Source organism: Pristiophorus japonicus, chromosome 13 (genome assembly GCF_044704955.1).
Source record: "Pristiophorus japonicus isolate sPriJap1 chromosome 13, sPriJap1.hap1, whole genome shotgun sequence".
Lineage (NCBI taxonomy): Eukaryota > Metazoa > Chordata > Chondrichthyes > Pristiophoridae > Pristiophorus > Pristiophorus japonicus.
Genome location: NC_091989.1, coordinates 134916469 through 134980057, shown reverse-complemented (window position 1 = coordinate 134980057; position 63589 = coordinate 134916469). Strand labels below are relative to the sequence as shown.

The following is a 63589-nucleotide window of genomic DNA, read 5'->3' as shown; positions in this document are numbered from 1 at the left end:
GTGAAATCTCAATCTGTTTGAGAGCTGAGCTTCAAATTATATATCTCATCCATTCTTCACCAAAGCTACTTCCTTCCACCTTGCCTGTCTCCAACACACCACCGTCAAAATCCATATTGATGCATTTGTCTCACCCTATTCTCACTGACCGACAGTGGCTCCTTGTCCCTAAAGCATTGAACTAAAATCCTCATACTTCTATACAAATCCCTTCACAGGATTGCCCCACCGTACCTCAAACTATTTCCAGTTTTCCATCCCCTCCTCTGCTTTCTTCTCCTCTGACTCTGAACTTCAAAACGTACCTCCCTCCCTTCATTCTACTACTGCAGCTTCAGCTGCCTGATCCCATCTGATGGGATATCTTCCTTAACCATCATTTTTGTGTGTATCTCTGTCTTTAAATCCCATATCCCTAACTTTTTCAGGAACACTCTCCACCCTTGCCATTTTGCCATCAGCAGGATAAAATAATCAACAAAACTGTAACTTTAAAGACCATGTGGCACAAATTGATAAAAGAAAGACATATTCTCAAAAGATAGGGAAAAGGGGGAGGTGGAGTAGCTTATTCGGGATAACATAATGGCAGTAGAAAAAATTGACGCAGCTATCAGCAAGACAAAAATATAATCCATATGGATAGAGATAAAAGATAATAAAGGATCAATCCCAGGAATAGGTGTAGTCCACAGACCACCTAATAGTGGAGGGGAAGTGGAGAAAGAAATATGCGGACAAATTAGGGAAATGAGCAATAAACATAGAATAATAATCATGGGGGATTTCAACTATCCTGATATTAATTGGACAGATGGGGTAGGTAAAGGGGATGAGGGAATGGAGTTCCTACATTGTGTACAGGACTCCTAACCCAAAATGTAAAAAACCCAACAAGGGAGGATTCACTATTGGATCTAGTAATGGGGAATGAACCAGAGCAGATAAGAGAAGTAAAAGTAGGAGAACATCTAGGCGATAGTGACCATAATATACACTTTAAGATAATAATGGAGAAGGACATGAGTATGATGAAAACCAAGGTAATAGAATAGATAAAAGCTGATTTTGAAGGGCTGAGAATAGAACTTGGGAAAATAAAATGGGCAACAATTTAGAACAGCAATGGGAAACATTTAAAACGGTGTTCAACAGAGTGCAGGAACAATATATTCTGCTAAAAGGAAATAACAAACTAAACACTAATGAAACTCCATGGATGAATAAAGCCATAAGGGAACAATTGAGGGTAAGGAAAGAGGCATACATTAAATACATAGACAGCCGGGGAGTGCATGATAAGGGAGAATACAATAAGGAGAGAAGTAAAAAAAAAACAATTAGGAAGGCAAAGAGGAACTATTGAAATTAAATTATCAAGGAACATAAAACAAAATAGTAAAATATTTTGTCATCAGATGACATTGATTTGTCATCAATAAAAAAGGAAGGCTGAGATAGGAATAGGGCCATTAAGGGATAGACAGGATAATACCACAGTTAATGATAGATGGCAGAAATATTAAATAATTATTTTGCTTCAGTATTTACCAGGGAGATGGAACAGGTGGACATGACGTTGGATGATGAGATTAGTAATGAGATAAGTACATTTAAAATAAAAAGAGGAGATATATTAAAAAAACTAATCAAAATCAAAGAGGATAAAACCCCATGTTCGGATGGATTGCATCCATGCATTTTAAAAGAATCTAGGGAAGAGATAGAGGCCTTACTACACATAGTTAATAATTCAATAGAAAAAGGTGTAGTGCCAGAGGAGTGGTGGATAGCTAACGTAATACCTATATTTAAGAAGGGGAATAGAGCATATCCAGGGAATTATAAACCAGTCAGCTTAACAACGGTGTTGGGGAAAATAATGGAATCCCTACTAAAGGAGAAAATAGAAGAATATCTAGAAACCAGAAATATAATAACGAATAGTCGGCATGGATTTCAAAAGGGAAAGTCTTGCTTGACCAACCTCATTGAATTTTTTGAACAGGCAACAGAGAGATTAGACAATGGTAATGCAGTAGATGTAATTTATCTAAATTTTAAAAGGCTTTCGATAAGGTACCCCATAATAGACTGATGAACAAAGTCAGAGAATGCGGAGTCAGGGGACGAGTAGCAGAATGGATTGCTAGCTGGCTTCAAAACAGAAAGGAGAGAGTAGGAGTAAAAGGTTGCTATTCACAGTGACAGAAGGTGGGTAGTGGTGTTCCATAAGGATCAGTACTGGGACCACTGTTGTTCACGATTTATATTAACAAATTAAGCTTTGGAATCAAAAACACAATTTCTAAATTTGCGGATGACACCAAATTGGGGGCGATAGTCAATACTGAGGAGGACTGCAACAACTTACAGGTGGACATTAATAAACTTGCAGAATAGGCATATAATTGGCAAATGAAGTTCAACACACATAAATGTGAGATACTACATTTTGGTAGGAAGAATAGGAAGATCACTTATTATTTGGAAGTGAGAGTCTAGGTGGGGTAGAGAACAAGGGGATCTTGAAGTACAAATACACAAATCGCTAAAAGTTGTGACACAGGTTAGCAAGGCCGTAACAAACAGCAAACCAAGCACACTGGTTTATTTCTAAAGGTATAGAATTGAAAAGTAGACAAGTTATGTTAAACCTGTATCGAACCTTGGTTAGACCACACTTGGAGTACTGCGTACAGTTCTGGTCGCCATATTGTAAAAAGGATATAGAGACACTGGAGTGGGTGCAGAGAAGATTTACAAGGATGATACCAGAAATGCGAGGGTATACATATCCGGAAAGGATGAACAGGCTGGTCTCTTTTCTCTTGAAAAAAGAAGGCTGAGGGGTTACCTAATACAGGTCTTTAAAATTATGAAAGGTTTTGATAGAGTGGATGCAGAGGGGAAGAGCATAACTGGAGGTGGAGCATAAATGTCGGCATAGACTGGTAGGACTGAATGGCCTGTTTCTGTGCCGTATATCTTATGAAATGGTACAGAGGGTGCGGAATTCCTAAAATGCATTCAAGAGAACAACTTTAGCCAGTATGTAAAAAGCCCAATAAGGGAGGGTGCAGTTCTGGACTTGGTTTTGGGGAATGAAGAGGGACAGGTAGCAGGGTTATCAGTGGGAAAGCATTTTGGTGCTAGTGATCATAATTCAGTAAGATTTAGGGTAGTTATGGAAAAGGACAAAGGTGGACCAGGGGGAAAAAAATTCCCAGTTGGGGTAAAGCCAATTTTGCTGAGCTGAGATGGGATTTGGCCAAATGGTAAATCCATGTCAGAGCAATGGGAGGCATTCAAGGAGGAGATCCAGAGGGTACAGAGCAGTATGTTCCCTTAAAGAACAAGGGTGGGGCTAACAAATCTAGAGCCCCCTGGATATCAAGGGACATACTGGGTAAGATAAAGAAAAAAAGGGAAGCTTCTGACAGATACCGAGAACTCAATAATCCAGAACACTAGAGAAATATAAAAAGTGCAGGGGTGCAACTAAAAAAGATATCAGGAAAGTAAAAAGAGAGCATGAAATAATGTTGGCAAGTAAAATCAGGGAAAATCCGAAGATGTTTTATAAATACATTAAGAGCAAGAGAATAACTAGAGAAAGAGTGGGGCCTATTAGGAAAAGGGGAGGTGCAACGAGACCTGGGTGTCATGGTTCATCAGTCACTGAAAGTGGGCATGCAGGTACAGCAGGCGGTGAAGAAGGCAAATGGTATGTTGGCCTTCATAGCTAGGGGATTTGAATATAGGGGCAGGGAGGTCTTACTGCAGTTGTACAGGGCCTTAGTAAGGCCTCACCTGGAATATTGTGTTCAGTTTTGGTCTCCTAATCTGAGGAAGGACGTTTTTGCTATTGAGGGAGTGCAGCGAAGGTTCACCAGACTGATTCCAGGGATGGCTGGACTGTCATATGAGGAGAGACTGGATCAACTGGGCCTTTATTCACTGGAGTTTAGAAGGATGAGAAGGGATCTCATAGAAACGTATAAGATTCTGACGGGACTGGACAGGTTAGATGCGGGAAGAATGTTCCCGATGTTGGGGAAGTCCAGAACCAGGGGATTTAGTCTTAGGATAAGGGGTAGGCCATTTAGGACTGATATGAGGAGAAATTTCTTCACTCAGAGAGTTGTTAACCTATGGAATTCCCTGCCGCAGAGAGTTGTTGAGGCCAGTTCATTGGATATATTCAAGAGGGAGTTAGATATGGCCCTTACAGCTAAGGGGATCAAGGGGTATGGGGAGAAAGCAGGAAAGGGGTACTGAGGGAATGATCAGCCATGATCTTATTGAATGGCGGTGCAGGCTCAAGGGGCCGAATGGCCTATTCCTGCCATTTTAGCCGATTTTCTATGTTTCCAGAGCATAAAGGAAATCTGTGTGTGGAGGCAGAAGACATGGGTATGATTCTTAATGAATATTTTGCATCTGTTTTCACAAAAGAGAGGGGCGATGTAGACTTTGCAATGATGGAGGAGGAGTGTGAAATATATAGACAAGATAAAAGTGAGAGTGAAAGTATTCAGGGGCTTAGCAGCTTTGAATCCCCAGGCCCGGATGAAATGTATCCCAGGCTGTTAAGCGAAGCAAAAGAGGAAATAGCAGAGGCTCTGACCATCATTTTCTAGTCCTCTCTGGCTACAGGTGTGGTACTGGAGGACTGCTAATATTGTAGCTTTGTTTAAAAAGGAAGCAAGGGATAGACTGAGTAATTGCAGGCCAGTCAGCCTAACCTCAGTGGTGAGAAAATTATTGGAAAAAAACCTGAGGTACAGGATAAATCTTCATTTGGAAAAACATGGATTAATCAAGGACAGTCAGCATGGATTTGTTAAGGGAAAGTCGTGTCTGACTAACTTGATTAAATTTTTCGAGAAGGTAACCAGTAGAGTCAATGATGGCAGTGCGTAAGATGTAGTGTATATGGATTTTAGCAAAGCCACATGGCAGACTAATCACGAAAGTAAAAGCTCATGGGATCCAGGACAAAGTAGCAAGTTGGATCCAAAATTGGATCAGAGGCAGGAAGCAAAGGGTCATGGTTGATGGGTGTTTTTGTGACTGGAAGGCTGTTTGCAGTGGGGTTCCGCAGGGCTCTGTACTAGGTCCCTTGCTTTTTGTGGTATGTAACAATGACTTGGACTTGAATGTTGGGGGTATGATTAAGAAGTTTGCAGATGACATGAAAATAGGCAAAGGTCATTCACAACTTGCAGTGGATGCCATTGCAGTCCTATTTATGTATATTTATTTGTGATTTTAAATTAGTCTCCATTTTTATTTCATGTAAATACCAGCTACCTACATGAGACATTAGTGTTTTGTTTGGTGGGGGCGGAGGGTCATTGATCTCATATACGTCTAGGTCACCTTGTAGCATCGTTCCCTATTGAAATGAATGGCACTTCTCCAGCACGCAGCATTTCACTATATCACTGAAGCAACTAGAGGGATGGAAATTTAAAATAGTAGGTCCCTGAAGCGATGCATTTAATATTATTTGACAGGTAAAAAATATACATGTTTTCATATAGACAGCATGGAGTGCTTTGAACTGGAAGTACTTTCCCCACACTTCCCTTTTAATACTATGATTAGGATGTTTGTTGATCCCAGTCTCCTTCAATGGCATATGACCTTTTGTGAACAGCTGCTCAGAGCATTCCATTGATGTAGCACAGGTCACAACATAGATCCTCTGGGAATCATTTTAGTCAGCGAGAATAATGTGCATTTCGCAAATCAATCTGTCTCTCTGGGTTGGATTCTCTTTCTGGAGTACCATTTGCAGTAATCATCTGAAAGCTGTAGTTGTCTTCACCCCCGATTCCATGCCTCGTCCCCCCATCCCTTCTCCCAATTTAGAGGTGGTTAGATTGGTTGGATGGTTCCTTGCGACAGACCAGTAAATATTCCTTAAAATCTTCTGATTGTACAGTTAATGCGGGTACATGATGGTATCTGAAATTAGTCCTTTGAGACCACTAAAATAATGCTTGATGTGTCTTACATAACACGAATTAGCATTCCAAATTACTGATGCAATGTAGAACTTCTGTAACCATCTTAATATTTTTTCCTGTTTCCAATTGAAAAAACACTTTACATAAGATTTTTAAAAATAATGTATGTATGCATGTTTTCCATTTGTAAGTTTCTGCTTATCTTTGAGTTGTGAACCCCCAAGAGCCCACTGTAGCCAGCCACTAGGAGCCTTACAAGAATGATCCCTCCTTTTTTCATTCCCGGCAAAGGGAAAGCTGGAGCCTTCAAATGCCCCCCCAGCCGCCCCAATTTGTCTCAAATCAGCTACATAATTGGAGAAGCGGCAATGTGACAAGTGAAACTTTGCATTTGAAACGTTGTATTGCTTTTTTATTTTGTAATATGTTACAAGTGCTTGGGGCAGATGTATTTCTAATTTATGTATATCTGAGAGAGAACACTAAAGCAAGAACAGCAAAGAAAGGCTTAACTTATAGGAGGAAAATCTGGAAGGATTGTACTAACTAGTCCTGAATTTTTACCTGGTACACAAGTAGGAGCTCTTCAGTAACACATTATTTTAGAGATGCTTGCTGAAGAAGAGAGGATGCAAGTTAATTTAATATGTGCTCAAGTTTTTGGGTTAGAAACATGGAAACATAGAAAATAGGTGCAGGAGTAGGCCATTCGGCCCTTCTAGCCTGCACCGCCATTCAATGAGTTCATGGCTGAACATGCAACTTCAGTACCCCATTCCTGCTTTCTCACCATACCCCTTGATTCCCCTAGTAGTAAGGACTTCATCTAACTCCTTTTTGAATATATTTAGTGAATTGGCCTCAACAACTTTCTGAGGTAGAGAATTCCACAGGTTCACCACTCTCTGGGTGAAGAAATTCCTCCTCATCTCGGTCCTAAATGGCTTCCCCCTTATCCTTAGACTGTGTCCCCTGGTTCTGGACTTCCCCAACATTGGGAACATTCTTCCTGCATCTAACCTGTCTAACCCTGTCAGAATGTTAAACGTTTCTATGAGGTCCCCTCTCATTCTTCTGAACTCCAGTGAATACAAGCCCAGTTGATCCAGTCTTTCTTGATAGGTCAGTCCCGCCATCCCGGGAATCAGTCTGGTGAACCTTCGCTGCACTCCCTCAATAGCAAGAATGTCCTTCCTCAGGTTAAGTTCTAACTACCAAAACCCACCCTTTAGTCAGATGGAACAGTCTGTTTCTTCGATAATTGTAGGTGAGACCTTCTTTATTCTCACTCTAAATATATTATAATTTGTATTCATTTTATTCTGAATATTGTATTTTGTAGTTCTAACCATGCAGGAAGCACAAAGAATTGTAATGCAGATTATTTAATATTCGTGATTTGTTTGATTAAGAAAATGCCTATTTTATAACTGTCTATTTATTTGATAATTGTAGTGTGGCTGGCTTGGTGAAATTATTTTGGTGGCAAATCAAAGTTGTTTTTAATCACATTTCGCTGACCCTCCACTCCAAATTGAGAGAGAGATCACAGAGGAAAGAAAGGAAATGAACATACAAACAAATTGGCCCGGATTTTGCAGTCAGCGGCAAAGTGACGGCACCCACTGCTGATCTTGAAGAAAGCTGCCAACAAAGATCTTGCAATCTCTGTGGCATCGATTTCAACTTTCCCAACGTTACTAAGATTCTGGTGCCAAGTCTAGGGGATCTCCAGCTTCCAGTAACAGCGATGTAATCAAGCAGGCGAAGCAGCCAATCTCATTGAAAAATTCTCACAGACAGTAAATCAGGACGTAAAGTGCACTGATTATCCTTCACTTTTTATAAATTTTACAGAGAGCAAAATAAAGATTGGGACATAAGGTAGAAGCTGAAATATCATAAACAAACTTTTAAAAAAGTAACTTACGGAATTTTTATCATAATGGAAAAATTTTACATTCCACAAATATAAAATTTGTTTTTCAGGGCCAGAGAGGTTGTTTAGCAGTAATTATGATTTAGTATGCCGTTAAAAACCCAGTTACACATCACTGAACAAGACTTAACTTTTTTAGGTTTTTTTTAAACAGTAATATTACAGCATAAACAGGGAAGTTCTGTCAGTTTAGTGATTTCTCAAAGATTACCATCTATGGGGTCTTCAACAGCGCATCCTGTGGAGGAGCAGGGAATCAATGACAGCAACTTCAGGATTTCTCCGTTTAACTGTGCATGTGTGGATGCCAGAAGTTGCTGTCAGTTTCACAGGGTAATAATGGTGAACACTGACAGTTTCTCCATCATTACACCGCAAAATCCCAGCCATTATAGAGTATCTATTAAAACAATCCATATTGTAGTAGAAAGGCGAAGTGCCTAATCCAACCATAACAACTACTTGAAACTTTTCTATGTTGAATTAAAGTTACATAGAATTTACAGCACAGAAACAGACCAACTGGTCCATACCGGTGTTTATGCTGCACATGAACCTCCTCCCACCACTCATCATCTAACTATCATCATAACCTTTTATTCCTTTCTTCCTTGTGATTATCTAGCTTCCTCTTAAATGCATCTATGCTGTTCACCTCAACTACTCCTTGTGGTAGAGTTCCACATTATAACCACTTGGATTTAAGAAGTTCCTTTTGAATTCCCTATTGGATTTATTGGTGACAATCTTATATTTATGGCCCCTAGTTTTGGTCGCCACCACAAGTGGAAATATTTTCGCTACGCCTACCCTATTGAACTCTTTCTGAACCTTAAAGATCTCTATCAGGTCCAGTGTGTTTGTGAAAAGCTGCTCTGAAAGGCGTCATTTTGAGGCTGGTTTTAGAGGACAGCCTGTGAGCTGCCCCCCTACTGATCACATGTTGAGTCTGGGTCCCTTACTCCAACAGTGAAACTTGTCGACCCAGAATTTCCACCAGTCTGCCATTGGGAATAAGGAAACTGGAACTGGCAAGAGGGTTACAGACTCCGGGTCTCCTGTCACTCGAATTAAATTGACCCCAATAAAAAAGCAGTTCAAATGAACACTAAATGATGACAGCAAGTGCTGGTAAAGATTCTGTTGTTACCATTTACAACTCCTCTAGACCCATTTTGCTTTTCTTTACATGTCGCAATACCAACCCCTTTTTGCCTTGTACTATCATCCTTTTTGTCATTTACATCACTCCTGCCTTCCACGCTATCAGACCTTCCCCTTTGTTCTTTCCTCCCCTCTCTCCCTGCCTCTGTACTTGTTTAAACCTGTTACATCTATAATATTTTTCAGTTCTGACAAAAGGTTATAAACCTGAAATGTTACCTGTTTCTCTCTCCACAGATGCTGCCTGACCTGCTGAGTATTTCCAGCTTTTTCTGTTTATATTTCAGATTTCCACATCTGTGGTATTTTGCCTTTCATGCTAAATAAGAAATAAGAAATAGGAGCAGCAGTCAGCCACCTGGCTCCTCGAGCCTGCTCCGCCATTTAATAAGATCATGGCTGATCTGATCATGGGCTCAACTTCACTTCCCTGCCTGCTCCCATAACCTTTATTCCCTTATCGCTCAAAAATCTGTCTATCTTTGCCTTAAATATATTCAATGACCCAGCCTCCACAGTTCTCTGGGGCAGAGAATTCCATAGATTTACAACCTTCTGAGAGAAGAAATTCATCCTCATCTCAGTTTTAAATGGGTGGCCCCTTATTCTGAGACTATGTCCCCTAGTTTTAGTTTCCCCTATGAGTGGAACTATCCTCTCTGCATCCACCTTGTCGAGCCCTTTCATTATCTTATATGTTTCGATAAGATCACCTCTCATTTTTCTGAATTCCAATGTGTATAGGCCCAACCCCCTCAATCCCCTCATCTCCAGAATCAACTTCGTGAACCTTCTTTGAACAGCCTCCAATGCAAGTATATCCTTCCTTAAATACGGAGACCAAGACTGTATGCAATACTCTAGGTGTTGCCTCGCCAATACCCTGTATAGTTATAGCAGGACTTCTCTGCTTTTATACTCCATCCCCTTTGCAATAAAGGCCAACATTCCATTTGCCTTCCTGATTACTTGCTGTACCTGCATACTACCTTTTTGTGTTTCATGCACAAGGACCCCCAGGTCCCTCTGTACTGCAGCACTTTGTAATTTTTCTCCATTTAAATTATAATTTGCTTTTCTATTTTTTCTGCCAAAGTGGGTAACCACACATTTTTCCACATTATACTCCATCTGCCAATTTTTTGCCCACTCACTTTGCCTATCAATATCCCTTTGCAGATTTTGTGTGTCCTCCTCATAATTTGCTTTCCCATCCATCTTTGTATCATCAGCAAACTTGGCTATATTACACTCGGTCCCTTCATCCAAGTCATTAATATAAATTGTAAATAGTTGAATAATTAGAATAATTCTACTTTTCCAAATGCCGATTACAACCAGATGATCTGATAAAATTAACCTTGCAATTATGTCATAAGTGTAGTTGATCAAATCTTGAAGCCTGATTAGTATACAGATCACATATTAACTATTTTGTTAATTGGATAGAAGAGGTAGGTAAAGGGGATAAGGGAATGGAGTTCCTACAATGTATACAGGGCTTCTTTCGAACCCAATATGTAAAAAGCTGAACAAGGGAGGATTCACTATTGGATCTAGTAATGGGGAATGAACCAGAGCAGATAAAAGTGAAAGCAGGGGAATGTCAAGGCAATAGTGACCATAATATAATACTTTAAAATGATAATTGAGATCCGAATTGGCTGAAGTATGCAAAGTTTGAAAAAATGCAACTACGGCCGCTCTCGTGTTGGACACGAATAGAATTAACTACCTCCTCCTCCCTTTTAGGTGGGTTTTAAGGCTCGATTCCCTTTTAAGTTCAGTATATTCAATTATCTCACCCACATCCTAGGTAGTGGAATTAGGCGTCACCAGATAGCAAGCAAGAGTACCGATAAAAGTTTCATACAAGGTTTAGAGGGAAGATAAGAAACCGTATTAATGGAAAAAAAATTATAGAAGTACTTGAAAGCTTAGTAAAAAAATGTAACATAATAAAAACAAAAAATGCTGGAAATACTCAGCAGGTATGTCACTTTTATTTAGGATTGTCAAAACTAACTTCGCTGTTTTTTAAATCTTGAAGACCACTCGTTAGACTCAGGGTAGTTGTGTACAGGTTCTACGTGCACACTGCAATGTGATACAAATAATCTAAATCCGTGCTGGGTCCCAGGTACAGTGGAACTTGCAGAGTGTTTGATGGCACCAGTTTACGCGGCTTGGGACTCTTCCCCCATCCCCTCACACACTGTAACATCACATCCGGATCGTCTTAACTCTGCGCGAAAGGCCTTTTCCTCTCCTGGGCAAACAATGGCAGCAGTAATCTTTGCGCCCGCAGCAGTGAGAGTGCAGCAGTCCGCGAGGTGACTCTGTGGGCAAGGCATTGTGATGAGCACTGGCACCGTGAGAGCGAGACTCTGCTGGCAGGCAGCTGCCCGTCTGCCGGCCGGCCGGCCCGCCCGCCAGCCACTTGTCTCCTCCCCGGGCGTGACGTGAATGCGGCTCGGCACGGCACGGCGCGGCTGCCCACATGGTGTAGCGGCTCGGCGGCCCGGTGCTCTCACGCGTCCCAGCTCCGTGCAGCCACCCGGACCATGGGCAAGAAGAAAACCAGCAAGTTCGTGCGGCCTCAGTTTTCCCCCATTGGGCCACCGAATAACACCAGCGGGCTGGAGGAGGAGGCTGAAGAAGTTTGCTCGCCGGCCGGGGATTTACTGGAGAAAGTAAGTTTCGGAACTGCTTCCCTGGGGCTGTGTTCTTACCAGCTGCTCTCGTGTTGGATTTAAATGGAATTAATGCCCCCCCCCCCCCCAATGTGTTTAGGCTCGATTCCCTTTTAAGCTCAGTATATTCAATTATCTCTCCCACCCCTTCTCCAGCAGAAGCACGCGTCACCAGATAGCAAGCAAGAGTCCCTTTCAAAGAAGTTTCCTATAGCTTTAGAGGGTAGATAAGACACCCACTACTGATGGAAGAAAAGTTATAGAGGGAGTGCCTGAAGGGATAGTCAAAAATTGAAGTTTTGAGAAGTCTTTTGGAAGAGGGGAGGGGTGGTGGAACACAGGTGTTCAGGGAGAGCATGCCAGAGTGTGGTTCGAGTAAGGCCATGTATCAACTTTTAGACACTGATTCTGAATTTGATGTGTTGGCGGCAAGGAGCCAAAGGAAATTATTGAGGACAGGGATGTCAAGGGAGGACTTGATATGGGATCGGATATTGTGGCAGAGTTTAGATAAGTTACAGTTTATGTAGGGTGGAACTTGGGAGTGTGACTACGAGAGTGTTAGTGTTGTCAAGCCTGGAGGAGGTGATATTACAGATGATTCAATGGAGGTGGACAGTGTAGTGGTGGAGAAAAAAAAATCACCTTCAAGCTTGACTCCAGATCACCCTGGAGCACCACAATTGAACATCATTTGAGCCTGACCAAACCGCCAACACACTAGGAATCAGTGACCAGCATGCACCCTTTGGTGGGACATTAACAGGGATGACTTCTGTTTTATTAATGCTAAATTGGAGAAAATTCTTCCTCTTCTGCAACTTGATCTTTGACACGTAGTTGGATAGAACAGAGTAGAGGGTAGTGGTGGAGAGGTAGAAGTGGGTGCCATTCATATTGAAGCTGACCCCTGCCTATAGATGATGTCACTAATGGCCAGGTTAGGTGTGTGCCATTTAGATGTGGAAAGAAGGGTGTCAAGGATGGAATCATGGCACACCCAAGTTGATCACGTAGGGACAGGAGGAGATGCCATTGCCAGAAATGCGCTGATTGTGTTGATGTTTAGGCGTGAAACCAGCAATGTGCAGTGCCAAGGAGCTAAGTCCGAGATAGAGGAGATGAGGGTGTGGAGGGGGGAAGCTGCAGTGATATGAAATTGGGATGTGAGTATTGGGCCTGAAGTAATCAACTGGATATCTTTGTTTTCAACTTGAAGTTCATCAATGAGATTCTTGTACTTGCCATTGAAATGAAGATACAGATTAGCATATCACTTTTGAAGTGCGGTCACTTTTGTAATGTAGGAAACGCAGCAGCCAATTTGTGCATATCAAGCTCTCACAAACAACGTGATCATGACCAGGTCATTTTTTAGTGATGTTGATTGAAGGATAAATATTGGTCGGGACACTGGGATAGCTCCTGATATAGCTTCTCATAGCTTACCTGAGAGTGCAGCCGGAGTTCGGTTTAACATCTCATCTAAAAGACGGCATCTCTGACATTACAGCACTCCCTCAGTACTGCACTGGAGTGTCTGCTTCAATTTTTGTACTTGGACAAATTGCCATTTAGTAGAGGGTGTAATGAGCGTTTTCAGCAAGGAAGTTGCTATGAAATTTGAAGAAGTAAGCAGTAGTGGGTGGTGCTCAAAGAAGGAGAGGGTCCAAGGAACATCTGCAGGGAGGTGAGGACTTCCATTACAGAGCAACTGTTATTGGACTCATTTATGCCAAATCAGTACAATTTGTCTTTCCATAATAATAGAAAATAAAGAACGCGTTGTGCTTCCCCGCATCAGTTGTCTTTCTTGTCTTAAACAAAATAATTCCTAACTACCCTCCTGCATTGTAATTTTAGGAATCTGGGCAAAAGTCTACCCAGCAACTTTGTTTAAAAACCTGATTGTCAGTGTGCATCCCTATTTTTATTATCTCCCTCGGTTCACCACCAGAGGGGAGAGCCAATGCCAGATAACCCCTACTGAGCACCAGAGATTTCCCCACAAATAGGGGTGTGTGATGTGTTTATCCCATTACTGAAACAGGCTAACCAGTTCATTATAGTTTTCGGTCTTTGGGGAAAATACTTCAATGTGTACCTCATTGAGCATTTTAACCACCGATTGCTCTGTAACTCTACAGCGGAGGTCCATGAGCTGCATATAAACTTTTGCACTGGCATGTGTTCAAGCTGCTGCTGCTAACAAATCTTCATGTTCAGATGATGTTGAAACTGCTCAAAATTTGTTCTCAATTTCAATGTCTTCTAAATCTCAATTGTTTCTCAACACATTTTAAGGTGCCTAATGTCTATCAAGTAGAATTCATTTTTGTTGCTCAGAGTCTTAAGTTTTTCCCAGCTGAAGAGAATTATTTATCTTGGTCTTCAACACATTATTTGCTAGTCATTTACTGCCTGTAGTAAAACAGCTTCATCTTTGGTTCTGGCCTTGTCTTAAGTATAAGCAGTCTGCGTACTAAAAGATAGAAACACACATGAAGGTACGTGCAAAGTCAAGGTATCCAGTTTGTCAACGGGACACGTTGTATCCCCTGGGTTACGCTATCATATAAGTAGATATTGGGCAGTGTCTGGCAACTCAGGAAGATAAGTGACAGTTACAGGGGCAGCTGATGTCATTGAATCTGACAAGGGATCGATGGCAGGCTCTAATTTGTAACAGGGAAGCTGCTTACCCAAGTCCAAAGGGCTTAGGCACAGCTTAGCATAGCCAAGTCTTGGGTACCCCCAATTGTTAGAGGTTACTGCTGGATAACTTATCAGTGCAGAGCATTGGTATGCTTGTTCAGCCAGTACCATCCTATCCATTAATGCATTGGCTTAAATAAAAGCAGAAAATGTTGAAAATACTCAACATGTCAGACAGCATCTATGGAGAGAGAAACAGAGTTAACATTTCAGGTCAATGACCTTTCATCAGAACAGTTTCTCTCTCCACAGGTGCTGCCGGATCTCAGTATTTCCAGCATTTTATATTTTTATTTCAGATTTCCAGCACCCATGGTATTTTGCTTTTATAAATATTTGGCTTAGATCGTTATCTGAGGCTGAGTGAAAAGCTCCCAGTAACAAGTCTACCCCTTCAGTTTGGAGTAGTGAGCCAAATGACAGGTCAGTGATCAACAATGCTCTGGAGTACTGTGGGCCTGTCTGTTTAAGTATCTGTTACAGAAGATTGACTTGGTTCTGATTTTACTTCACAAGGCATGTCATCTTTTAGCCACCTTGACACCAAAGAGCTTACCAGACAGACATTGTCTAAACTGTAAAGAAAACAAGAGGAGAAAAATGGCTGGCATCAGCAAATTGAAGAAGCCCGGATGGTAATCCATCTCATTGAATTGGCCAAGTTAGAATAATCCTCGTCTATATATGAGTGCTATTTGTCATCCTAACATTACCACCAATCACTTTTTGAAAACTGAGAATTTCACACTTGTGAAAAATAATTGCAGAGGAATTTTTAACTTTCTTGCTGCACCCTATGTTGCAGTCACTGCAGAAATTAAATGTGCGTTAACCGATGCACGCGGAAAGGAACTTCAATCTTTGTGCAAAGCTTTCATCAACATCATGCGCTAATTAGATGAACCTGTTGACAGCAGTATTCTTACTTTGATTCACAAAAGTTGCTTCCAGAAGTTACGGAATGTAGAATACTCTACCACCATTTCACAGGAGGGTTACTCTTAGAATATTGGATTAGAAAGAAGCTTGACAAAATGTCACTGCCTTTCTATGGGTTATATTAAATAAAAATCAATTGTACAAGCAGCTGTGAGCATAGTACATGATCTTCCCCTATGATTAATTAAAATCCTATTCTCTTAGTTACAGAGTGTGTCTCCAGATGTCCGAGAATTTGCATGTGCAAATATTTCAAAACTTGTCCAGGAGAAGAAGGTGATTCCTTCATTTCTGCAGAAAGATGCCATTAGGTGCTTGGGACCTATGCTGCTTGATCCAAGTGTTGCTGTCAGGGAGACAGCTGCTGGTGCACTCAGGTTAGCGCTAAATGTTTTAAAAGTTGCTGCATGCATCAAATCAGATTTTGGTGGTGATGTTGATCAACCTTTTTTGAATAGGTAATGTACTTGAATGTGAGTTTTATCGAAACCGGTATTAAAATATCACGATTTCAAAACTACAAGATTATAAATTAACATTACTTCTTGTAAAAAAAGAAAGACTTGGATTTATATAGCGCCTTTCATGACCACAGGATGTCTCAAAGCGCTTTACAGCCAACTAAGTACTTTTGGAGTGTAGTCACTGTTGTAATGTTGGAAACACGGCAGCCAATTTGCATACAAGCAAGTGCCCACAAACATCAATGTGATAATGACCAGATAATCTCTTTTTTTTGTTATTTTTGATTGAGTGATAAATATTGGCCTGGACACCGGTGATAAGTCCCTTGCTCTTCTTTGAAATAGTGCCATGAGATCTTTGAAGTCCACTTGAGAGAGCAGATGGGGCCTCGGTTTAGCGTCTCAATTGAAAGACGGCACTTCCGACAGTGCAGCACTCCCTCAGCACTGCACTGGAGTGTCAGCCTAGATTTTTTTTTGTGTGCTCAAGTCCCTGGAGTGGGATTTGAACCCACAACCTTCTGACTCAGAGACAAGAGTGCTATCCACTGAGCCAAGCTGACAGCTGTCAATTTTTAAATAATGGATGTCTTGTTTTCCAGTATGTATAAATCTGGAATAATGATTGTCAACTGCAGTAGGACCTAATTGTATTTGTAGATCAGATGAGGAGACTTCTGAGGGGAGAAGTATTTATTTTTAAGTAATGTATTGAATATGTGTGTTGAGGGGATTGTAAACATGCAAGTATCTAATATGAATTGTTTATTCATAACAGAAACCTTAGTGCTTGTGGGGGATACGATGTTTGTGAGGAGATGGTGAAGCAAGATGTTATGACCCCCCTTATCGCACTGTTGCGGGAGGTAAGCTCTGTGTAAAATGTAAATCCATATGCTCTTGTTTCATTTTTTTGGTCATTTCCTTCCTTGGGTGTCTTCCTGCTCCTTGTGGTGTGTTGGTATCTTGAGGATGTTTGGGATGTTGCTCTTTGGCCTCAACCAATTCTGCCAATGTAGCCAGCTACTCTGGGAGGAAGTGGGGGGACGCAGCTGGCGTAGCCCCTCTTTGGAAATACCTGGTATCCCGACATTGACACAATGGGAACTTTCCTTATGGGGAATTGTTGGAGTCATCACTCTATGGCTCCAATGTTTGAACTCCATGGCATCATGCGACTTTTAAAATTTGTGCTCTTTAAGTATGTGCTGAGAAAAATGTGGCTCGGTACAATCCCAGTGAACTATTTCTGTTCCTTGGTTACAGTGCTGTGCGGGATTAGATGCAAATGTGGTCATTCCGCAAAACCAGAAAGATGCAGATAAAAACTATGTAGAGGACATAGCCAATGAGGCCATCCACCTTCTCTGGAATCTGTGGTAAGATTTTTTTTTAATCAAACACATAAATTTGCCAAGTAACTATTTGTAGGTTGCTATTAATCTCGAAACTTTTTTAATGCAGGTTTTCTTGAGAGCTCTTAATAAAGTTTGCACTGCAACATCATTAATCGCTTTAAGATGAACAGTTAATGTTGTGGAAATTGTCGATGATGACATTTGGTAAAAAATCAAACAGAAGTGTTCACTCTCCTGCAGCATTGTGCATTCTAATACATTCTTTAATAATATATGGCAGAACACTGCAGAGAGAAAACCTGAGCCCTCGCCAGCAGCAAGATACTATGCCCACTACAGGGGTGGATCAGAAAATCATGAGTGAAAATCACTATTTTCTATCCATAAATTTTACATCCGTAGTTTTCAGCTCTCCACTCATGGGCCAGGCACCTTGATGGGTGAAGAGCTACCCCAAGATGTTGGATTGTTTTATTGGTTCTGCTCAAAACAGCCCCATGGAATAGTTGAGTAATACCTAAAGTTAGTCATTGATGTATGCTGTTCTAACACAGCAGCCACAAAAAATGTTGCTGCTTTTCAGATTACCAACTAACATAATTATCCATCAAACATCAGCTAGGAATTGCTGCTTCTGTGATAAGATAGTTGCTCCCAAGGTGCCTTTCATTTTTACAAATTAAAGTAAACATAATTTTGTTCATGGTTTTCCGTTGACTGTACTGGTATTTTGTTAGTACAAGTTCACTGTTGCCCAGAGAACAATGCCTGATGATACGGTATCTAATTCTGTAAGCCTAGATTGATGAGGTGAATAGTTTGTATACAGACATGAAGGGGGTCTCGACACAGTAAGCTAAACAACTATAGTGCAAAGTAATTGTGTTGAAGAGAAGGGTTTATTGGCATTTTTCTCTTGATTTCTTAGTGAGAGCAGCAGCAGGGCAGTATCTGTCTTTAACAAAGAAGGTTTATTGGATGTCTGCATTCAGTGTTTGAGACGGTTTAACACCAATATCGAACTAGCCCTTTCTGCAGGTGAGTAATCTCATTTAAAATTATTTAGTGTGCATGTTGGATTTATGGTAAAAATGTTAAAGTATAACTCACTTCATACTGTAGTTTAAATAAAAATAATTATTAGAAGGAGCTCCATCAGCAACCTCTAGAAAAATTTGAACTGTTTTAAAGTTGAACTGTTGAATTATTTTGTCATTTTTAAATGTTTCAATGATGGATCCTGATGACTGCTTTAGAAGCAGAGACAGTGACAGTTTAATCATTGACTCTGATCTGAGTGGGGCATAAGTTTAAAAACATAGGAATGTATAGGACTGGAAAGGACAAGTTCAGTCTGTCTTGCTAGCCTCAGACTTCAAAAATAGAATATACCTTTCACTACTTGTATCCCTCCATTGATTTTCTCACCAAATGCCAGTCCAGCCCCTTCTTGAAACTTGCGTTATCAGCCTCATTGCTTCCTTGGGGAGTCCATTCTAAATCGTATCCTGCTGTTGTATCTGATCTGCCCATCCTTCTGAACTTCATCCATCCCCACTTGTCGTTAACTGTTGGGTCGTGGTAAACCGTTTCTAATGTTCACCGTGTCGATGTTCGTAAAGATGTTGATTAGCTCAATAAGATTCATTCTAGGTCTTTATCATAAACAAACTCAGCTTTTAGAGTCTCTCCTAGCAACACAGATATCTGATGCTAGTGAGCAGATGGGTAGTTTTTTTTAACCGCCTCCAGTGCACCAGTGCAGCCTTCGGCCGCCTGAGGAAAAGAGTGTTTGAAGAGCAGGCGCCCAAAACTGCCACCAAGCTCATGGTCTACGGGGCTATAGTAATACCTGTCCTCCTGTATGGCTCAGAGACATGGACCATGTACAGCAGATACCTCAAGTTGCTGGAGAAATATCACCAACGATATCTCCGCAAGATCCTACAAATTCCCTGGGAGGACAGGCGCACCAACATCAACATTTCTTGTCCAGACTAACATCCCCAGCATTGAAACACTGACCACAGTCGATCAGCTCCGCTGGGCAGGCCACATAGTTTGCATGCCAGACACGAGACTCTCAAAGCAAGCGCTCTACTTGGAGCTCCTTCACGGCAAATGAGCCAAAGATGGGCAGCGGAAATGCTACAAGGACATCCTCAAAGCCTCCCTGATAAAGTGCGACATGCCCACTGATACCTGGGAGTCCCTGGCCCAAGACCGCCCTAAGTGGAGGAAGTGCATCCAAGAAGGCGCTGAGCACCTCGAGTCTCAATGCCGAGAGCATGCAGAAATCAAGAGCGGGCAGCGGAAAGAGCGTGCGGCAAACCAGTCCCATCCACCCCTTCCCTCAACGATTATCTATCCCACCCGTGACAGAGTCTGTGGCGCTCGTATTGGACTGTTCAGTCACCAAAGAACTCACTTCAGGAGTGGAAGCAAGTCTTCCTCGATTCCGAGAGACTGCCTATGATGAGTTTTTTGCTGCACCTTTTCCAGTATTGGACTAGTGATGTCCTCCTATAATATGATGATGAATTGCACAGGGTGGCATTTACACTGTTTAAAAATTAAAGACCTTGGTCTGTATGGCTTCCTATTGTGTAAGCTCCTGGAACCACCTCGTTTGTAGTGTTCTTCATACTATTTAAATCTATTCTATTCTAATGCCAGTTCTCTTCATGCTTTTAACTGCTTGTATATGCTTGTTTTGTTTAATTGAGGTCAGAAAGCTGTAGGTCAAGGCTGTTGATAGAAAAGTGCAGTGTGAATAATCATTGTGAAGTCACGACTTAAGTTTTTGTATTCTATATGTATTCACACTGGGTCTTAGTGCAGCATTCTGTAGCTTCCTTGGATCAACATGAGTAATTTGCTACATTGGTGTAGCTATATTTAACTACACAAAATTATATGAAAAAAGTGGAAGATTTGCATTTATATAAAGCATTCTCATGTCTTTTGGAAACATCCCAAAGCACTTCACATACAACTAATTACCTTTAGAAAAACACTTCTTATGTAGGCAAATGCAGGAAGCGAAAGATCCCTAAAACAGCAATGAGATGACTGACCAGTTAATCTGTTTTTGATGGTTCAGGGAGGAATGTTGGTTCACTCATTTGGGAGAGCTCCCTGCTCAGCATGTAATGCTGTCCATCTGAGCCACTGGAACAGGTAGACAGACAGGGCTTCAGTTTTACTTCTGCTTCAGAGAACAACATCTCTGACAAAGCAACACTCTGTCAGTACTGCACTAACGTGTTAGCCTAGATTATGCACTTGAGCCTATAACCTTCTGACTCCGGCAAGAATGCTCCCAATGGAGTCAAGGTGACACTTAATATATGCAAAGGAGATAGACTTAAAAACTTTTAAATCCCCGAACAAGAGCACTGCATGCACACAATGTTGGAGAGGGGGTTTATTTTTCCTTTTTGTACTTGAGACAAATTTGCAATTGAATGCTTGATGAATGAATTGTGGGATGATTTGTAAGGGGGAGCTCCTTACTGTAACTGTCCTGGGGAATACTTTTCACTTATTTTCCTCGGTATCTGTTTGATTGCCTGATTACGGTGTGCCAAATGGCCTCATCTGAATAGTCAATGCTTGATGACAGCAGTAATATATCTTCCACATTGTCCATGCTGAAAAATGAGGTGGTTGGTTTAATAAATGATGACAGTACAATTGTATATTACTCTAGTTATTTTAGCTGAAACCGGGCTTAGAAGAGAAATCATGCTCAAACCTATAAAGATCTTTGTTTTAAAAAGATGGAAAATGTTTTGTGGGAGTATTGGTTCATACTGTACACTCGCCAATTAAGTTTTAAAATGACCTATCTGCTTTACACTTATTTAGTGTCAGCTGTGGCTGAGTGGCAGCACATTCCTCTATCAGAAGCGTTCAAGTCCCACTCGAGAGACTTGCGCCCATAATTCAGGCCGACACTTCAGTGCAACAACAACAACTTGTATTTATATAGCACCTTTAACGTAGTGAAACGTCCTAAGGCGCTTCTAGGAGTATTACGAGATAAAAAATTTGACAGAGATTGGTCAAAGAGGTAGGTTTTAATGAGCATCTTGAAGGAGGAAAGAGAGGTGGAGAGGTTTAGGCAAGGAATTCCAGAGCTTGGGGCCTAGGCAACAGAAAGCACGGCCACTAATGGTTGAGCGATTATAATCAGGGATGCTCAAGAGGGCAGAATTAGAGGAGCGCAGACATCTCTGGGGATTGTGGTGAGGGACAAAGCAATGGAGGGATTTGAAAACAAGGATGAGAATTTTGAAATCGAGTCGTTGCTTAACCGGGAGCCTATACAAGTCAGCAAGCACAGGGGTGATGGGTGAGTGGGACATAGTGTGAATTAGGACACGGGCAGTCCAGTTTTGATCACCTCTCGTTTACATAGGGTAGAATGTGGGAATAGTCAAGTCTAGAGTTAAGAGGCATGGATGAGGGATGAGTGCCGCACTGCCGGAGGCACCTTCTTTAGGGTGAGACATTAAACCAAGATCCCATTTGCGCTCTCAGGTGGATGTAAAAGATCCCATGGCACTATACCAAGAAGAGCAGAGGGGGGTCTGGGCAATATTTATCCCTCAACAACATCATTAAAACAGATTATCAGGTCATTATCCCATTGCTGTTTGCGGAACCTTATGAACAATTTGGTTGCCTGGTTTCTTACATTACATCAATGACCACACTTCAAAAGGACTATAAAGTGCTTTGGGACATCCTGCAGTTGTGAAAGATGCTATATAAATGTAAGTCTTTTTCTTTTACAGATTACTCTGTCCAAGGCACACTGCACAAACGACCATCACACATACACAAACTAGGTTTATTTTAGAGATTTAGAGTCCTGTTAGAAAGCACTGTCTAAATGTATTCTCCGTAGTTGAAGTGGTCAGAGAAGTGTTGTGCTTTAGATTTTCTTTCCGTACTCTAATCTGATTCATGAGATTGCAATTTTTTATATTTGTTATGAATTACAAACGTTGAATGAATTTATGTCATTGTCAGTTTCTATGTCATTGTGCAGTGTTAAATCCTACATTTAAAGATTTTCCAAAATCAGTCTTTTTAAAAAAAAATATATATTCTGCCTCTTTTTTTCTAAGCCTAATCTTGATATCCACGCATATCTCGGGTAGGCAGGATGTGAGCTTATGAGCACAAATTCTGTCTGTGCTGCTCTTTGACTTGATGGAAAGTGCACTGTAGTGTGGGAGCAAGAAATCTGGCATCAACCAATCTTTCCTGTTTGCATTGATCATTCCAACCCTTCTCCGCAATCCTCGGTTTCGCTTTCTCTCAAGTTATTTTGCATCTATAAACAAAGTGTCTCAGATGCATGCTAAGTGCAAGACTTTTATTTATATATTAGTAGGTGTCCTGTGGTGGTGATCTATCAGAGGAATATGGTGTGGGTGGGGTGAGAAACTGGGGGAGGGGTGCACATTTCCAGTAAAAGAATTTGGAAAGAAGTTCATAAGAGACTTGCCCAGAGACAGCAAGTGCTTTTTTGATTGGTTCCTGGAAAATGAATAAATCTGTTTCCTTACCATTGCCGACTGATACAGACCCCACAGCTGGATAAATCTGTATTGTACAAACGATTATTTTCACATTTTTAGTGTAAACAGAAATGGTAGATGCTGTAACTATTCAGAATAAATTACAAAATGTGAAGATTCCACTTTGAAATTGGTATAGTTTTAAAAATTGCTGAATACAATAACCTGAATTGAATTTTTGAAGAAAATGAGCCCTGTAAAGTATTCAAGCATTACCTTGAGTTTATTGATTAAGGACTGGGGAGGAACAGCTAACTGAATGTATGACTGCATTAATAAACAAATTATTTAAATAAATATCTCCTACTATATATATTTTTCCTATCTCAAATTATCAAATTAAAAATTCATGCCTTACCTTACTTTCATATTTCAAATCGAAAATTGTTTGTTTTTATCTTTAAACTCACATGATTTCCTGATTTATTGTATGATTTTCTATTGCTTGGAAATGAGGTGAGGGATCTCGCTTACAAGCATCACATGCTGGCACATTCAGTGAACGACATCCTAAGAAAAATTTATTGTGGATGAAGTTCAAAAGTTCATGATTTATATAGCTTTGAGATAATTTGCTTTTATTAAATTACATTTGTCTATTGTATTACAATTTCATTATTTAATAAATTTGCTGACTAGTTTACAATGAGGATGGGGTCTGATAGAACATTACATCACGGACTGAAGAGAGATCCTGTGGAGGCAGAAGAATAAGTCCAGTAACTTGACAATTAACAGGGGTTTCTGGTCATATTTTCAATGTATGTCCGAACAATTTACTTGGATAACAAGGCTAGCAAAATCACTCTCAAAGGCATAGGGAATCCATATCTAAGATATGAGAAGCCAAAAAAGATTTAAAGTAAAGATGTGTAGTAAAGATCCAAAAATGTAATAATAGGATTGAATTTTTAATTTCATCTTTTTTGGGCCTTGATTTATCACATAGGATATTAATTGGCTGTGCAATGAGACAATGTCTCACACAAAAGGGTTTTTTCCCCATGAAACTTCTGATGGTTAATTGGAAAGCCACTGCAGTTCTGATGTAATTTTAGATGGCTTGCTTTGCTACATTTTTTGTGGTGATTACAATCATAGCTGTTTACAGTACAGAAGGAAGCCATTTGGTACATTGTGTCTATGGGCTCTTGCCCAGAGCAATCCAAAATCCCTCTACTCTGCCCTGTATCTTTCGCTGCTTTAAGTGGGGTGGGGGGTGGGGGGGGGACCTTTTTGTCTTTGGTTTGTTGTATCTTTGAATATGGAGTGAGGCAGGTATTACAATATAATCCTACCCTTTGCACTCATCAATTGAAGCTAAAATATGATGTGTATCTGTTTCAATTTGAAAAGAAACTTGAAATAAACCTCTCAGTTCTTTTGTGAAATTAAAAATTCTCTTGTGGATCTTACCAAATATTTCTCTTTGAATGCAGCTAGTTTTATTTATGGATGCATTAAGTGGAATGTAAGAAATTGAAATGTGACCTGGTCAGATTTGGTGCCATCTTGTGGTGTAACGCGTAATAAATTGATGCAAATTGTCCACACTGGAAAAGCTTAGGAGAGCAATAAAAAATAGAGGAAAAATAAATACAGCAAGTCCAAACAATGGCATAAGTACTTTTTACTTGTGTTCAGGTGATTTTATTTAAAGTAACACAGTCCTATAACAGTTTGAAGTTATCAGGACCCATTTACATGTTTGTGGCATCACAGCAATCAGTCTTGGATATTGTGAACATGATGTTGTGATGTCAGTCAAGGCAACCCCCTTAGAGCATATCCGCTCTTTATCATTGGTGTCTGTGAAATCTCTCTGTTTTGACACTAATTGGCGACTGCTTATTTGCTTGGTCTCCACTGGGTGTTTGGTATATTTTAGCAAATACTTGTGTGGAAGGAACGTTGTTTCCGATTGTGTATCTAAACAGAAAAGCATGCACACTCAGGGTGGCTTGGGGGTGGAGGGGAGGGGTGATGATTGGAGTGAATCCACTCATGTTTACCAAAGTAAGTAGAGGATGCTTTATTTTAGAAATATTACTGTTTAAAAAAAAAAATAATAAACACACGGGAGTGATCTGTGGATAAGTGCTTATCTATTGTTACCTTCTATTAATCATAAAATGTATAATTCCAACTCAGTTGTGGGTTTAATATCTTTCTTGTGTTGTTATGACGATTAATGAACCACCAGTTGTTTGGATTGCATTTCTAGGTCGACCTGAATCTGAATTCCCAAGTGAAGCAATCTAAAATACATTGCAGTTTTTTTTTATTACAATAATTTCAGCAGCCCACTGTAGAACCAGATCCAACTTCTTATCTTAATTACAAGTCAGTTAATTGGTCATGTGTTGCACAAACCACTGCCAGAAATATCAAAATACTCAGTGCTGGCTGTGATGCTGTTAACCTTCAGGCCCACTATTGCCATTAGCAACATCACTTTGTTACAAGCTATGCTTGGTTGAATATCTTTTAAAAAAAAATAGAAACCTCTACGTAGATTTTTAAAAGTACAAGTACAACGTCTGAAATCCAGAATCCTCGGGACCGAGTCGTACCAGTTTTTGGGTTTTGCCAGATTTCAGACAAGAAAAACAATAGTCTGAAATCCAGAATCCTCGGGACAGAATCTGCGCCGGATTTCGGATCTTGCTGATTCTCCGTTCCTCGCTGCTCGCCGACTCTCACCGTCCGACGATTCCCTCTGCGGCCCCCCAGCGCTGCGTTTTTTTTACCGGTTTCCTCGTCCCTCCCTGCCCGATGTCACCATCTTGATCGCCTCAACAATGCCCGGTTTTCGGAATTCCGGATTCGGGAAGTTGTACTGTACAGGTTGAACCTCCCTTATCCGGGACTCTTTTATCCGGCACCACCCCTCGTCTGGCACCATTCCCGGCCACCAGGTGGCGCATGCGCAGAACTCCGACATGAACAAATTGAAGTCCTTCCTCGCTGCTGACTCCCGCAATCGCTGGCCTGACCCCGCGATCCACTGCCCCCGCCCACAATCTCTGCCGTATTCCCAGCCCCAAGCCAGCCAGCCCCGATATCCCCTTGCTCAGTACCTGTACCATCTAATTTAACGTGACCTCCCCTCGTCCGTCAAAATCCCTTATCCAGCACAGGCCAGGTCCCGAGGGTGCCGGATAAGAAAAGTTCTGTACTTTGTAAAAGGAGAACTTTTACAATGTTGTAATTCAGTCTGTAGGTACAGGTGACATTTACATACAGTTGAAGCTGCATTCTTGTGATTAACCAGAGTTATAATTCTTTAACTGTGTAACTTTATTACCAAAAGAAGTGACTAACTTTACATCAGTAGATTTCAGAAGTAATCTAATTGCTTTAGTTCCGGTGTCCTCTATACATAATCTTTGTGAACTTGTATGTTCACAGAACATTTTCTACCGGCCCCAGCTCAATCAAATGTGAGCAGATAATGCAGATATTGCAGACTGGGGCTTAAATACGTGTCCCTTTCCCTTTGAAGGACATTGAAAGATATTTCTCATGAATCTGGTCAATTACATCAATAGGATTTAAAGCATAGATTGTTTGTTGCTCCCGGTGTATCAGCCACTCCCAGTGACTAGCTTTGTCGCCTTCCTGGGATCCAGATTTTACCCGGATGTATTGTCTTTACTCACTTGCTGATCAATAGGGTAATGAATCTTCCATTCTGCCTGGATGATCTTGCTGTATGTCCTCTTGAATATAATTAATGACAACAGAGAAGAAAAGTAATTCACAATCCACAACTTGCATAGCTATGAAATAGTCCAGGTTCAGCTGGTTCAAATAATCAGATTCTGACTGACCAGGCAGTAAACAAATTAAAATGATCAACAAAATCCAATAAATAGACAATGAAAATATAGTTTATCATCCTGATTTGAAATATGGCAGATCTTTTTCGCGTGACACTGTAAATGTGGATTCTTTTCCCTCAACCTGGTTCAGCGAATTCACTGAGTCGAACACCGTTGCCGCTTATAACCAAGCAGACTTTATTCTTTTGTTTCACCGGCCGGGACTTATCAGACAGAAGGAATGCTCTCCCTATAGAGTGCACCCGCTCCCTACGGACAAGTGCCGTTACATTGTAAAGGCGCAACGGTTATACATTTCAGTACAAGATACAATTAGAGTGACATTCAGTTCAGCCTATCCCCTTTGATTCCTCCTTCCCTTTGTCCACTCGTGAGCCGACATCTGTATGGGCTGTTTTTACATAAAGGAGCCTTTCAGAGTCTTTCTTGTTTCAAGTTTACTGGTGTGACTTAGCAAGACCTTGGAGCTAGTCTGTTAATTGTATCAATGTTGCAACATTTGCAGTCTGACATTCTTAAGGCTATTCCTCTGTTCAATTCCACAGTCCCTATACATTTTCCCACATTCTCAACTTCAATGTCTGTATACATTCTCATTACGAAACCCTCCACCCTCCCCGAGAGAAGTCTTCGCCATTCAGTTAATTTGGAACTGAAGAGAATGTTACTCGTCTTTTTCTTGGTCAAATATCCCAGTAAGCCTTCTGGTCAAGCTCCAGTATTTCAGCCTGAATGACGCATTGCTCCTGCACATTATAGCTCCAGTATCTCGCTTTTGCTGCGGACTCGTATGCTGCTTGGCAAAGGCTGCAGGTGTTGCGTGGGTAGTGTTACACTGTCTGAGCTGGCCCCTCCAACAAATACCTTGCATGGTTAGTCCAGTCTGGTACCAGTTGCTGAATACTGTATGTGATCTTGGCCAACAGTTATCTCCACTTGTTGACCGCTGCCTAACTGAAGCAGTCACACTCTGTGGGAAGTGCACTGTACTTCCAGTTCGGGTGCTGATTTCATGACTCCTAGTGTCCCTCCCAAGAACAGGCAGGACACTTAATGGCTGCCTCGTCATGAACAAGATGTGGTGTGGAACTATTTTAATGCAACATTCAGCGTCTGTAACTGACCCATGGTGACTGCACTGGGAGGTGTGCTCTCTCTGTGTACTTACTTCTGCACAGGCCTCCTTGTGGGGATTACCGAGGGGAACCTTTTCTAGTCCTGCTTAGTTTGCACAACGTGGGCTCCCTGGACAGTTGGATGTTGAGTGAATTTTAGCAGGTGACATGACACTGCTCCACACACCTCTACTGACCTTGGAGCCAAAACAGCAGCCCCCTGCCCTGAGGCAGCCCGGCTCACTGGCTCTGTTCAGGTGGGTGAAATCTCTGATGACGTATAATGCAGGAAACATCTGCCGCCGCTGATTTAGCACACGATGGGCTTCCTTTCCCAGCTTTGACCTCATTTTTAAGTAGGTTAGGCATAACTTCCTCATTTAGATCATTCCCGAATAAAACTTCAAATGATGCAGCTGCTAAAATACCCGTTTTATTTTATAATGAGCCCAATTCTGGCCCCATCCAAATTCCACAGAAGCACATTTGCAGCAAAGCGGTCACTGGATAGCACTTGGAACGGAGAGGCCCAGCTGATTTCCCTTCGTGAATCCAAGAGCACCGAGGGTAATTGCAGCATTCTTATTGCCACCTTTCCCAGATCAGCACAGACAGAGATTGAACCTGGATCCTAGCTGACATGTATGGCTCTGATACTGTCTCAATGCGAGTGCTAAGCTTTGGATTCAGTTCTGACGTGGTTTAATGCTGTGAAATCTCAAGACCGGTGTTAAAGGAACAGTGTGTGTACATCTAGATTCAGAATCTGACTCTATCAAACCACACTTCCAATTCACATAATAACTGTAATGATGTATAAATGAGTATGACTCTTGTAGCCACAGCAGTTTGTTTATATGTTAACTTTTCATGCACGAGAATAAATATAACTGAACTGGATTTGATGCTTCCATCCACAGCTTATTGTTTACAGACGATCACCGAGGACAATGCCGAGCTTTTGCCATCCTTAATTCCCTCAACCCTCCAAGTGTTAGAAATGGTGCTACTGTCCTCGGAAGATACCACAGAACATCTGCTGTTGAGGACGCTTGTAGCAGGTAAAATGTGCAACGCAAACTGAAATCCTCCAAGTCATATGTCCAAGAAGAGAAATCATTAATTTTGTTTATCTGATTATACTTTGAGTTATTTGGATGTAGATTTACTGCAAAAAGCCTGGTTGTAAATACATTTTAAAATATTGCAGGTCAAAATAAGTCTGTACAATATTTGAGAAATGGTCTTATCTGTAAGGGTGCTGCTGGATGGGGGGGGGGAATGGAGAGAGGGGGGAGTATGGGGGGGGCGTGGGTGGAGGTGGAGAGAGCGGGGAGGGGGGGGGGAGTATTATGACTGCTTCAACATGGCATCCTTTTTTCAGGAGTTGATTTGAATTCTAGTTTTATATTTTATTACAAACAGCTTTGAGTAAATGACCATTTTTAATGAAACCAGCAAAATCATTTACTCATTTCAGCAAAGTAGAGACACAAATAATGACCAAGAATTCAATAGTAGATTAACAGTATCTATAAAATACATCTCCATTATGAATTTCCAAGTGACATACCTTGTTGATCCTTTAATTTCAGAAAATCTTTTGCAAATTCTTTGAAAATAAACTTCGGTTCACAGCTTCTAAAAAGTTCTGTTTTTCATTGATGCTGAATATTGCGAAATGGATAAGAGAAATTTGCACAATTCATTCTCTGCATACATATGTTTCAGTGCAGTGCTGTTACCACAGTCCACAAATTGTAAATTGTTAATAAAGAAAGTAAGGTGTAATAGATACAGTACATTGCTAGAGGCAATGTAATTATTATGCTGTACCAATTGTGGGTGGTGAGGGGGAATGGTGACTTGTGGTTTGAGGAGTTTCTAATCTGCAGTCACCTGGAGTGCCTTGGTTTATCACGTACATATTTATGATTGTAAATAACATTTGCCTTTAGGTACTGTATGGAATGTGAAGAGTCTTATACCTTCCAGCAGTCAGGCAGACACAATAAATGCCGTTATAAGGATTCTTTCAGAAACTTTGGAGAAGAACGCTAACCAGATTATTCTGAGACTCCGGGAGGCTGCCTGTGCAATGCTAAAGGTTGTGGCAGAGACCGAAATGGAGGAGGAAATGATTGATGCAGGCGGGGATGTTACTTCCAACCTAGAAGATGGAAAGCAAAAGGCTCCACATAAAGGAAAAGCAGGGAATATGAAAAATGATGACATTTCCGACCTTCTACCAGTAAGTGCATAGTGAAGGTAGTCCTAAAAATGCTTTAAGTCTTATTTGAGATTATTTAAAAATCGAGTCCCTGTCCCTCTGACATTTGTCTGGCCCCTTTTCATCCTTTTTGTTACATTACCCGAGAGGCAACCCATATTGCTTCAGCTCATCATTATCTCAAATAAAAACAAATATATTTTTCAGGCATGTTTATAGATTAAGTGTAGGTCTATTCTCCAGTCATATTAGGTTTCTTTTATTTTTTTGGTAATGTTTTCTTCAGGAGAAAGGAGGGAACAACAGTATAGCACAATCGACTCTTGTTAAATTGTTTTCCATTTTTTTTATTTATTTATAGTTTTCCGTGGCCCATTTTTTTGGCATCTTCAACATTCATTTCCAAAATACAAACCTTTTGGTGTTTTTTAACTTGTTATATTTTTGGCAATTGCTGAAATTTTGGAGTCATAGAACACACTCCATACAAGTTAACTGGAATTTGGGCTACAGACACGGTGGAATATCTGGAAAGAAAGAGAGACTTTCTTTTGCATTTATATAGCGCCTTTCACGACCACCAGATGTCCCAAAGCGCTTTACAGCCAATGAAGTACTTTTTTGAAGTGTAGTCACTGTTGTAATAAAGGAAACGCGGCAGCCAATTTGCGCTCCAACAAGCTCCCACAAACAGCAATGTGATAATGAACAGATAATCTGTTTTGTTATGTTGATTGAGGGGTAAATATTGGCCAGATCACTGGGGATAACTCCCCTGCTCTTCTTCAAAATAGTGCCTTGGGATCTTTTACGTCCACTTGAGAGAGCAGACAGGGCCTTGGTTTAACGTCTCATCTGAAAGCCGCCACCTCCGACAGTGCAGCACTCCACTGGAGTGTCAACCTATGTTTTTGTGCTCAAGTCCCAGGAGTGGGACTTGAATCCACAGCCTTCTGATTCAGAGGCAAATGTGCTATCCACTGAGCCACAGCTGACACTGATCTAACGCAGTTGAACATGCTCTGGGAACAATAAGTATGGTACATTCAAATAGGTATAGCTTTAGGACTTGGCCTTTACCCTGGTAAGTAAACATGAATGCTTTGTGGCTCGCAGTGACACACTTTACGGGTCAGTTGACCATTTAAAATTCCTCATGTATGCTGAAATTATTAAAGTAGAATTAGATAATCATTGTTCTAGTTAGTTTTCAATTGAAGTATTTTATAATACAGGTATACTTGTATCCCTCTTTGGTGATCTGTCTCAGCATTATATACAGCACAAAAACAGGCCATTCAGCCCAACCAGACCAAGCCGTGCCGGCGTTTATGCTCCACTTGCGCCTCCTCCTGTCTTTCCTCATCTAAATCTATCAGCATAACCCTCTATTGCCTTCTCCCTCATATGCTTATCTAGCCTCCCCTTAAATGAATCTATACTATTTGCTTCAATCACTCCCTGTGGTCGCAAGTTCCACATTCTCAGCACTCTGGGTAAAGAAGGTTCTTCTGAATTCCCTATCTGTACTGTCTTCCTCCAGCTGGAAGAGCAGTGTGGTAGATTTCAACATTGCGCCTGCTCTGTCAGCAAACAGAAAGCTGAACGATAACTCCTTGTCGTAGTCTTCCTTCTCGTCTTCCCTTCCTTCACTCCTCTGCAGCAAACTGAAAAACTGGCCTGACATCACTCATCACACATCATATTTTATCCTCCATACCACAAGAAGTAGTTCCTCTGGGGTATCCATTCTTAATATACTTCTTTTAAAAGTGCAAACCGGTGTTGTAACCAGTAATAGATGGGAAACTGATACTAATTTTAATTGCATAACTAGATAGATGCTCGAGTTATCAGAAATCAGTCGAAAATGACAACTGACTTCTGATGACTCCAACATCTGCCCAGTTAGGACATTGTCAAAACCACTCATTTGTGCTATATCTTCATGAGCCATTCTAAGCTATGAGCTTTTCTACATAAACCAAGCATAGATGTTAAATTTCTACTATATAAAATATCTACAGTACTCGGAGTCTGAGACAATATCTGTATATTATTGCCATTTTGACGCCTTTAAGACAATGTATGCTTGATTGCAAATGCCATTGCATCTGGGGCAGAATTTGGCACAGGTTATTGCAAGCAAAAGCCCAAACTCATTTCTTTTGAAACTTACACAAGTGCAATACATTATTTTCAGGCTGAGAAATTATAGGCCGGAATGGCTTTAAATTACTTCTCTGCAGATAATCTTTTCATTTTGAAACTACAGACCTATATTTGCCATTGACACTTGTGTAAAAATATTATATATGCTACACAGAGCATTGATGATATTGCCTTCAACCTACTTAATATTGTACAGTTGCAAAGTTTGCCTTGTCATTTGATTTTCAGTAGAAAAGCTAGAAGTGTTTATAACATTTTGATTGTTTAATTGTTATTTATATATAGGCCCGGAGTGAGGAGTTGAGGCATGCCACTGCTCTGTTAGCTGCTCAACAGACTGCCTTAGAGATCATTGTAAACATGTGTTGTTCAGAAGGTATGAACTGAAACCTAACTCTTTCCAAAATTGTTTTCATTCACAAATTATCATCTGTTTGGACTGACTTGTGTACCATGTGTTGTCTTCCTCTTACAACAGAAGATGTCTGTCATCCAGTAGGGGAAATCACAAGAACAGAGTTCTTTATAACAGAAGGGAACGGGAGCATAGTGGTTATGTTACTGGGCTACTAATCCAGAGTCCTGGGCTAATGATCCGGAGACTTGAGTCAAATCCCATTAATTAAATACATCTGGAATAAGAAAATAAAACTAGTAATGGTGACCATGAAACTGCCGGATTGTTGTAAAAATCCATCTGGTTCACTCATGTCCTTTAGGGAAATAAATCTGCTGTCCTTACTTCGTCTGGCCTATATGTGACTCCAGACCCAATGTGGTTGACTCTTAAGTGCCCTCTGAAATGGCCTAGCAAGTCACACAGTTGCCTCCCCACCTTCTCAAGGGCAATTAGGAATGGGCAATAAATGCTGGCCTTGCCAGCAACACCCACATCCCAAGAACAATTTTTTTTTAAAGTTCAAATCCGGGAGATTACACTTGAGGGGGAAGCAGTTTGTGCTTGCACGTGAGGGGCAGGAATACTGGTGGACTCCTCCACGGTGAGATGATAGCAAGCGCATTGTTCACAGGGTAGCAGTCATTAAGGAGGACAATTCAAAAGAGTGTATTGTTTTGGCGATTCATTGAATAAGTCACAGATAGGGGCAATGGAGGAAGAGATAAAAATGACACTAGGAGGTTAGAGATGTTGTCCCCAGCCCCCCCCAAAAGGAGTGAGCATGGTCACTAGGTGGTGATGCTTCTCTGTGAAAGGCATTGCAGAGAATCCCGAGGGAGGACATAGACTTTTTTGGAATAGAGCTGGAGGAGGTGAAGAGGAAGAGAGAGAACAGCCGGGCCTGGAAATGGCTGAAAAATAGTGGGGAAATCGGGTTGCTTAGGTCTGGAGTACCAGCCACTGTATACAGGCCAGTGGACATAGAGGGAGACCTTGGATTGCATGGGCCAGTGGCGGGGACCCAGGGGTGGGAAGGAAGATTCCTCGAGTTGGGGCTTGCTGAGAGGAGGCAACCACAGAAGAGAATTAAAAAAAAACCCTGAATATCATGATTGTAGCTGCTGCATTTCAGTGTTTTGGAAAACATTGTAGTCAAGACAACCATTGTTTTGATCACTTTCATTTTTAAAAGCATGAGGAGACAATTTTGTCTTTTAACTCAAGTATTTGTTTTACACCAAGAAGAGAAAATGTTATTAAACAGTAAATTGCAATGTTAACACCGAAGAATTGTTGGTTTTCTTAACCGAACTCACTGCATTGCTTGGTTAAGTCGTTGCTTGAACTATCTGAATTTGGATAGCATTCGTGCCAGAGGTTTTTTTAGTCAAGTGTTGCTGCTGTTAGTTTTTATTCTGAAATAATGCTGCACCCCGGTGGACAGATTGTTTATTGCATTCACAAGCTCAAAGCTGATTTGTAACAAGTTATTGGGGTCAAGTTTCGGCCTGAGTTGCTCTTATTTTTTTGGAGTAACTAGTTTAGAATGGAGTATCTTAGAAATTGCAATTCTCGGCATTTAATTTGCTCCAGTTCTAGTGAGTTAGAACAGTTTCATTTTAGAACAGATTTTTTTTTCAAAAGGGGGCATGTCCAGCCACTTGAGCCTGTTTTGCAAGTTTAAGCAGTGAAATCTTACTCCAAACTAACTTAGAATGGAGTAAGTGTAGATTTTTGTACGCTCAGAAAAACCTTGCCTACACTTAGAAATCAGGCGTAGGGAACGAGAGATGGGGGAGGGGGGTTTGGGGGAGAGGGAAGTTTACAAACATTAAATACTTCACTTTTACAAATAAACAGCCTTCATCAATAATAAATGATTAATAAATCAATAAATAAACCAATAAATCAATCAAAAAACATTAAAAATTAAAAATCACTCAATAAATAAAAAATTATTTCTACTCACCTACTGCAGCACCGGGGAGAAGAGAGAGGGGGAAAAAACGGGGGTGGGGGGAGGGGGAGGGGGGGGGGAAGAGAAAGAGAAGAACAACTGGGGTGGGGGGGAGGGGGGAAGCAGAAGAAGACGAAGCCGGGCCCCACCGAGGACTTCGGGCGGGGCCTGCACACAGCCGCTGCCGACGTCTCTTCAGGCGGGCCCGCCCCAGCGAGATGCCGGGTGGGCGGGCCCCGCTGGCGAGGTAAGATGCGTCCGGCCACTCGGCCCGGGATAGGAGTGACGTCCCATCGGCCTGGGATAGGGTCGTCGCTCGGGAGACAGAACGCGCTGGAAGGGTCGGGAGCTACTGCGCACGCGCGTAGCTGCCAGCACTGTTTGTGGCACAGGGCTGTAGCTCCGCCCCCAGCAGCTCCTGCTGCACCACGCCAAGCTAGAAACAGGCCTACAGCTGTCAGAGAATCGCGAGGTAAGTATTCGCGCAATTTTTATTCTACAAATTAGGCCGGCCTCTCCGATGTGCACCGTTCTAGCGGGAGTCCGAAACTTGAGTCCATTAAGTCAGAAAGTAATTGGACCATTTATTCTTCAAGGTAGATTCCTCAATTCCACTTGTTCTCCCTCAGGGAATCATCCAAATATTCTAGTGTGTTCCACTTTTTTCCCAAATCAGGCTGCCTCGTCTGGCAGAAATCGTATATCCTGTTCATGTAAACAAACTTTAAATGCTTTCTTGATTATTGCAGTCCTGTTTTCAACCATTGTTAAATTGTTAGAAACTTGAAAGAGCACATAGTTGTATGGAACTATTCAAAAACAAAAAGCTGTCTCAACTATTTCAGTGAAATAATATTAAAGACTGTTCGTGGGACGGGGAATGATTCGTTATTGGTTGGAATCTCATGCTCTCCATTTGCGTATAAACCGGGAGGTACATTAAAGCTCTTGCCTTCAATTTTTAAAAAACTTTTCTTTCCTCCCCATGTATCATGATACCACATATAGAGTTATTCCCTTGGCTTCAGCATTGTGACTACTATAAGGGTGTTACTACAGCATCTATATTTAATTGTAATTTTTTTTGCTTGTAAGAAGCCTTTGTCTGTCCATTCTTTGAATTAAAAGACAATCATAGGATTGTTTGCATTCATTGTCTTTTAAACATGAAACCAAAATATGAGATGTATGTTTTTTATGTAGATGACAAGCTCACCTTTTCTTTCACATTAGTTGTGTAAAATATATTCAGAATATTGTAGCTTTTGTAACCTTGCCCACCAAAAGCTCAATAGTTAAGAATAGTCTGTCCTTTTGAAGTAGCTGATTAAAACAAAACCAGTTCTACCTTGAATTTCTACAGCTTTGAGTGTATGCAGAAGCCTTTCCTGAGTAGTGTAGTCATGTGCTTTCTGGTAGTTTGGATACACTATGTTGTGAGATTTATCATTGTGCACTCGATACATCCCCCTCACTTTTTTTTTTAAAGTCAATGAAGTTGATTAGGCAAAATCACTGTTTACTTGAGTCTACAGCACAGACCCAGGCCATTCAGCCCAACTGGTCTATGCTGGTGTTTATCATCCACCTGACCCTCCTCTCACCCCTCCATCTAACCCTATCAGCATATCCTTCTATTCCTTTTCCCTCATGTGCTTATCTAACTTCCCCTTAAATGCATCAATGCCATGTGGTAAGGAGTTCTTTCTTACCATTTTTTGGGTAAAGACGTTTCTCCTGAGTTCCCTATTGGATTTATTGGTGATGATCTTATATTTATCAGTGCTAGTCAATGTTTACCTGAATTTTTTTGGGTGTGTGCAGTCCCTTTAATGGGCTGTGCGGCCCATTCAAAGTTTCACGCACACATTTGAAATGATGCATTTTGGTAGGAATCAGTGGGGATGTCGCACTTTATCAGGGAGGCTTTGAGGGTGTCCTTGTAATGTTTCTGCTGCCCACCTTTTGGCACATTTGCTGTGGACGAGTTCCGAGTAGAGCGCTTGCTTTGGGAGTCTCTTGTTTGGCATGCGAACTATGTGGCCTGCCCAGCGGAGCTGATCAAGTGTGGTCAGTGCTTCAATCCTAGGGGTGTTGGCCTGGACGAGGACGCTAATGTTGTTGCGTCTGTCCTCCCAGGGGATTTGTAGGATCTTGCGGAAACATCGGTGGTATTTCTCCAGCGACATGAGGTGTCTACTGTACATGGTCCACGTCTCTCAGCCATACAGGAGGGCAGGTATTACTAAGGCCCTGTAGACCATGAGCTTGGTGACAGTTTTGAGGGCCTAGTCTTCAAACACTCTTTTCCTCAGGCGGCCGAAGCCTGCACTGGCGCACTGGAGGCGGTGTTGGATCTCATCATCAATGCCTGTTCTTGTTGATAGCCGGCTCCCGAGATAAGGGAAGCGGTCCATGTTGTCTAGGGCCGTGCCGTGGATCTTGATGTCTGGGGGACAGTGCTGTGCGGTGAGGACAGGCTGGTGGAGGACCTTTGTCTTACTGATGTTTAGCGTAAGGCCCATGCTTTCGTACGCCTCAGTAAATACGTCGACTATGTCCTGGAGTTCAGCCTCTGTGTGTGCACAGACGCAGGCGTCGTCCGCGTACTGTAGCTCGACGGCAGAGGTTGGAGTGGTCTTGGATCTGGCCTGGAGACGCGGAGGTTGAACAGCTTCCCACTGGTTCTGCAGTTTAGTTCAACTCCAGCGGGGAGCTTGTCAACTGAGGTTGAGCATGGCAGCGAGGAAGATTGAGAAGAGGGTTGGTGGATGCAAGTAATGCTGTAATTAAGGGATTCAGATGACATAAACAACAAGAACGAAACTTCGTGAACTGTGGGAATTATCTGAATCTTGTCATCCCCTCCTTAAAAACCCACCTTCGACCCCTCAGTCCTTGCAAACTACAGTCCCATCTCCAACTTTTTTCCCCACAAGTCCTTGAGCGTGTTTCTGCCTCCCAAATCCACACCCAACTTTCCCATGAGTCCATGTTTGAATCTCTACAGTCGGGTTTCGGCCCCACCGCACCACCAAAACAGCCCTAACAAAAGTCACAAATTATATTCTCTATGACCATGGTGAATTTTTCCTCTTTGCAGCCTTTGATATAGGCAACTGCACCATCCTCCACCAACGCTTCTGCTCCATTGTCAGCTCACTCGGACTGCCCTCACTTGGTTTCATTCTTATTTGTGCAACTTTAGCCAGACCATCTCAAGGAATTGCTTTTCTTCCCGCCCCCTCACAACCATTTCCTCCGGAGACCTCTCGTGATTTATCCTTGGGACCCCTCTTCCTCAACGATATGCTGTCCCTTGGTGGCATTATCTGAAGACATGGGGGCAGCTTCCACAAGTATGTTAACAATAACCAGCTTTACCTCACATCCCCTCTCTTGACCCGTACACGGTCTCTGTGTTATACTGCTTTTCTGGCATCCGGTCATGGATAAGCTGCAGTTATTTCCAGTTTAACAACAACTTGCATTTATATAGCTGCTTTAATGTAGTAAATCGTCCCAAGGCGCTTCACAGGAGCCATTATCAAACAAAATTTGACACCGAGCCATAAAGATATTCGGACAGCTAACCAAAAGGTTAGTCAAAGAGGTAGGTTTTAAGGAGCATCTTAAGAGGAGAGGCAGGCGGAAAGGATTAGGGAGGGAATTCCAGAACTAGGGGCCGAGGCAGCTGAAGGCACGGCCGCCAATGGTGGAGTAGTGAAAATCGGGAATGTGTAAAAGAGCAGAATCCAACGCCATAGTTTCCCTTCACACCCCCCACAAACTCCATACCTGGCCACTGAATCCATCCTCCTCCCCAGCTACTGTCTTCGGCTAAACCAGACTGTTTGCAAACTTGGTATCCCATTAAACCCCAAGCTGCACTTTTGATCCCATGTCCTCTTCAGTAACACAAACAATTACTTCCACCTACTATGAGATTGTCTGCCTCTGCCCCACCTCAACCCATCTGCTGCTGAAACCCTTAATCCTTGCAGTTTTCAGCTCAAGACTGGACTATTCCATTGCTCTATTGACTGGTTTCCCATCATTTAGCTGTGATTTATGCCAAAGAGAAGTTTTTCACAGTTATCACTGAGACATTAACTATCCGATGAAACATTCCTCCGTGATAGTTCTATCATCAGAGACAACACACTTTCAATAACCCAATTTGTGGACATGTATATTAATGTTTTAAGGAGACTTGTCTTCGGGTAATATTTGATCTAATTAATTTCTGAATGCAGGAAACAGTATTCAGATAGATTCTTAACCACATGTGTGGACAAATCTTGAGAAGTTAATTTGTGTTGGCTGGAGAGATGGATATAGCTGAAACCATTTTAAAATTATATTGTTCCTATTTGATGCTGCATAAAAATATAATACAAAAATCTCCCAAAATGTCGTCATCACATGGTAGACATGAAACTAATTTATTATGCACTTAAATTAAAGTCAATCACCAAGTGAATGTAATTAAACCATAAATGTAATTGTCTTAATTAATGTTATTGTTTTGGTACTTTTATTCCTGCTTGTACTTAGATCCTTCAGATGATGAATGGGAGGAAATGTCAAGCAGTGATGAAAGTGATAACTCAATGACAGAAGTGGCTGGGACACTGTTCTCTCCTCTCTGCCTGTCTGCAGAAGTCCTCTCTGGACTCATGAACTACCTAATTCCAAAAAAGGTAAACACACAAACCCTTTCAGCATGATTTTAGAATGATATTTCATTTTTTTTTGTAGTGCTTTCTGGCAGTAAAATAGAATCGTAATTTTTGTTCTGGATGTTTTGAATTCCTCCTAACTTAATTAACCTTTTGCTGTACTGTATGTTTTACTTGTTTCCCATAATTCTTTTTGTATTGTCTGCACAATTGATTGGTGGCCATTGTATTAAAGACTTGCCTTCATGTTTGGTAATATAAGTCTTGGCGGCATGGGGGTCAGATTTCACTTGAAACCATTCAGCTAAATGTTGACACAGGTAATGCATAAATACTGAAAGTAATAGGTTTCAGGACTAAAGCGTGAGCATGTCTAATGGCAGGCCCAAAAGTGACCTTTAGAAAGATTATAACTGCAGGTTGCATTGCAGGTTCCATCTTGTTCTTATCTACAACTAAGAAGCTCTTGATCATCATATGACGGGGTGGAATTATTTACAGAAGGGAATCAAACCAGTTTCAGTTAGCTACCTGATTAGCGTTACTAGCTCAAACAGTATAAAACTACTATTGATTGACAGTTAACTTCAGAATGTTACGTTGCTATCTGTCCTCAAGTAGCAAAAACCTATTTTGTGATTGCACGATAGTTACTATCATAACTGTCATCTTTACTTTCAGTTTAGGGTAGAGCAAATGCTTCCCTATATATTTCTGAACTAACAGTTTCAACATTTTGCTTGATGGCTAAAGTGAATTCAGCCCTCTCCCCCCCCTAAAGTTTTCAGTATTATACTTGAAGACAAGTTGGCATAAGACTTCAAAAAAATTGAAAGTGCTGTTCAGCCATTTTCCAATCATACAAGAGCTTTGACCTTTTCTTTCAAAGCAATATGCGTCTAATGAAAATGTTTAATGACTAGGCATGTTTGTCATTCAGCTAATGCAATTTAAGAGCTCGAGCCGACATTTATAACACTTATGTTAGGAAAATATTTTTCATTTTTTTAAAATCTTACACAAAACTGTCAAAATATTCTAATATTTAATCAACTCACCAAACAACCAGATTTAAAGGTTGGGGAGAGAGACTGGGGGATAATGGAAATGGGAAGCAAAGACTAAGAGAAGGGATAACCATCCGTGGCTAACTGAGGAAATAAGGGAGGGTATCAAATTGAAAACAAGCGCAATGTGACCAAGACTAGTGGGAGGCCAGAGGTTTGGGACATTTTTAAAAAGTCAGCAAAGAATGACCAAAAAAATGAGTGAGAGGGAAGATAGATTATGAAAGTAAAGTAGCACGAAATATAAAAACAGATAGTAAGAGTTTCTACAGGTACATAAAAAGGAAAAGAGTGGCTAAAGTAAATGTTGGTCCCCTGGAGGATGAGATTGGGGAATTAATAATGGAGAACAGGGAAATGGCAGAGACGTTGAACAAATATTTTGTATCGGTCTTCACGGTAGCAGACACTAAAAACATCCCAATAGTGAATAATCAAGGGGCTATAGGTAGGGAGGAACTTAATACAATCACTATCACTAATGAAGTAGTACTCGGTAAAATAGTGGGACTAAAGGTGGACAAGTCCCCTGTACCTGATGGCGTACATCCTAGGGTCTTAAGAGAAGTGGCAGCAGAGATAGTGGATGCATTGGTTGTAATCTACTAAAATTCCCTGGATTCTTGGGCTGTCCCAGCGGATTGGAAAACTGCAAATGTAACGACCCTATTTAAAAAAAGGAGGCAGACAAAAAGCAGGAAACTATAGACCAGTTAGTCTAACATCTGTCGTTGGGGAAATGCTGGAATCCATTATTAAGGAAGCAGTATCGGGACATTTGGGAAAGCATGATTCAATCCAGCAGAGTCAGTATGGTTTTATGAAAGGGAAATCATGTTTGACAAATTTGCTCAAGTTCTTTGAGGATGTAATGGGCAGAGTGGATAAGGGGGAACCAGTGGATGTGGTCTATTTGGATTTCCAGAAGGCATTCGATAAGGTGCCACATAAGAGGTTACTGCACAAGATAAAAACTCATTGGGTTGGGGGTAATATATTAGCATGGATAGAGGATTGGCTAACTAACAGAAAACAGAGAGTCAGGATAAATGGGTCATTTTCCAGTTGGCAAACAGTGACTAGTGGGGTGCCGCAGGGATCGGTGCTGGGTCTTCAACTATTTGCAATCTATATGAATGACTTGGATGAAGGGACCGAGTGTAATGTAGCCAGGTTTGCTGATGAGACAAAGATGGGTGGGAAAGCAAATTGTGAGGATCTGCAAAGGGCTATTGATAGGCTAAGTGAGTGGGCAAACATTTGGCAGATGGAGTATAATGTGGGAAAATGTGAGGTTATCCACTTTGGCAAAAATAATAGAAAAGCAAATTATAATTTAAATGGAGAAAAATTGCAAAGTGCTGCAGTACAGAGAGACCTGGAGTCCTTGTGCATGAAACACAAAAGGTACAGCAAGTAATCAGGAAGGCAAATGGAATGTTGGCCTTTATTGCAAGGGAGATAGAATATATAAGCAGAGAAGTCCTGCTACAACTGTAGATGGTATTGGTGAGACCACACCTGGAGTACTGTGTCCAGTTTTGGTCTCTGTATTTAAGGAAGGATATTGCAGGCTGTTCAGAGAAGGTTCACTAGGTTGATTCTGGAGATGAGGGGGTTGACTTATGAGGATAGGTTGAGTAGGTTGGGCCTATACACATTGGAGTTCAGATGAATGAGAGGTGATCTTATTGAAACATATAAGATAATGAGGGGGCTCAACAAGGTTGATGCAGATAGGATATTTCCACTCATAGGGGAAACTAAAATTAGGAGACATAGTCTGAGAAGAAGGGGCAGCCCATTTAAAACTGAGATGAGGAGAAATTTCTTCTTTGAGGGTTGTAAATCTATGGAATTCTCTGCTCCAGAGTGCTGTGGAGGCTGGGTCATTGAATATATTTAAGGTGGAGATAGATTTTTGAGCAATAAGGAAGTAAAGGGTTATGGGGAGCTGGCAGGGAAGTGGAGCAGACTCGAGGGGCCAAATGGCCCACTCCTGCTCCTATTTCTTATGTTCTTACAAGTTTCTCTCTATGGATTTTAAAATTCTGTTAGCATGTAGATACTGTTCAGATAAGACCTATGAAATTGAGATGTAGATTTTGTCTGTGAGTGGTTGGTTTAGAAAAAAGCAGATTTCTAAAAATCAAGGCTTGGAAACTGGAAAATTAGGAAATGTGCAGAGCCATTGCATGTAACTGCTGTATGTCAGGAAGTCAGATTTACTGGCAGTAATGAAGTCATTAACAAGAAACATTGATTAGTTTAGCAGTGTGGTGAGGCAGCACCATCTGTCAACCCGAGTCAACTCCCATCAGGTATTGCTGATCGATACCATACCTGCCTGCAATCACAACATAAAATTAAACTGGTATGAACGAATGTTAAAGAATAATGCACTTTGATGGGAATCAGTGTGATGCATCCTCCTTGGTGCCTATATCCTTGTCCTGAGTTTGTGTTGTCAAATTGCCTTTTCCAGAATATGGCAAGTTACACCACAACAATTATAATTGTGCATGCTATGTAGCTGGCATGAGTTGATGTGTTTCTCTTCCCTGGGGTAAATCTTCTACCAGCATAGAAATCAAACTGTTATCTTGTTATTGTTTCTCACTTGCTGTGTGAGTGTGAATCTTCAAAACGTTCACACAGAACATTAGTTAGGTTAATGTAAGAGTTTTTACATTATAGTCGTGAAACTGAAAGTAAGTTGTATGTACAGATCTGTTAAATATTTGGCGTAATGATGAATTAAGACCTGGCAGTGATGGGTTGAAAAGAGACATTGGTAGCTGCCTGGAAGCTGATAACTTGCTCTGTTTTTGGATAATGGTTGTCTTAACTGATAAAAATCCTTAGGTTCTGGAGAAGACTGAATTCACAGATAATGTTACTGTAGATGCATGCAATAAAAGTCCACCATGGCGACCTTTGATTGCAAAGTAAGTAAAAACCTAACATTGTACAGTAATTTAATTGAGCCATTTATAGTCTTCAAATTAGGATCTTTTAATATGAATTTTTTTTTTGTAGAATGAAGCGAATACAGTGTAGAGCTCTGACTTGCCTTCATAACCTTTTATCAGTGTTGGATGTGGAGGGGCTTGGAGGACCAGCTGCACTTCAGGCTCTTTCACAGCACCTTACACAGCTTATTTTCTCTGTGTCAGGTGAGTTAATTGGGTAATAACAGCTATAGTTAAGTACTTAATATTTCCAGTTTTGTCTTTTCCATTTTCTAATTCTAAATTCAGTATTGTGCATATTTTCAAAATATTAAACTCTGTTCAAGCAAACCCGTTCGTGTCTTGAGATGAATCATTACATATATTGGCTGTCATTAAAATTCCTGACAGTCACTAACCAGAATCAATGTCACATTTGCCTGTTGAAAGTCATGCTATCCTTTGACAAACAGTTTTTATAAGCATTTTATAAAGGGAACCTTTAGTCATTAATAATGAATGATAGGTAGCATAAAACCATTTTAGTCAAGTTTTTAAAAGCAAAGTAAAAAGAATAAAAGTTACAATGGGTTGGAGTTGCCGCCTTTGGGCGTAATCGGCAATCTGGGTGCAAATTGTACTTGAAATTGCGCTATTTTTCCAAAGTGAAATTACGGTTCAAGTTTCTACTCAAACTCATTTCCATAGGCACAAACATAAAATCTTCCATGAACCAATGCAATCAGGCAGCGAACAAGAACATAAGAAGTTTTTCCTTGCATTAAAATTATGGATCCAGTTATTTGCACTGTTACTGGTTCATTGGCTCTCCATTATCACATGACCTGATTGCTGATTGGTCCCCTTGGAGGATAAGCCACACCCAGAAGTTTCTCTGGAGTGTGTAATTGGAACCACCCAGCCCGAGTTCTGAGTGACTTTGCAAAGTGTAATTCAGAACTCCCCTGCAAGCAGTCACAGCGAGATAGAGCTGCACAAACCCAGCAAAAGCCTCCCAAATCCCAAGTGCATGCCTTCGCCCCCCGCCGCCGCCCGAGTTCATCCTCTTTCTCCTCCCCGCAGCCCAAGTCCTCCTTCACCCCCTCTCTCTCTCTCTCTCTCTTCCCCCCCACCCCCACCCACTGTCTCCCCTCTCCCTCTCACTTCCTCCCCCCCGTCTCTCTTTCGCGTTCCCCCCCCCACACCTCTCTTTCGCGTCCCCCCCTCACCTCTCTCTTTCACACCCCGCCCCCCTCTGTGTCTCTCTTTCGCCCGCCCGCTGCATCTTCTCTCTTTTTCTCTCTTTGTCTCTTTCTCTCTCCAATTTTTTCTCTCCCTCAGAAGGCTGCATTAATGCAAAGGCTGGAAGCAATGTTTCAGCAGCAGATTCTTCGGGGCCCCACTTCAGGTTCTGGTTTCGGGTCTGAGGAGTCTGCGCATGCGTGAGAGGCATCGGGGTGGAGTCCAGAGGATGCAGGCGCAGTGAAAATAGTCAGTGTAAAATTATTCCTTGACATATTTTGAGTTGTAACCTGGTGCCGTTTTATCAATACATCTGAAATTGGGTTTATCACAAAAAAGAAGCATTTTTAATCAGTGTTTAGTCCACCACCTGTGAGCAACCTGATTCATAATAACTGAAAGAACAGAACCATTTACTTTTTTCATTGGTGTACAGTATTCAATTTCTTTTTCTCAGTTATTTTTCTTAATATTAAAAAAACTTTAAAAGCATGCCGACAATGCTTTTGCGCCAAAAAACAGCATAATTGGAAGAGCCGCCTCGAATGGTCACTAGCGGGCCATTTAGCGGAAACTCACCGTGCTCATTAATTTAACCTGGGGGCATGGCCAGTTTTGTGGGCAGGGCCAGCTTCCAGCGCAATGGTTTTTAAACCAATGTCCGAGACCGCGGAAACTCCATTTATGTTCGACGTAACTTGCATTTAAAATTACTTGATCTTTTACGTTGGTTTGGCTGATTTTCGGTGCAAGCAGAAACTCTAGGCCATAATGTTGCTGTATAATATGAGAGCCATGCTGCAGTAAATTTGGATTGCTTGAGGTTCAAATGTTTCATGAGATTCAATTTGTTTGCCTCATGTAATTACTGTGTTTTACATCTTTTTTTAAATTGTATTTGATGCAGAGCTGTCAAAGGATTCAGAGTTTTTAGAGGCCGTGACTAGTGCAATAAGGTCATTGTTTCAGATAATGGCTTCCCAAAATCTGCCTCAAGTAAGACATTTTAAGTTCAGTTACTGCAGATCGAATTGTTGAGCACTGATTGGTTCAAAGGGTGTCTTTAAAAAGGGGTTTCAAATAAATGGTAATTTACAAATTGTAGCCATCGTTATAGACAGTTGAGATGCCAGATGTGAACTGGGTGTTTTTAAGTCGACAGGACTTGATTTGAATGACATAAATTTTATATGCATTATCTATTAAAAGTGAGATTAGTCCTAAGAGATTTTAAAACTCTGCTTTTCTTCATTCTAATATTCCTGAACCTTTTGTAGAGGTATGTTTCTGCTTCAACTTAATGTCAGCGCTAAAGTTGGAACAGAAGCACAGAGTTAGATGATCCATCTGATTCCATGTTACACTTGGGGAAATGAAAGTGTAACCCCAGCAGCTGCACTGAGGCAAAAATCCCAGTGCACAGGAATTCAGATGCCCAGCACAAAGTTATCTAAATGTGCAATGTTGTGGCATCACAAGGTTCATGCTTTGTAATATAGTTTAATATCATAAAACTAAATGGAATATAAAGGGAAAGGTAGTGAAGGTAGAAAGATTTTCTGTATTTTGATCTAGTTAATGAGCTTGTCTGGTATTTTGAAACTCGCCTAAACCAATGAAACAGAACTTACTATACATACTTTACAGTATTGGTTTATTTGGTTTAAATGCAAAGCTTAACTAATAACTATTTACGAAGTAGCAAAGATGAATGATATGCCAGTTAATACTTTTCCTTGCCCCGACTATTAGCACCCCACCTCATTCTGTCTCTCTTTCCTAACACCAAAGCAGTGCATGAGTGCGGAGCAGCTACTGTTGCTGTGTGAGGCAGGAGCACAGTGCGAAAACACCAGTGCTCGAGTCAATGTGGTTGCCATGATGGGAATTAGTGGCAATGTACTCGCCAAAGGAGATAACACAGCTGAAACTCTAAAGGTATGAGTAAAGAATATACCCATAATAAACCTGTATTCACAACTCTGTGGCTGACTTTAATCTAAATTGTAGTGACATGTTCAATTATGCATAAATTGCAAAAACAAAGATGTGCAAACTCTCCATTTCATAATTTATGCACCCACTATGTCACAGTATGAAAATTGGCAATTTACTGCATAATTAGTGGTAAATATTTATTTTTATATTTATGCAATTGAAAATGTTTCATCAGCTAAGAGTGCCCTTTGCAAAATATGTTGTCATGTCCACAGTTCTGCAGAACTTGCTTACAAAATCATTTAAAAGGTTTTCTTGCTTGTTTCTACAAATTGTTCATGCTATAGTTTGCCCACGTGTATATATTTTCTAACTCCCCATCTTCTCATGTGTTTGTTAATTCCAGATGATGGGGAATTTTTTGCTTCAAGTAGTCACTAAGGATTCCTCACTAGTGGTAGTAGGTGAAGCCCTGGATGCCATCATTGATGTGTTTGCTGATGGGAAAGAGGCAGACAAGGCAGCAGATCAGATGAAGTTAGTCCAGGCCCTGAAGTCCTTTCAACCAATTTTCAAATCAAGGGTAATTGATCTAAAATATACTATGGTAATAGTAATTAAACATACTACTATAAAAAACCTAAAGTTTTTAACCAAGGCTTTATAGTGCAGTGATTTATCTTGACGTTCTATAAAGTGGTTGTAGAACAAAAGTTCATAAAGATAAAAAATATTTTTTCCGCTTATTTTGACATCTATTTTTAATAGTAAACATCTTTTTATTAGATCCAAAAGGAAGGCAAAGGAAGCCTCACTCCAGATCAACGACTAGTTCTTGACAATGTGAAGACTAATCTACGGCGATTTATTGCCTACCAAGAAGCTTTAGCAAAAAAATAAGTAGACGACTACAAAGGCTGGTCTAAAGTACATCTGAAATTTGAATTTTCAGCTGAGAGTTTCTTGTTCTGACAATATTCAATTGTAAAACGGTTGATATTCAGTAATCAATTTTTAAAAACTTGAATTTTGCAGCAATTTTTTTACTCGTGAAACTCATTTTAACAATTAAAGCCTGGGCTGTTGCAATATATTTTGTTTTTAAATAATGCTGTTTGATTGTGATAATGCTGAAGGTAATTACTTCAATAAAAGTTTTTAAAAGCCAATTCATTTGTTTATTTTGTTGGAGTCAACAAGATGAAAAAGCAACAAAAATGTTCCCTACCCATAAGAATTAAATCACAACAGGTTGTCATAGCATGATAAATGAAGCATTTAGTGCAGGTGGCTTAATTGTCAATCAATATAATTCATGTAGAAGAAAGTTGATTGAATGTAAAAAGTTTCATTTATTCAATTTTATTCAGCTCTATTTCAGATACAATCGGTTGGCCAACTATCTAACAGGGAAAATCATCAGGGACATTTAATCCTTTGAATCGATGAGATGGAACATACTATCTTTCCCATTATGCGTTGAAAAGTGCCCCCTAGATACTCCAGGGTGTCGGGAAGTTCAAATGTTCCCAATGACTTGGCACCTTTCTCATCAGTGACATCAGAATCCCAAGGGGGAGGAGAGAAGGATAAATCTTAAACCAAACCAAGAATCAACCCATGTATGGTACACATGTTTGAAAACTGTTTACACGTCAAATTATCTGGCCATACTCCACTACTGTCACTTGCAGTAATGGCAGGAGCATTCCAATCTTTTAATTTTGCTGCCCTTTCTGGCTGAAGATATTTGTAACTGGAACCCTGCAAACCATACTCTTAAGAACATGAGATTACTAATATTTCTGCTCCACAGAGAAGACGCCTAGTTTGTAGAAGGGAGCTGTGCTGAGTAACCTCCATGTAGGTGAAGTATTATTCTCTGCCCTTAATGCACATTAGATACATCGGCATCCTGGCATCCCAGCTGTATTTGGATCCCTGGGAATTAATCCAAGTGGCTGTTTGCCAACCTGTCAGTAGAGCTGATGGTCTCCAGCCAGGTGCAGTACTAGGTTAGGAAATCCCATCAACCAGACTTTCATAAGCTGGTGTTACGAGTGGAGTTGTCTTACTTTCTTGAGCTCAGTGTATGTAGCACGGTTCGTAAAAATGAACTTAAATTGCACATTGCCACCCGAGCTCTTCTGCATAAAAACACTGGCCCCAAGGTAGTTTGATTAATAAGGTCAAACAACAATGAGTATCAAAGAAATTGTGATGAACAGTTATGCCTTTCACTCTAAGTCATGTCCATGTCACTAAATGGAAGAGTTCCCCAATGATACCAGAATAAGATGGTCTCACCTCTTATTGCCAGTCTTCACTAAACATTTGTAATTATGAGACCATGTACACTCTAATTTCAAGACACTATTCATTGAAGTACAAATGTTCACTTCAACCAGCTGCTCCAGAACCAGATGTAGCCATTTGGATCCAGGTTCCAGGTGAGTCCTGGAATATTTATAAGATCAATTATGCAATTCAATATCATGTTGCAGTCACTAAAAGAACTGCCCTCATTTGCCATATTGTCGCACCCAATGCTGAAGTGTTCATGTGATTTGCAATTGAACTCTCCTTTGTAGTAATTGGTGAGAGGACTCTGAATCAGCAGAAGTCATCTTCATGCGGGACTTGAATATATAAAAAGATATACCATTGTGAACATAAGAACATAGAAACATAGAAAATAGGTGCAGGAGTAGGCCATTTGGCCATTCGAGCCTGCACCGCCATTCAATAAGATCATAGCTGATCATTCCCTCAGTACCCCTTTCCTGCTTTCTCTCCATACCCTGTGATCCCCTTAGCCGTAAGGGCCATATCTAACTCCCTCTTGAATATATCCAATGAACTGGCATCAACAACTCTCTGCGGCAGGGAATTCCACAGGTTAACAACTCTGAGTGAAGAAGTTTCTCCTCATCTCAGTCCTAAATGGCCTACCCCTTATCCTAAGACTATGCCCCCTGGTTCTGGACTTCCCCAACATTGGGAACATTCTTCCTGCATCTAACCTGTCCAGTCCCGTCAGAATCTTATATGTTTCTATGAGATCCCCTCTCCTCTTTCTAAACTCCAGTGAATAAAGGCCCAGTTGATCCAGTCTCTCCTCATATGACAGTCCAGCCATCCCTGGAATTAGTCTGGTGAACCTTAGCTGCACTCCCTCATTAACAAGAACGTCCTTCCTCAGATTAGGAGACCAAAACTGAACACAATATTCCAGGTGAGGCCTCACAAGGCCCTGTACAACTGCAGTAAGACCTCCCTGCTTCTATACTCCAATCCCGTAGCTATGAAGGCCAACATACCATTTGCCGCCTTCACGGCCTGCTGTACCTGCATGCGCAACCTTCAATGACTGATGAACCATGACAACCAGGTCTTGTTGCACCTCCCCTTTTCCTAATCTGCCGCCATTCAGATAATATTCTGCCTTCGTGTTTTTTACCCCCCAAAATGGATAACCTCACATTTATCCACATTGTACTGCATCTGCCATGCATTTGCCCACTCACCTAACCTGTCCAAGTCACCCTGCAGCCTCTTAGCGTCCCCTCACAGCTCACACTGCCACCCAGTTTAGTGTCATCTGCAAGTTTGGAGATATTACATTCAGTTCCTTCATCCAAATCGTTAATGTATATTGTAAAGAGCTGGGGTCCCAGCACTGAGCCCTGCGGCACTCCACTAGTCATTGCATTCTGAAAAGGACCTGTTTATCCCGACTCTCTGCTTCCTGTCTGCTAACCAGTTCTCTATCCACGTTAGTACATTACCCCCAATGCCATGCGCTTTGATTTTGCATACCAATCTCTTGTGCGGGACCTTGTCAAAAGCCTTTTGAAAGTCCAAATACACCATGTCCAATGGTTCTCCCTTGTCCACTCTGCTAGTTACATCCTCAAAAAATTCCAGAAGATTCATCAAGCATGATTTCCCTTTCATAAATCCATACTGTCTTGGACCGATCCTGTCACTGCTTTCCAAATGCACTGCTATTTCATCCTCAATGATTGATTCCAACATTTCCCCCACTCCTGATGTCAGGCTAACCGGTCTATAATTACCCGTTTTCTCTCCCTTTTTAAAAAAGTGGTGTTACATTAGCTACCCTCCAGTCCATAGGAACTGATCCAGTGTCGATAGACTGTTGGAAAATGATCACCAATGCATCCACTATTTCTAGGGCCAATTCCTTAAGTACTCTGGGATGCAGACTATCAGGCCCTGGGGATTTATCAGCCTTCAGTCCCATCAATTTCCCTAATACAATTTCCTGCCTAATAAGGATATCCTTCAGTTCCTCCTTCTCACTCGACCCTCGGTTCCCTAGTACTTCCGGAAGGTTAGTTCCTTCGTGAAGACAGAACCAAAGTATTTGTTCAATTGGTCTGCCATTTCTTTGTTCCCCATTATAAATTCACCTGAATCCGACTGCAAGGGACCTACATTTGTCTTCACTAATCTTTTTCTCTTCACATATTTATAGAAGCTTTTGCAGTCAGTTTTTATCTTCCCTGCAAGCTTCCTCTCATACTCTTATTTTCCCCCTCTTAATTTTACCCTTAGTCCTCCTCTGTTGAATTCTAAAGTTCTCCCAGTCCTCAGGTTTGTTACTTTTTCTAGCCAATTTATATGCTTCTTCCTTGGTTTTAACACTATCCTTAATTTCCCTTGTTAGCCACGGTTGAGCCACCTTCCCCGTTTTATTTTTACTCCAGACAGGGATGTACAATTGCTGAAGTTCATCCATGTGATCTTTAAATGTTTGCCATTGCTTATCCAAAGTCAACCCTTTAAGTATCCTTTGCCAGTCTATTCTAGCCAATTCACGTCTCATACCGTCGAAGTTCAGGACCCTAGTTTCCGAATTAACTGTCACTCTCCATCTTAATAAAGAATTCTACCATATTATGTTCACTCTTCCCCAAGGGGCCTCGCACAACAAGATTGTTAATTAGTCCCTTCTCATTACACATCACCCAGTCTAGGATGGCCAGCTCTCTAGTTGGTTCCTCGACATATTGGTCGAGAAAACCATCCCTGATACACTCCAGGAAATCCTCCTCCACTGCATTGCTACCAGTTTGGTTAGCCCAAACAATATGTAGATTAAAGTCGCCCATGATAAATGCTGTACCTTTATTGCACACATCCCTTATTTCTTGTCTGATGCTGTCCCCAACCTCACTACTACTGTTTGGTGGTCTGTATACAACTCCCTCTAGCGTTTTCTGCCCTTTGGTATTTCGCAGCTCCACCCATACCGATTCCACATCATCCAGGCTAATGTCCCACCTTACTATTGCATTAATTTCCTCTTTAACCAGCAATGCCACCCCACCTCCTTTTCCTCGCTGCCTATCCTTCCTAAATGTTGAATACTCCTGGTTGTTGAGTTCCCAGCCTTGGTCACCCTGGAGCCATTACTCCGTGATGCCAATTACATCATATCCGTTAACTGCTGTCTGCGCAATTAATTCGTCCACCTTATTCCGAATACTCCTCGCATTGAGGCACAGAGCCTTCAGGATTGTCTTTTTAACACAATTTGCCCCTTTAGAATTTTTCTATAATGTGGCCCTCTTTGTTTTTTGCCTTGGGTTTCTCTGCCCTCCACTTTTACTATTTTCCTTTCTATCTTTTGCTTCTGCCTCCATTTATTTCCCTCTGTATCCCTGCATAGGTTCCCATCCCCCTGCCATGTTAGTTTAACTCCTCCCCAACAGCACTAGCAAACACTCCCCCGAGGACATTGGTTCTGGTCCTGCCCAGGTGCAGACTGTCCGGTTTGTACTGGTCCCACCTCCCCCAGAACCGGTTCCAATGTCCCAGGAATTTGAATTCCTCCCTTCTGCACCACTCCTCAAGCCATGTATTCATCTGAGCTATCCTGCAATTCCTACTCTGACTAGCACGTGGCACTGGTAGCAATCCTGAGATTACTACTTTTGAGGTCCTACTTTTTAATTTAGCTCCTAGCTCCCTAAATTCGTCTCGTAGGACCTCATCCCATTTTTTACCTATATCATTGGTACCTATGTGCACCACGACAACTGGCTGTTCACCCTCCCTTTTCAGAATGCCCTGCACCCGTTCCGAGACATCCTTGACCCATGCACCAGGGAGGCAACATACCATCCTGGAGTCTCGGTTGCGGCCGCAGAAATGCCTATCTATTCCCCTTACAATCGAATCCCCTATCACTATAGCTCTCCCACTCGTTTTCCTGTCCTCCTGTGCAGCAGAGCCACCTACGGTGCCATGAACTTGGCTGCTACTGCCCTCCCCTGATGAGTCATCCCCCTCAACAGCACCCAAAGCGGTGTATCTGTTTTGCAGGGGGATGACCGCAGGGGACCCCTGCACTAGCTTCCTTGCACTGCTCTTCCTGTTGGTCACCCATTTACTATCTGGCTGTGTATCCTTTCCCTGCGGTGAGACCAACTCGCTAAACATGCTATTCACGTCATTCTCAGCATCATGCATGCTCCAGAGTGAATCCACCCGCAGCTCCAGTGCCGCAATGCGGTCCGTCAGGAGCTGGAGGCGGATACACTTCCTGCACACGTAGTCGTCAGGGACACCGGAAGCGTCCCTGACTTCCCACATAGTACAGGAGGAGCATAACACGTGTCCGAGCTGTCATGCCATGACTCAACCCTTAGATAAACTTAATACTTACTGATATAGAAAATAAAAAGAAAAACTACTTAGCAATCACCAGCCAATCACTTACCCCCTTGGCTGTGACGTCACCTTTTGATTTCTTTCTATTCCTTTTTGCCTTCTCTCCCTGCTGCAGCTGCACCCTGCTGGCCTTTATAAGCCTCCCGAAATCTCCGGACTCGCGCTGCTCTCAGCTCCTGCCTCTCCGACTGACTGCTCGCACATAAGAATTAGGAGCAGGAGTAACCCATTTGGCTCCTCGAGCCTGCTCCGCCATTCAATAAGATCATGACTGATCTGATCATGGACTCAGCTCCACTTCCCTGCCTGCTCCCGATAACCTTTTACTCCTTTATTGCTCAAAAATCTGTCTACACCTCAAATATATTTAATAACCCTCTGGGGCTCGCTGGGGCAGAGAATTCCATAGGTTTACAACCCTCTGAGAGAAAAAATTTCTCCTCATCTCAGTTTTAAATGGGCTGCCCCTTATTCTAAGACTATGTCCCCTAGTTTTAGTTTCCCCTATGAGTGGAAATATCCTCTCTGCATCCACCTTGTCGAGCCCCCTCATTATCTTATATGTTTCAATAAGATCACCTCTCATTCTACTGAACTATAATGTGTATAGGCCCAACCTATCCTCATAAGTCAACCTATCCTCATCTCCAGAATCAACCCAGTGAACCTTCTCTGAATAGCCTCCAATGCAAGTATATCCTTCCTTAAATACGAAGACCAAAACTGCACGCAGTACTCCAGGTGTAACCTCACCAATATCCTGTACAGTTGTAGCAGGACTTCTCTGCTTTTATACTCTATTCCCCCTTGCAATAAAGGCCAACATTCCATTTGCCTTCCTGATTACTTGCTGTACCTGCATACTAACTTTTTATGTTTCATGCACAAGGACCCCCAGGTCTCTGTGCTGCAGCATTTTGCAATTTTTCTCCATTTAAATTATAATTTGCTTTTCTATTATTTCTGCCAAAGTGAATAACCTCACATTTTCCCACATTAAACTCCATCTGCCAAATTTTTGCCCACTCACTTAGCCTGTCTATATCCCTTTGCATATTTTTTGTGTCCTCCTCACAATTTGCTTTCCCACCCATCTTTGTATCATCAGCAAACTTGGCTACATTACATTCGGTTCCTTCATCCAAGTCATTAATATAGATTATAAATAGTTGAAGACCCAGCACCGATCCCTGCGGCACCCCACTAGTCACTGTTTGCCAACCGGAAAATGGCTCTCTGTTTTCTGTTAGTTAACCAATCCTCTATTCATGCTAATATATTACCCCAACCCCGTGAGCTTTTATTTTGTGCAGTAACCTCTTATGTGGCACCTTATCGAATGCCTTCTGGAAATCCTCAAATACACCACATCCACTGGTTTCCCCTTATCCACCGTGCTCGTTACATCCTCAAAGAACTCCAGTAAATTTGTCAAACATGATTTCCCTTTCATAAAACCATGCTGACTCTGCTTGATTAAATTATGCTTTTCCAAATGTCCTGCTACTGCTTCCTTAATGATGGACTCCAACAATTTCCCAACCACAGATGTTAGGCTAACTGGTCGATAGTGTCCTGATTTTTGTCTGCCTCCTTTTTTAAACAGGGGTGTTACATTTGCGGTTTTCCAATCGACTGAGACCGCCCAAGAAGCCAGGGAATTTTGGTACATTACATCCAATGGAGCCACTATCTCTGCAGCCACTTCTCTTAAGACCCTAGGATGTAAGGCATCAGGTCCCGGGGACTTGTCTGCCTTTAGTCCCATTATTTTACCAAGTACTACTTCATTGGTGATAGTGATTGTATTAAGTTCCTCCCTACCTATAGCCCCTTGATTATCTACTTCTGGGATGTTTTTAGTGTCTTCTACCGTGAAGACCGATACAAAATATTTGTTCAGCGTCTCTGCCATTTCCCTGTTCTCCATTATGAATTCCCTAGTCTCATCCTCCAGGGGACCAACATTTACTTTAGCCACTCTTTTCCTTTTTATGTACCTGTAGAAACTCTTACTATCTGTTTTTATATTTCGTGCTACTTTACTTTCATAATCTATCTTCCCTCTCACTCATTTTTTTGGTCGTTCTTTGCTGGCTTTTAAAAATGTCCCAAACCTCTGGCCTCCCACTAGTCTTGGTCACATTGTCTGCGCTTGTTTTCAATTTGATACCATCCCTTATTTCCTTAGTTAGCCATGGATGGTTATCCCTTCTCTTACAGTCTTTCCTTCTCATTGGGATATATTTTTATTGCGCGTTATGAAATATCTCCTGAAATGTCTGCCACTGCTCATCAACTGTCTCATACTTTAGTCTATTTTCGCAGTTCACTTTAGCCAACTCTGCCCTCATACCTTTGTAGTCTCCTTTATTTAAGCTTAGGACCCTGGTTTGAGAACCAACGTTCTCACCCTTCAACTGAATTTGAAATTCATCCATACTATGGTCACTCATTCCAAGAGGATCTTTTACTACGAGATAATTTATTAATCCTGCCTCATTACACAGTACTAGATCTCAGATAGCCTGCTCCCTGGTTGGTTCCGCAACGTAGATTCCGCAATGTTCAAGGAAACTATCCCGGATACATTCTATGAACTCCTCCTCAAGGCTACCCTGGCCAATTTGCTTTGTTCAATCAATATGAAAGTTAAAATCACCCATGATTATTGTCGTTCCTTTATTACAAGCCTCCATTATTTGTTGATTTATACTCCATCCAACAGTGTAGCTACTGTTAGGGGGCCTATAGACTATGCCCACCAGTGACTTTTTCCCTTTATTATTCCTTATCTCCACCCAAACTGATTCAACATCTTGATCCTCTGAGACAATATCGCTTCTCACTAACGCACTGATCCCATCCTTTATTAACAGTGCTACCCCCGCCTCCTTTTCCTTTCTGTCTGTCCTTCCGAATTGTCAAATACCCCTGAATATTTAGCTCCCAGTCTTGGTCACCTCGCAACCACGTCTCTGTCATGGCTATCAGATCATACCCATTTGTATCTATTTGTGCTGTTAACTCTTCTGTTTTGTTATGAATGCTACGTGCATTTAGACAAAGAGCTTTTAAATTTGTTTTTTTTTACCCTTTTTTCCTGCTTGTTTCCTCTGTCCTTCAAACTCACTTTCTACATTTTTGCTTTCTAATTCCAGCTTTACTCCCCTCCCTATTGAATTTAAACATTGCCTTAGGCTTCTTTGCTTCAAAACAACAATTGTCACTAGTTTGTAAATGTATTTGGAAAGGTGTCCAACAAATTCCTGTACTGAAAGGTGCCTTCATTTTGTTTTGCAAGTTCAGACCTTGATTTAATTCTTCAGTGCTGACACTTAAGCAGAGGTGGCCAACCTTTCAAAGTTTTAATAGCATGAAGCATTACAAGTTTAAAATATAGGTTACAAGTATGCTCCCTGATATTTTCATTGTAACTACAAATTCAATCTCCTCTTAGGTTGAATTAAGCAATTTTAAATTATTTGTTAATCCAAATTGCAATTCGGTATAGAAAAAAATAGCCTCCCATTGAAAATTTGTTGCTTGTTTCAAACTTGTTCACTTGAATTATTGGTTAATTCTAACTTGGATTCCCTCAATGGATCCTGACCATTTGAACCTCATCTGGCTAAAGAAGGCCAGAGCAGCTAACCTTGCTGGCCGATCCACACAGACTGCAGCAGTTCAAGAAGGCGGCTCACCACCACCTTCTCGAGGACAATTAGGGATGGGCAATAAATGCTGGCCTTGCCAGCAACGCCCACATCCCAGGAACGAATTTGAAAAGGCGATCTGATCTAGTCTTGCTGGATAAGTTCTCCCAGAATTTTGAACAGTGATTGTGATGCCAAACAGATCCATGATGGATCAGCTGCCTCAAAAACCACATTGCTATCAAGTCCAGGTCCACACATGAGGTAAGTAACAATTGGAGGCAAGATAAAATAGCGGAAGATTTACCTTGTTACAACTGATGATGCAATTTGCACTTTATAAGCTGCAACCAAACAGAACGCTACCTTCCATGTACAGAAAATGCTTAGATGGGGAAAAGTGGCAAGCAACGAATTACCGTCGTGGATTTTGCTAGCAAAACTTGGGCGGGAAAGAAAGCTACTGGTGACTGGGAATTCTAGAAACCCCTAATGTTTTCATAGTGATGTTATTCTGCCTATAGTGTACAGAGAGAATGGTTGATTGGTGCTAGTTTTTTGAAGTGACTACTTCCCTTTGACCAACACATGACATTGCAAGGTGGAAAAATTGCTTTGATAGTTGACAACTGAAATGCAGTGCCCCACAAGTGAAATGCCTGCATCTAAAAGCAGACTCCATTGGCACTGCACTATAAATCCATCCTACCAGTAGCAGAAGCAGTTGCATTTGACACAGTCAAGAATCCCACACAAGCAACAGCAGCCGACTCTGAAGCAGTGAACATCATTGAGCGCATAAGCTCTTTGTTGTGACTGTCAGCGGACATGAGCTTTGAATCCATTTTTGGTGCTGATCAGGAAGCCCTGACATCTGGATTGCTGACCAACACAGACATTGCTGCTGTGTGGGAGGATGCTGGTGCTAGTTGGAATGAGAGAGAAGAGTCCAAAGCAAGTTGATTCAGCAGGCAGATGGAGGTTGCCGAATCAACTTCTGCCAGGGGGCTAACGTCCAACTCTATACGTTTGCTGGGGAACTGATTGATAGCGAGGCCAGATGTCCCTGTGCCACTTTTGTCTCTGCTAATTATTTTGTAGACAAAATGTGTTGTCAGCAGGAAGCAAACCACAATCCGATTATTTTGTAAAATGACTGGACTTTGTGCTGCTTATACAGTATTCAAGTTTTGAACAGAAGCATTTCAATAGTTGCTTTGGTGTTTTATGATGCATTTCAGTGTTCCAGACCACTTTTTGCTGCACTGCTACATTGAAATTGCTTAATTATAAACACTGGACAATTCCAAAAAAAATTCCAAGCGGAAAACAAATCAATAAGGATGACTTCAGTTTTGCCAATTTTGAAGGGGAGGAAATTGTAACTCACCTGGGCCTTGGTATCAATGAAGCAATCAAATAGAATTGTGACAACTTTGGATTCAGTGGTGGAGGTAAGGTTGGGTATTATCGATGTACATGTAACAGTTAAAACTATATTTTCACATAATGTCGCCAAGGGGTAGTATACAGTTGTTAAATAAAAGAAGTCCAGGATGGCAATCTGGGGAGCACCATAGGTGACCAATCGGGAATTGGACGCAAACCTATTTGAATGAAAATTGTTTATAAATATACTTTCTCCGCTTACTTCATCACCCTTTACAAAAACATAAGTGTGTTTGAATTATTATCTAAAAGGACATTTCAAGCAATAATTTATAAAAGTCACAATAGCAGAGTTTCCTTGCAATCGATATTTCACTACTTTAAAGGCACTATATAAATACTTGTTGTTCTGTTTTCTGAACATAAAATCATCCTGGCAGTGATCTCGGCACCAGCTACGGATACGATAATGGCACACCCAGCCCAGTCGACCCTGCAAAGTCCTCACCAACATGTGGGGACTTGCGCCAACATTGGGAGAGCTGTCCCAGAGAATCATACCTTTCAGCCAATGTCCTAAACTCCTCCATCACCATCCTTGGGTATGTCCTGTCCCACCAACAGTACAGACCCACCAGAGGTGACGGCACCTTGGTATACATAAGAACATAAGAAATAGGAGCAGGAGTAGGCCACTCAGCCCCTCAAGCCTGCTCCGCCATTCAATAAGATCATGGCTGATCTGATCATGAATTCGGCTCCACTTCCCTGCCCGCTCCCCATAACCCTTTATTCCCCTATCGCTCAAAAATCTGTCTATCGTCTCCTTAAATATGTTTAATGACCCAGCCTCCACAGCTCTCTGGGGTAGAGAATTACATAGATTTACAACCTTCTGAGAGAAGAAATTCCTCCTCATCTCAGTTTTAAATGGGCGGCCCCTTATTTGTGTGGAAATATCCTTTACATCCACCTTGTCAAGCCCCCTCATTATCTTATACATTTCAATAAATGGTAGGACACTGAGAAGTGTAGAGGATCAGAAGGACCTTGGAATGCATATCCACAGATCCCTGAAGGTAGCAGGACAGGTAGATAAGGTGGTTAAGAAGGTATATGAGATACTTGCCTTTATTAGCCGAGGCATAAAATATGAGCAGGGAGGTTATATTTCAACTGTATAGAACACCAGTTAGGCCACAGCTAGAGTGCTATGTGCAGTTCTGCTCACCACATTACAGGAAAGATGTGATTGCACTTGAGAGGGTACAGAGGAGATTTAAGAGGATGTTGCCTGGACTGGAGAATTTTAGCTATGAAGAAAGATTGGATAGGCTGGGGTTGTTTTCTTTGGAACAGATGAGGCTGAGGAAAGACCTAATTGAGGTGTATAAAATTATGAGGGGTCTAGATAGAGTGGATAACAAGGACCTATTCCCCATTCGCAGAAGGGTAAATAACCAGGGGGCATAGATTGAAAGTAAGTGGTAGGAGGTTTAGAGGGGATTTGAGGAGAAATGCTTTCACTCTGGTGGGAATCTGGAACGCATTATCTGAAAGGCTGGTAGAGGCAGAAACTCTCATAGCATTTAAAAAGTACTTGGATATGCACTTGAAATGCTGTAACCTACGAGGCTATGGACCAAGAGCTGGAAAGTGGGATTAGGCCGGCATGGAGATGATAGGCTGAATGGTCTCCTTCTGTGCTGTAAATTTCTATGATACCATGATTCTACAGCCTTGGACCAAACATGGAAAAAAGTGCTGAATTCCAGAGGGGAGGTGAGAGTGAGTCCCCTTGACATCAGGGCAGCATTTGACTGAGTGTGGCATCAAGGATTACATAGTATTACACAGGATGTACAGCACAAAAATAGGCCATGTGGCCCAACCAGTCCATATCGGTGTTTATGCTCCACTCGAGCCTCCTCTTGTCTTTCCTCCTCTAAATCTATCCACATAACCCTCTGTTCCCTTCTACCTCATATGCTTGTCTAGCCTCCCCTTAAATGCATCTATACTATTTGCTTCAACCACTCCCTGTGGTAGTGAGTTCCACATTCTCACCATTCTTTGAGTAAAGAATTTTCTGCTGAATTCACTATTGAATTTCTTGGTGACTAGCTTATATTGATGGCATCTAGTTATGCTCTTCTCCACAAGTGGAAACATTCTCTTTGTATCCACTCTATCAAAACCTTTCATAATTTTAAAGACCTGTATTAGGTCAACCCTCAGCCTTCTTTTTCAAAAGAAAAGAGACCCAGTCTGTTCATCCTTTACTGATATGTATACCCTCGCATTTCTGGTATCATCCTTGTAAATCTTCTCTGCACCCACTCCAGTGTCTCTATATCCTTTTTATAATATGGCGACCAGAACTGTACGCAGTACTCTAAGTGTGGTCTACCCAAGATTCGATACAGGTTCAGCATAACTTCCCTACTTTTCAATTCTATACTTCTAGAAATAAACCCGTGTGCTTGGTTTGATTTTTGTTACGGCCTTGCTAACCTGTGTCACAACTTTTAGCGATTTGTGTATTTGTACTCCAAGATCCCTTTGTACCTCTACCCCACCTAGACTCTCACTTCCAAATAATAAGTGACCTTTCTATTCTTTCAAACAAAATGTAATACCTAACATTTATCTGTGTTGAACTTCATTTGCCTATTATATGCTCATTCTGAAAGTTTGTTAATGGCCTCCTGTAATTTGTTGCAGTCCTCCTCAGTATTGACTATCGCCCCAATTTGGTGTCATCGGCAAGTTTAGAAATTGTGTTTTTGATTCCAAAGTCTAAATCGTTAATATAACTTGTGAACAACAGTGGTCCCAGCACTGATCCTTGTGGAACACCACTACCCACCTTCTGTCACTGTGAACAGCTTACCTTTTACCCCTACTCTCTGCTTTCTGTTTTGAAACCAGCTAGTAATCAATTCTGCTTCTTGTCCCTTGACTTTGCATTATCTGACCTTGTTCATCAGTCTATTATGGGGTACCTTATCGAAGGCCTTTTGAAAATCTAGATAAATTACATCTACTGCATTAACATTATCTAATTTCTCCGTTACCTCGTCAAAAGATTGGTCAAGCAAAACTTTCCCTTTTGAAATCCATAATGACTATTCATTATTATATTTCTGGTTTCTAGATATTCTTCTATTTTCTCCTTTAGTACGATTCCATTATTTTTCCTACCACCGATGTTAAGCTGACTGGTCTATAATTCCCTGGACATGTTCTATCCATCTTCTCAAATATAGGTATTACGTTAGCTACCTGCCAGTCCTCTGGTACTACACTTTTTTCGAACAAATTATTAAATATGTGTAGGTCTGTGCTATCTCTTCCCTAGATTCTTTTAAAATTTTGGATGCAATCCATCCAGACCAGGGGTCTTATCCTCTTTGAGTTTGATTAGTTTATTTAATATATCCCCTCTTTTTATTTTAAATGTACTTATCTCATTACTAATCTCATCATCCAATGTCATGTCCACCTGTTCTATCTCCCTGGTAAATACTGAAGCAAAATAATAATTTAATAATTCTGCCATTTCTCTATTGTTACTTGTGGTATTATCCTGTCTATCCCTTAATGGTCCCATTCCCATCCCAACCTTTTTTTTTATTGACGTGCCTGTAAAATATTTTACTATTTTGTTTTATGTTCCTTGATAACTTAATTTCATAGTTCCTCTTTGCCTTCCTAATTGTTTTTTGACTTCTCTCCAAATCTCCTTTATCATACACACCCCGGCTGTCTATGTACTTAATGTATGCCTCTTTCCTTACTCTCAATTGTTCACTTATGGCTTTATTCATCCACGGAGTCCGAGTAAAACTGAAGTCAATGGGAATCAGGAATAAAACTCTCCACTGGCTGGAGTTATACCTAGCACAAAGGAAGATGGTTGTGGTGGTTGTAGGTCAATCATCACAGCATCAGGACATCGCTGTAGGAGTTCCTCAGGGCAGTGTCCCAGGCCCAACCATCTTCAGCTGCTTCATCAATGACCTTCCCTCCATCATACGGTCAGAAGTGGGGATATTCACTGATGATAGTGTTCAGTGTCATTTGCAACTCCTCAGATAATGAAGCAGTCCATGCCCGCATGCAGCAAGACCTAGATGACATTCAGACTTGGGTTGATAAATGGCAAGTAACATTCGCGCCACTCAACTGGCAGGCAATGACTATCTCCAACAAGTATAATGTGGATAAATGTGAGGTTATCCACTTTGGTGGTAAAAACAGAGAGACAGACTATTATCTGAATGGTGACAGATTAGGAAAAGGGAAGGTGCAACGAGACCTGGGTGTCATGGTACATCAGTCATTGAAGGTTGGCATGCAGGTACAGCAGGCGGTTAAGAAAGCAAATGGCATGTTGGCCTTCATAGCGAGGGGATTTGAATACAGGGGCAGGGAGATGTTGCTACAGTTGTACAGGGCCTTGGTGAGGCCACACCTGGAGTATTGTGTACAGTTTTGGTCTCCTAACTTGAGGAAGGACATTCTTGCTATTGAGGGAGTGCAGCGAAGGTTCACCAGACTGATTCCCGGGATGGCGGGACTGACCTATCAAGAAAGATTGGATCAATTGGGCTTGTATTCACTGGAGTTCAGAAGAATGAGAGGGGACCTCATAGAAACGTTTAAAATTCTGACGGGTTTAGACAGGTTAGATGCAGAAAGAATGTTCCCAATGTTGGGGAGGTCCAGAACCAGGGGTCACAGTCTGAGGATAAGGGGTAAGCCATTTAGGACCGAGATGAGGAGAAACTTCTTCACCCAGAGAGTGGTGAACCTGTGGAATTCTCTACCACAGAAAGTAGTTGAGGCCAATTCACTAAATATATTCAAAAGGGAGTTAGATGAAGTCCTTACTACTCGGGGGATCAAGGGTTATGGCGAGAAAGCAGGAAGGGGGTACTGAAGTTTCATGTTCAGCCATGAACTCATTGAATGGCGGTGCAGGCTAGAAGGGCTGAATGGCCTGCTCCTGCACCTATTTTCTATGTTTCTATGTTTCTAAGCAAGAATCTAACCACCACCTCTTGACATTCAACAGCATTTCCATTGCCGAATCCCCCACCATCAACATCCTGGGGGTCACAATTGACCAAAAACTTAAGTGGACAAGCCACATAAATGCTGTGGCAACAAGAGCAGGTCAGAGGCTTGCTATTGTGCAGCTAGTGTCTCACCTCCTGAGTCCCCAAAGCCTTTCCACCATCTGCAAGGCACAAGTCAGGAGTGTGATGGAATACTCTCCAATTGCCTGGATGAGTGCAGCTCCAACAACACTCAAAAAGCTCAACATCATCTGGGACAAAGCAGCCCACTTGATTGGCACCCTATCCACCACATTAAACATTCACTCCCTCCAT

General features: G+C 41.4%; 1 protein-coding gene across 2 annotated transcripts; it reads left to right on the top strand.

Moving 5' to 3' along the window:
• The first annotated feature begins 11535 nt into the window (after positions 1–11535).
• On the top strand, positions 11536–47549 carry heatr3 (HEAT repeat containing 3). Of its 2 annotated transcripts, none has more exons than XM_070898029.1 (15): positions 11536–11774; positions 15633–15805; positions 16671–16758; positions 17159–17271; positions 18179–18288; positions 28725–28865; positions 29763–30055; positions 32492–32582; positions 39121–39266; positions 43178–43260; positions 43352–43488; positions 45413–45501; positions 46300–46443; positions 46850–47026; positions 47230–47549. In XM_070898029.1, the coding sequence occupies exons 1-15, from the start codon at positions 11646–11648 to the stop codon at positions 47341–47343; spliced, it is 2028 nt and encodes a 675-aa protein (XP_070754130.1). In that variant the 5' UTR covers positions 11536–11645; the 3' UTR covers positions 47344–47549. The 2 variants fall into 2 exon arrangements, with proteins under 2 accessions (XP_070754130.1, XP_070754129.1); XM_070898028.1 differs by having other exon boundaries at positions 11537–11774; positions 46297–46443.
• The last annotated feature ends 16040 nt before the right edge of the window (positions 47550–63589 follow it).

Excerpts from the sequence above, each read along its gene's own strand:
- heatr3 (XM_070898028.1), top strand. The coding sequence starts at position 11,646 with ATGGGCAAGAAGAAAACCAGCAAGTTCGTGCGGCCTCAGTTTTCCCCC. Across the intron at positions 15,806-16,670 it reads ACAGCTGCTGGTGCACTCAG|AAACCTTAGTGCTTGTGGGG; the intron begins GTTAGCGCTAAA and ends TATTCATAACAG. Across the intron at positions 30,056-32,491 it reads ACATTTCCGACCTTCTACCA|GCCCGGAGTGAGGAGTTGAG; the intron begins GTAAGTGCATAG and ends ATTTATATATAG.